General features: G+C 45.7%; 1 protein-coding gene and 1 long non-coding RNA gene across 3 annotated transcripts; both read right to left on the bottom strand.

Annotated features, from left to right (window-relative positions):
• Positions 1 to 10,907: 10,907 nt before the first annotated feature.
• LOC120235082 lies at positions 10,908 to 13,292 on the bottom strand. Its single transcript, XR_005529298.1, has 2 exons — positions 12,153 to 13,292; positions 10,908 to 10,996 (listed from the first exon to the last, which is right to left on the bottom strand). It is a non-coding gene; the product is annotated as an uncharacterized LOC120235082 (long non-coding RNA).
• Positions 13,293 to 14,790: 1,498 nt separating this feature from the next.
• LOC120235076 (myelin associated oligodendrocyte basic protein) lies at positions 14,791 to 54,344 on the bottom strand. Of its 2 annotated transcripts, none has more exons than XM_039237193.1 (6): positions 54,259 to 54,344; positions 35,826 to 36,035; positions 35,445 to 35,690; positions 23,588 to 23,807; positions 15,362 to 15,436; positions 14,791 to 15,249 (listed from the first exon to the last, which is right to left on the bottom strand). In XM_039237193.1, exons 2-4 carry the CDS (start codon positions 36,029 to 36,031, stop codon positions 23,768 to 23,770), a joined length of 492 nt encoding a protein of 163 aa, XP_039093124.1. In that variant the 5' UTR covers positions 36,032 to 36,035; positions 54,259 to 54,344; the 3' UTR covers positions 14,791 to 15,249; positions 15,362 to 15,436; positions 23,588 to 23,767. The 2 variants fall into 2 exon arrangements, with proteins under 2 accessions (XP_039093124.1, XP_039093125.1); XM_039237194.1 differs by having other exon boundaries at positions 35,400 to 35,690.
• Positions 54,345 to 71,690: the final 17,346 nt, after the last annotated feature.

Genomic DNA, 71,690 nt, shown 5'->3' on the forward strand with positions numbered 1-71,690 from the left:
GACCCAGGAAAGCCACTGGTATCATTGAATCCAAGTCCAAAGACCTGAAAACCAAGGGAGCAAATCGTGTATATCACAATCTGGGGGCAAGTGTGAGGTAGAAGAAAAGAAGGGCTGTGGTGCCCGATTCGCGAGTCCCCTGAGACCCCCAAGGAGCCGACACCGATGCAAATACAAAAGGGTCTTTATGACAAGCTCGAGCAGGGGCTCACCAGCCTACCGGTGTCGTGGCAGCAGGTGAAGCAAAGAACAATAGCGAACAAGGTTTTTATGGGGTAAGGGACGGGGGTGTTATAGTACGTGTAGCATCATCACATAAGCGCCAATTACAATTACAGCTTCGACCATTCAGTGTCTGTGAGGTGTTCATTCCTTTTGGTGGGACCCAATCATGACTTTTGAGAATCTTTGAAAATGACCAATTATGAGGTGAGTTCAAAGGGCCTACGTGGGGTTCAGGCAAGCGGTGAGAGATTGGCTAGTTTGTATCTGCAGTTCCCAGCCTTGACTCAGACCATTGGAATGTTTTTTGATTAGCTGACCTGAGGGCGGTCCGAGGATGGCGTTAGCCTTGAACAGTCTGAGGCTTTTCCTGGGACTGGGACTGGGGGCTACGTGCAGCCCGGGGTTGCTCTTCATGGAGGACTTAATTTTAGGCTCTTCAGGGCAAACTCCTTCTTGCCCTGCCTCTGGCTCTTTCCGGGCATTGAACGAAATGGATGGTGTCCGCCCACACTGGGAAAGGCAATCTGCTTTTCGGAGCCACCAGCTCAGAGACTAATCTCATCCAGAAACAGCCTCACAAAAACACCCAGAAATAATGTTTAATCTGGGCACTCCATGACCAGTCAGGTGACACATAAAATCAGTATTTGCCCCAAACTATCCAATCCCAGAACCTGTCTATTACAACTGAATGAGGTAAACAGCTGGCATTTGTCAACTACCTTCGAGAAAGGTGTTTCGGTTCACTGATTTTTAATGAAGTCCTTCTCAGCATCATCGGCAAAGCACCGAAACAAATTCGATCAATGTTGTCACCCAAGCACGTTCTCTTCTTAATCCATCAAGCTGCCAGCTAGCAATGAATTTCACTTGACAATATCAATTATATTGGTATTTTTCTTCAGCTTGATAAAACCTTGCGGCCACATTTTCAACCTGGGGTGCAATCATTACTTAAGCTTTCTGTGGAGCACTCAGGAAACACCGGGATTTCTCAGAAACTGTCAGTTTCTGCCTTTCTATTCATTGTTTCTTTCTTCTGCATTTCTTTGTATTACTTCTTTACTTTTGAACATTGGAGTAGAATGTTTATTTCACTTCTTTCATTCTTTTTTTTCCCCTGAAATAAGAATTTAAGGCTATTCAGTGATATCTTTTATGATTTGTAGTATTTTTATTGTTTTCTCAAGATACTGACATTTTGGTTTCTATTTCCTCTTTAGCCAAATACTGTTTGAGAGAGATATGATGGTGGTGGCATTTTTGTTTTAATTTTTTTAAAAAAATTAGTAGGTTTTACCCCCAATGTGGGGCTCCAACTCACAATCCTTAAATCAAGTCATCTGCATCACGAACTGAGCCAGCCAAGCACCCTCCTTTTTTTTCCTTTTTAAATTTTATTTGAGAGAGAGAGCAAGAGAAGGTTGGGGGTGGGGAGCAGAGGGAAAGAGAATCTTAAGCAGGCTCCATTCTCAGCGTGGGACCCTAAGTAGGACTCAGTCTCACGAGCCTGGGATCATGCTTGGCCTGAGCTAAAAACAAGAGTCTTGGGGCGCCTGGGTGGCTTAGTCGGTTAAGCGTCCGACTTTCGCTCAGGTCATGATCTCGCGGTTTGTGGGATCGAGCCCCGCGTCGGGCTCTGTGCTGACTGCCAGCTCGGAGCCTGGAGCCTGTTTCAGTCTGTGACTCCCTCTCTCTCTGACCCTCCCCTGCTCACGCTGTCTCTCTCTCTCTCTCCTAGAAATAAATAAAACATTTTAAAAAAATAAAAAAATAAAAACAAGAGTCTTATGCTCAACCAATGGAGCCATCAGGCACCCCCTCTTTTTTTTTTTTTTCAATTCTTAATTTTATTTTTTTAGTAGGCTGTGGTGGTATTTTTAAATTGGAGGGGTGCCTGGATGGCTCAGTTGGTTAATCGTGAGACTTTGGCTCAGGTCATGATCTCGTGGTTTATGAGTTCAAGCCCCGCATGGGGCTCTGTGCTGTCTATACTGACAGCTCAGAGCCTGGAGCCTGCTTCAGATTCTGTGTCTCCTCTCTCTCTGCTCCTCCCCAACTCATGCTCTGTCTCTGTCTCTCTCTCTGTCAAAAGTAAATAAGCATTAACATTTTGTAAATAATAAGTAAATTGGAGAAGGAAGAGGTCTTTCTGGGTTTCATCATTATTAATCTTTCTGTTTTCTTTGTTCTTTCTTTCTTTCTTTCTTTTTTTTTTTTTTTGCGTTATGGAACTTAAGGATTGTTTTCCAGCGTTAATGAGGTACCCTTGACAAATAAAATGCAATATGTTTAAAGCATACAATGTGATCATCGATATATGTATACATTGTGAAATGATTACCACAATCAAGCTACTTAATATCTATTACCTTCCAGTTAATTACCCCCTCTTTTTTTATGAGAATGTTTAAGATCTATTACCTTAACAAATATCAAGTATGCCAAACCATATTGTTAACTGTAGTCATTATTCTGTACATTAGATCCCCAGAATTTATTCATCTTATAACTGGAAGTTTGTGCTGCCTAACGTCTCCCCACGTTCCCCACCTTCCAGCCACTGACAACCACCATCCCACTCTGTTTCTATGAGTTTGACTTTTTTTTCCCCCACATATAGGTGATCCCACAAAGTATTTATTTGTCTTTCTCCGTGTGGCTTATTTCTCTTAGCGTAATGGCCCACATGTTCATCCATATTGTCACAAATGGCAGGATTCCCTTCTTTTTATGGTTAAATAATATTCCTCTGTGTGTGTGACATTTTTGTATACATTCGTCCATGGACAGACACCTAGGCTGTTTCCATATCTTGGCTACTGTGAAGAACGCCGCGGGAAACATGGGAGTACAGATCTCTTTGAGACAGTGATTTTGTTTCTTTTGCATATATATTCAGAAGTGGGAAAGCTAGATCATATGGTACTTCTATGCTTAATTTCTTGAGGAACCTCCATATTGTTTTCCATAGGGGCTGCACCAGTTTACAATCCCACCAATGAGGCGCAAGTTTTCCCTTTTCTCTGCATCCTCACCAACATTTGTTATTGCTTGTCTTTTTGACAACAGACTTCTAACAGGTGTGAGATAATATCTCATCTTGGTTTTGATGTGCATTTCCCTGATACTTCGTGATGGTGAGCATCTTTTCATGTGTCTGTCGGCCATCTGTGTGTCTTTGGGAAATGGTCCACTTTCTTGATCTCCCACAGTCACCTGTATTTTCAGGAATAATATCTGTCAATTACATCCATACGTATCAACTACGTCTTGTGGTAGGAATCCCTCCCTAAGGAGAAAGAAAAAAATGAAGAAGAGAGGAGAGAAGACTTCAGGGTCACCTAGATATGGATCCAGGTGCCTACACCCCCATGTTCTTATAAACTGAGACAACTTAATCAGACTGCATGTTTGTGTGTGTTACCATATAAGGGAGACAAAGAAATAGAAAATGTATAAAAAAAACTATGCCATGTGATGTGGGCCACTCAGTTCTTTGGGTACGAACTCAACTGAGCGGTGCCAGCACGAATAAAGTTGCTTCCTGGAAAGAATAGCCTCGGTGTCACGACTCTCTGAGTGAGAATCCTGCAACAGTCTATCTCAGTAATTGTGTTAATCAGCTTTCTATACTCTGGCTTATTTCTTCTGCCTACTTGCTCTGTTACGGACTGAGAGAAGTAAGTTAAGGCCATCTACTACTGTATTTGATTGCTATTTGCTTTCATATCCTGTAGTTTCAGTTTAATAAATGTTAACATTGTGTTATTTTGTGAATAGATACTCATTACTTTTGAATCAAGCACACCCTATCATTATATGAAAAGCACTAGTCTCACTTAATACCCTTTGGCATTAACTAATATCCTTGTTTGATGTTGAGATTGTAACCTTGTCTTTTCTCAGTGGAGCTGGGGGCATATTTCGGGTGTACCTTCGCCCTTCCTTTTATTTTTAGTTTTTGTGAATCACTCTTTTTAGATGTTTTGCTTGTACGCTTTGCTTCGTGGCCTAATCTGAAAATATTTTTTGACAGGTGATTTGAACCTATTTACATCTAGTAATATAAGAAATATACTTGGCCTCTGCTCTATTTTGTTACTAAATGTTATATGTTCTCTATTGTCCTGAGTTTCGCAGTTTGCGGCTGTTAATTATCTGTTTGTATTTCGTCCTCAGGTGTGTGGGAAAGGCGGGGTGGCAATGGGCTGAACTTGCCCCTCCCTTCCTGGGGGTGCCTGAGGCGGTTTGGACTCTGGCTGGAACTTGCAAACATTCACGGACAGAATTTACTAATAAAAAGAAAAATGAAGGTGTGTTGGGGAAGGTCGAGAGGCTCTAACTGCCGGGGGGGGGGGGGGGGGGGGGGGGGGGGGGGACTGGACCTGGGCCCTCAGAGCTCCCGCCCCTCCCCTGTCCCCCGAATGTGGGTTCCGGGTGCCTTTCCCACTCCCAGAGGCTGCTCCAAGGACAGAGCCTTTGCAACCGTGGGGGGTACAGAGAACCCTGAGGCCCTGGGGGACCCCCCCACTAAGGCCTCCCCCTGTATCAACTTTTAAGGTTTGACAAGCGGCTACAAAAACTCCATTCCTCTTGCTGCTTCCCAGACAAGCCCCATTCATAAGTTTTCTTCCTCCCGACACCCGCCACCTGCCAGCCTGGGGCGCTGGCCCCCCTGCTTTCCTTTCTCTCTTTGCCCTTCCCTTCTCTTCCTCTTTCCCTTTCTTTCATTCCCTTCTCTTTCTCTTTCTCTGTCTCTGTCTCTGTCTCTTTCTCTTGCCCTTTCCCTGCCCTTTCTCTTTCTTTTCTCCCCCTGCATCCAGGGACCAGTTTCAGATTAGCCTGAGAAGTAACCAAGGCTGCTGTGTACAGAGTTGTTACTTTTTATTTTCTTCTTTTTCTTTTGGACGCTCACATTGTATATGCTCGCTTGGGTTTTAGTATTTCTGCTTGGTAACCTCCCTTCATAGGGCCGATTTATTTTTTAAGAATTTTTTTTTTCCTTGGGGCGCCTGGGTGACTCAATCAGTTAAGCAGTCAAATTAAGCTCAGGTCATGATCTTATGGTTAGTGAGTTCGAGTCCTGCATCAGGCTCTGTGCCGACAGCTCAGAGCCTGGAGCTGCTTCAGATTCTGTGTCTCCTTCTCTCTCTGACCCCCCTGCTCACCCTGTCTGTCTCTCTCTCAGAAATAAATAAAACATTAAAAAAAATGTTTTAAAAAGAACAAACACACTCAATAAAGTAGAAAACTATAAATCTATTAAAGTTGAGTCCTGGAAAACTCAGAAAAGCAAACTGAAGAAGAAAGGTAAAGCATGAATGTACGACTGTCGCTCATCAGAAGCGGAACGTGGTGAAACAGTTTATTGCTTGTCAAAGTCGGGTTTTCTTCCTGGGCCCCTCATCTCACTTGCATTCCCCGGCCTCCTCCGCAGCTGGACACCTCTCTTTGAACTTCAGCCAACAGGAAGTGAGCACACACGTCATGTGCTACTTCCGGGCTGTGGCCCATGAGCACCTTCCGCGTGTATTTTTCCTTCCTCTTCCCTCCTTCTTGACTGAGAAGGACATAACAATAGGGGTATGAGAACCCCTGTGCGGAGGATGGCAGAGATTCTGTTATGTTTGGACCTTAAGCGACTGCTTGGAGGAGAGGCGTCCAGCCAGTCCACGCACCTGCCCAGGGCTGTCACCTGGGCCAAGGCACAGATCCTGCTTGCCTTTGACCCATTAGTCAACTGCTGCTGTGTCTGTTACTTCAGCCTGGTAAGGCACAGATAATGCATGCGATTGACAAAACGCGCAATAAACCCACATTTTCCATTTAGATTTCAGCAGGCCTTTAATAAGTAGGAAATAGTCTAGACAGATGTTCACCCAGCAAACAGCAGTTCGGGGCGTGCCTGGCTTTAGTGCACATCTGGGTCTTCGGCATTGAACTAGGTCTAGGCTGGCACAGGGGAATAGATTTTCCAAAGGGTTAAGCCCAGAACATTTGGACGGTGTTGCCGGGGGCCTCACAAAGCTTCTGGGGCAGGAGGTGTCCACGTGAAGGACATCGTCAGGTCAGATAACACAGGACCGTCACTGGAGGCTGAGGAGGCCACGCTACCCGTGAGTTGTTGAGCTGCAAGAGCGGCAGTCAGTGTGGAGTCAGGCAAGTTTGGCAAAATCCAGGATCTCAGGGGATGGCGGGTCAATATGGAGGTCGAGAAAGCCAGGGTCCAGTCTGCTGGGCTCACGTCCCAGGTCCGCTCCTTACGAATTACGGAATCCTGAGTAACTTATGAATGTCGCTGGCCTGATTTATTTCTTCTTCTATAAAACTTGGGTAACAAAGCTGTGTGTCTCAAAGGGGTGTGTGAAAATTAAATACATCTAAAGTTCAGTGTCTCGCACATAGTAAGCCATCAATAAGTGATGGCTTTTTTTAAAAATGAAGATGAGTGAGACAGCTGATGGAGCAAATCTGGGGGAAATGGGGTCTGGCACACATCCGGAGCAAGGCCAGAACCAGAGTGTGGGTCAGTGCGAATTCCCGTCTGAAGCTGGGGCCTCTGATCTTTGGTCTTGCCCCACCTGTATCCAAAGGGTGGAGCGGCACGTAGGAGCATGTCAGCCACTTTGACGGGGCGGGGGACGGCAGCAGTGGGCACAGAGAGAAGGAACCCCAAGCCCTGGCAGCCTCGGAGGGGGACCCCAGGCAGTGTCGGTGCCTTGCAATTTACCAGGAAAAGAGGTAGGGCTTACCAGGTAGAGCTTGCCTCTGTGTCAGAATCTCAGATCCTCTAAATATCTGCTGTATGACTTCTGGGTGGGTCTCTGAACCTTATTTTCTTCTTCTCTAAAATAGAATAGCATTCAAAGAGCTGAATTATGACTAAATAAGGTAGCATATTAGCTTATGAAATAGCTAACAGGTCATAGCTCAGTAAATCTGTGACCCATGTCAGTGAAAGGGGAGCACCGGTGGCCATATGGTCTGTGCTGATGGGTAAGTGGCTGGGCCGGGCGTGGGAATGCTTCAGTTCATTCTAAAAACCACACTTGGGGGGCGCCTGGGTGGCTCAGTCAGTTAAGCAACTGACTTCGGCTCAGGTCATGATCTTGTAGTTTGTGGGTTCGTACCCCACATCGAGCTCAGTGCTGACAGCTCAGAGCCTGGAGCCTGCTTCGGATTCTATGTCTCCCTCTCTCTCTGTCCCTCCCCTGCTCGTGCTCTATCTGTCTCTGTCTCTCAAAAAAGTGAATAAACATTAGAAATTTAAAAAAAAACCCACACTTGGAAGCAACACTAGTTGTGAGTAAACACTTAACGTCCAGCGTGTGCGGAGGTGGCTCTGACGTAGACGTACATTTAAGAGTCTGGGAACAAGGCAGTGCCCATCCAGGGGGGCAGCCCCAGAACCTTCCGTCTCCTCGGCAGTGTCCCCCTGTCCTCAGGGCTGCTGTTGGCCTGGCTCGGGACGCGTGCTCCCCGCTCCTCCTGGCCTCCTTCCACAGCCTCCATCGTAGCCTCCTCTGCCCCTGTGCCATGGCTCCCACTTCACAGACGGACGCTCTGGTGGTTGTGTTTGCATTCTCTGTAGTATGGAGCTTGCTGCAGCCCCCGTCCATGCTCCATGCTCTTCTGGAAACTTCCCAAGGGCTGAGTCCTTGGGCACGACGAACATCTGTTGCAGACTTTGTAAGGAAATGCTAATTCCACGGGAGTGGATTATCTCCTCCTTCGCTCCCACAGGCCTCCTACACGGGACCCGTACCCCCCACCCGGCGGTCCCTTTCCCGCCTCCGCATACGCAATATGACCTCGGCCTGGAATGGCTGATCCTTGGAAATGATACAGATGGGGTGGAGGGATCTTTGTGTCATTCGTCATCCGAGTCCAATGGATGAGAGACTGTCTACTCTTTCAACACTGGACTCCATTCCCGCATCATCTCTTTCCTGGACCTTCAACACAGCCTCCTGGCTGTTTTCCCTGCCTCCCTCCCTACTCAACGTTGTTCTCACGACCTCCAGAATGATGCACCTGACCAGCGCCTTCTTAAGGATAGAAAGTGTCCAAACTCTGGGCCAGCCAGTGTGGCTGCCCGTCAAGCTTCTGAGAGACTGGTGGCAATTCATTTACCCTTTCTGGAACTCGTTTTTCATTTATTCGTTTGTTTGTTTGTTTGTTTGTTTGTTTTGCTTTTGTTGTGCTTTTTTTTGTTTTTGTTCTTGTTTCTGTTTTGCCTGTTAAATGAGGCTCATTGGACTAAAGACCCTGATGTCTATACCGCTCTGCAGGTCCGTGGTCCTAAGGAATTGTTTTAGAACCTCAGCTGCCTTACAGACTCACATGGTGCCTATGCATGGGCACATTTCTGATTCCAAACCTCCACTCATAGGATCCATTCTGTGTGACGCTAATGTTGGCAAAGAAGTAATTTAGGCAGAATTCTTTCCGGAATTTTAGAGAACGGAGAGAGATTGACCCACGATGAGTCCACTCGTGTCTTGGGATGGAGGCATAATACCCGTGAGTATTAGAATTCAGCCAGAGGAGCAAACCAAGCAGAGGGCCCAGATTCTCAGTGTCAGGTAGAAGCCACGGCCCAGGACCTAGAGGGAAAGCCACAGCTGGGCTACATAAAGGTCAGATAGTTCTGGCAAGAGCCAGCAAGCCACGGGGCTTCCTCAAAAACTGCATGATAAAAACCTGTTCAGTCTGAATAAGGAAGCAAAGCAAGGAAGCAGGAGTGTGAGGGTGGGAAGGAGGGCCTTTGTAAGGAGAACATTATTTGGACTGTGGACTCACCGGCCTGTGACCGCAGGAAGGAGGCAGCATGTGTACTTCCGTTCCAAAAACAACGTCAAGTCCCCAACTTGCAAAGCAAAGAACTTGAACTCTTCAAAGTAGCCCTAAGTTTTTCTGAGTGCGCACGACGGGGCTGACCACCCAGCCTTCCTCAACAGTCACCATTAAAGGCGGCCTTTTCTTCTCCTCAGGTTGCTGTTCACCATCTGCAAACACCCCTGTTTCTACTGCGTATGGAAGGCCTAGAGAAAGAGCCTTCTGGATTTTTCTTCACGTACATCCATGCAGTAGGTGTTCAGCGGCGCCCAGAGCAATATTCCTCAAATGGCCACACATTCTATTCAGTTGTTTAAAGAGCCAGTAAAGGAGGGTGTTCGTATGTTGACAGCCTCCCTTGTCATCCTCTCTCGGGGGGTCTTACTTGTCCCTCAGAGACGACAGCAACAGGGACAGGCTGGTTAGAGCAGTCGGCTTTCCCCATTACCGCGAATCCCACCTGACTGGGAGTCCTCACGGCGACCCCCAGAGCAGAGAAGTCTAAGCACAGAGAACCTGCCAATCCCAAGTAGTTGACACGGCCCGTGGGTGGCGCCCAGAGGCTGGAAGCCCCCCACCCTCGGATGTGTGTGTTATACAAAGCCGAAACCGTCTTTCCTTTGGTCCTCCCTTAATTCCACAGTGTTTCCGCCGAGTACCTCCACCGCACACCCATCAGACTGTCCCACGGCGCTGCTGACTTTGCCCGAAAGCACAGCTGCGCTATCGCCTCCTTTGGGGAAAGTGGTTTAAGCTGCTCCCTGCATACGTTGGGCAACCGTGCTGTCCTTTGTTGAGGATAAATCTGCTGTTGGGTGGCCCCATTCCGATTTTGCATCAACCACAGTCCATGTCTAAGATACAGATTTTGCAAAGAACGGAATGTTATCAGAGGCATCAACTGGTGTTAAACTGACCTTTTCTTCCCTCATTTCATCATACCTTTAATTCTTACAGACTTTGACGGGCTTCATGTTGCCCCATTTTCCACTTGATTTTGGTTGTTTTTGGTTTTGTTTTTATTTTATTTTCTAATGTTTTTATTTATTTCTGAGAGAGAGAGAGAGAGAGAGAGAGACAGCGTGAGCAGGGGAGGGTCAGAGAGAGAGGGAGACACAGAATCTGAAGCAGGCTCCAGGCTCTGAGCTGTCAGCACAGAGCCCAACACGGGGCTCGAACCCACGAACCGTGAGATCATGACCTGAGCTGAAGTCAGACGCTTAACCGACTGAGCCACCCAGGAGCCCCATGGTTGTTTTTAACGCAAGCATCTTTCCCCTCACATATTTATGACCAAACTTACTCCTGATCATTCTACTTTCGGCCCCTTCACGTATTTCTTTCCCTTCTTTAATTTTAAAATCTCCGTAGAAAGAAAAGCTTGGTTACAATTTACATTTTTATGGCCTATTTTCCCTTTAATTTATCGTTCTCCTTTTTAAATACTTCAATACTTTTTTACCAACATGCTTTTTTTAAAATTTTATATCGCCCACTCAAAATTTTGTGTCCATTGGTGTCCATTTCACATTTTGTGATATCTGTAGGATTTTCTCCCCTTGGGGTGAGGCTTAGTCAGCCCTACTGCAGGTAGAGAAACTGGCTCTGATTTGCCATCTGAGGCACACAGCTGCACAGTAATAAAAAGCACCCAGATATAAGATGTAGAGCCCCTGCTTATGCACAGTGAACCATTGTTGGATAAATGACCAGGGCAACACGACATAATTTCCCGTGGTGCACATGGGCCAGCTCGTTGATAAAAACTTAGTGTGGCTTTCAGCGGGTGCCTCTACCCACTGCGCAATTGTTCGCAATTCTTAGGGAAGACCATGACTTACTACTGGGAAAGAGAAGGCAAAGAACTCTTAAAGGTCATCCCTGGAATAGCCAGAAGCCCTGGTTCTCTCCAATCTGCTGGCATCCTCTGCTAATCAAACAAACCACTTGTCACAGAGAGGTTTGGAATACTGATCATGTCCCGCCTGTCTCCTCAGAGAGAACACCAGCATCTGGCCTTCTCAAACTATTGGTTTTAAAAACTTAAGTGTAGGGGCGCCTGGGTGGCTTAGTCGGTTAAACGTCCGACTTTCGCTTAGGTCATGATCTCGCGGTTCATGGGTTCGAGCCCCACGTCGGGCTCTGTGCTGACTGCCAGCTCAGAGCCTGGAGCCTATTTTGGAGTCTGTGACTCCTTCTCTCTCTGACCCTCTCCTGCTCACGCTGTCTTTCTCTCTCTCTCTCTCCTAGAAATAAATAAAAAACATTAAAAAAAATTAAAAACTTAAGTGTAGGCCTCACACACAGCTTTGTAAGTAAACAATTTCAGAGACCAGGTATGTTTTTCAGACAATTCTGTTTTATCTTTTTTTTTTCTTTATCACGTCATTATGGACCATGGCTCCCTGATACCCTAAGACAACCTTGTTTTCTTTCAGCATCTAGGATCCACAAACGAATCTTGAATTTTTTTCCCTGCCCAGAAATATGAAATCAACTATTCTCCAAGGGCACTTGTTTTTTTCACTGGAGAAAAGCTATAGGAACCACAGGCACTGGCTCTAGAAATAAGCTTGTTCCACATTCCGGCTAGAATTTGCCAGGCTGATAGCAAAAATGTCCAACAGCATGAATCGCTGTAGGGACAGAACAGATAAAGCCTCCTTTAAAAAATGCTCATAATACTTAGTCATATTTCCAGTTCAACTCTATTTTAATAAGCTCTTCTTGCCTTACTCTTATAGAAGAGTCTTTAAATCCATTTTCACTGTTCAACAACTAATTTTCCTTGTTTGAGTTAATATTAATTTACCTTATTTTTAAAATTTTTAATGTTTACTTGTTTTTGAGAAAGAGCAAGAGAGTACGTGCTCATGCGAGTCAGTGGCGAGGGGCAGAGAGAGAGGGAGACACAGAATCCTAAGCAGGCTCCAGGCTCTGAGCTGTCAGCACAGAGCCTGATGTGGGGCTCGAACTCACGAACCATGAGATCATGACCTGAGCTAAAGTCAGATGCTTAACCTACTGAGCCACCCAGGTGCCCCTCATTAATATTCATTTTTTGGAAACCCACTATATTATCATACCAAACCATGGGTCTGTATTGTGTTGACTGCCCCAAATTCAGAAGGCTCCATATCTATTCTTCTGTCTTGGCCCTCAGCTCAATCATCCCGAGACTGGCTTCACAATGAACAGATGTCATTGACTCTTTGGTCAGTATTGACCTCACACCAACATCTGGAAGGGAAGAAACCCTAGCTTCTAGGTTCTAGGAGAACCCCGCTGAAACTAAGAGTTCAGAAGACTCGGAATGATACGTCGATACCTTGTTCGTGTAATAAAAGATAAGAATAAAGTGCGGAATATACACAAAGACCACTTCTTAACGTTAAAAAGAAATCCACTGTCAATTATCACCATTCGAGCTCCCAACATGAATTTATTTTATTTTCCCTTTATATATTTTTTTCACTAGTGCCCTTGTATATCTATGGGGCAGAAATTTTAGTAAAAAAAACAAAACTGCAGTTGCACACACGCCCATGGGTACATACAGTGGCCTAAGCCAACTTACAAGGTGGGCAGCATACACCTCGCCTGATTCTGCATTCAGTGGCGTCCGCTCGTGGCTCGCAGTCAGCCATGGTGGAAGTATTTCTGCCACGGAAACTGGCAAACCCTGTAAATCAGGCCTTTCCACCCAAAGAACCATTTGTTATGCATTTGCCAGCACAACCCTGGGTTCAACGTTGGGACAATTCAGTTCTCCCCAAACTGGTCAAAATGTCAGAACATAGAGTCAATACATACATAGAATTATAAGAGTTAATCTACCAAATGTTATGGTCAAAGATCCCCCACTCGCAAAGTTTACACAGAACAGCTTTTGAGGCCTTATGTAATTTTTGCAGTACTCACTGCATAGAGTTTGCCAGAACCAACCCTTAGGAGACAAAAAGAATACAAATGGATTATAGCACATTTTAGTCATAATACTCATTTAGTTATCCGCCGGTTTCAAGTAATTTCCAGATATTTTTGATCCATCCCCAGGGGGGTTTATTCCCACAACAGACAAACACAGAGAATTCGGTCATTTCTAGTTATTAACATTTCCATGCTAATATCCAAAGTTTATGTGAATTAATACACACCATGCTCTTAGCTTCCCAATTTTGCATTCTTTTTTTAAAGTTTATTGATTTTATTTATTTATTTTGAGAGAAAGTGAGCAAACCAGTGGGGGAGGGGCAGGAAGAGAGGGGGACAGAGGATCGAAGCAGGCTCCACACTGTCAGCACAGAGCCGACACGGGGCTCGAACTCACGAACCGTGAGATCATGACCTTAGCCGATGTCAGACGCTTAACCGACTGAGCCCCCCAGGCGCCCCAATTTCATATTCTGTAATAACTGTATCTACTGGGTGATATGAAGGACAGAGCCAAGCAAGCTCTTGGTGGGAGGTCTGGCTTTGCCAAAATCTAAAATGGGCCGAAGGAATATTAAGTTTCCTTATTGGATCTGAGTGGGACTGGCCCACCCGTTTGCCCTTTCTAGTGGTCTGTCATGGCGCCCCTTGGCGTCATTCCCGGGGACGAAATGGCCTCGCGTATCTCATCACTGAAAAGTGTTCATGGTAGAGGTTCTCGTTTTGTTGTTGGTTTAGCACCTGAGTTTAGGCAGGAGGGACATTTGTACCTGAAGGCTCTGGGTAGTTCAGTTCCCCTGCCTTGTTATTGCCACTTGCCCAGAGAAGTGGCCTCCTCCGGTGAGGGCACCAGAATGCTCTGGCCTCACCTGCCAGCTGCCGGGGGACAGCACGTGCCCTGATCCCTCTTTGCGGAGGTATGGGCTTCTGAGCCGTATCTCCTCAGAGTCTAGCGTTTTCCTCCCTGGCTTCCCTCGCCCCCCAGCCCCACACCTCGAGCAGACTTCGTCTGCCATTGCCCCGTGCTCCCACTTGCCTTTTAAGCGGGGCTGGGTCAGGCTGCGCTCGCTCAAGGACACAGAGCTGCAGGCATCTGCCTGCGCTCGGCCACCCAGCCCCCAGCACCAGACTGTTCCGGATGCCCTCACCCTCCTGCACCCCGAGCTTCCCTCTCCTGATACTGCCCGTGTTACGTGCCTCCACGTTCTACAACATTCCATGATCCTCTACTGTGCTTTCCCACCTAGCACTGCAGGGAGGCAGGAGGGAGGGTGTATTCTATCTCCACCCCTTTGTCCCCACGGCACACACCTGGCGAAGCCACAGCACCACCCGGTCCAAAATGGACTCAGAGAAGGGCTCTGTTTCCTGAGCCCTGTGACCTCGGGGAGACCCCAGGCTGGTCACTAGTCCCCCAATTACCCCCCCAAACACAGTCGTGTCTGGCTAGTATTGCCGACCGTTCCTACACAGCTTGTCATGTCTGATTCTATAATTTATCTTATGTCTTCAAACCAGGAATCATTTCAAATCTTCCTTTTGACTTCCAGGGGGAGAGAGATTTCTCGGTTGGGCTTTCATTCTGTTATCATATTTTTTAAAAATTCCGTTCCATTATAGAGAGCGTTTGAGAGCTCATGGTTCCTGCCTCTTGTGGAAGTATAGTCATTGTGGGTGGTTAAAACGTATGCAGAGGGCATAGGGTTGCTCTTACCATCTACAGTTAGCTTTTTCTTTTCCTCATTTGTCTTCCAAATTTGTTACCTGCAGTAGGTATATGAGATTCACTTGTTTTAACTGCGGTTCAAGATTTTATTTACGAATATACCATTGTTGATTTACTCATTCTCCCATTAGTGGACTTTTTTATTAATTTCTTTCCCTCTCTTTCTCTTTTTTCCAATGGCAAACAATGCTTCGCTGAATAGGTGTATGTGTGCCTCTTTTCCCTGTAAATGCAAGTTTTCTCCAGGATCAGTACCTAAAATTATAATTGCTTTTTATAAATAATTGCTTGGTCATAAGTTATCCAATATCCTGGTTTGCTAGCATTCCCAGATAGCACCCCAGAAGTACCACAATAGTTTATATATTTTCGTCAATGGCTTATCAGAATTCCCCCCAGATCTTTGCCAACACCTGATAATTTTTAATGTTTGCCATTATGGTGGTTATACAACAATCTCTTTGTTGTTGTTTTGTGTATCCCTGAAGAAAGCTTTGTACGTTCAAATTGAAGAAACTTGAGTCCTGGGCAAAATAAAGAAAAACAAATTCGTATTTAATGACATCATAGTGAAACCGCAGAAGATGAAAGATGAAGAGAAAAATCTTAATCCAAGGGAAAATGCAATTTACTCACAATGGAAGGACAGAGAGGCTGACAACGTATGTCCCATTGGCAGTCAGAGGCCAGCAGGATGACGTCTTCACGGGGCTGTCGGGGGCAAAGAAGGCTGTCACCCTAGAACTCTTCTTATTCCCCCAGAGAATGTGTGTGCACGCCCCCCACTCCCTTCTTCAGAAACAATACCGCTTCTTCACCATGGCTGGGAGGTGTCTGAAGCCGGGCAGATCTGAAGAACCTCCTGCCCTCTGCTCACATGAGTGGGTCAAAGAGGGTGTATAGAAGCAAATAAAGACAGAGAGAGCTCTCTTTCCATACTTTGGAGCTACGCCTCTTTCTTTGGGTCCCTTCTACCTGAGACTACGTGAGGAAGCTTTCTGAGGAAGACAGAGAGACACACAATTTAAGAGGTTCTAGTCAGAGCTCATTTTTTTCCCTAAAAATTTTTTTTCTTAATGTTTATTTATTTTTGAGAGACAGAGAAAGAGAGGGAAACAGAACACAAGAGGGGCAGCACAGAGAGAGAGAGAGGAAGACACAGAATCCCAAGCAGGCTCCAGGCTCTGAGCTGTCAGCACAGAGCCCGATGTGGGGCTCGAGCTCATGAGTGGTGAGATCATGACCTGAGCAGTAATCAAGACTCAGATGCTTAACCGACTGAGCCACCCAGGTGCTCCAATATACTTCATTTAAATCACAGAATTTCAGAACAATATATTTTCATTATTTATTCAGTCAGCAAATAAGGACCTTGTTGGCCAGGGATGCTTGTGATGCACACATTGACTTCTGGACTTGAAGGCACACAGTTTTATTTTGATCTCTTAGATACAAGCACAAAAGTACTTACTGCTTCAGGGCCCCAAAGAAGGAGGGCTCCTAAAAACATGGATGGAGAGCAAAGTTCAAGTAGTCTTCTACAAATTTTAATGGGGAATCAGATTTTAAGACAAAATGAGGAAGAAACACACACACACACACACACACACACACACATACCCTGACTTTTTTCTTGTGTAAATGATATCCTGGGTTAAACGGGTTGGTTGGCATAAAGCATCCTTGTATGAGAAAGTCACTATAGAACATTGTTCTAAATCAGTCATATCCCGGAGAGGGTTAAAAATGTTCAGAACACAGAGCTTCCTTAAGAAGCTCTTGTTAGGTGTTGTGTGTACACTAACGCTCTTTCATTTCACAGCGACGTGCATTTCACACGTCAGAAGACAGAGGAAAATAAAATGGCACCCAACCGAATCTTCGTCCGCACAGGTAAGAGGCGTCACTGGGTTAACCCTTGCCAGGGGCCCTCTACCTTCCACCCGCACATGATTCTGAGCAAGGGGAGGACAAGGAGTGGAAGAGAAAGAAACCACCTCTGTCAGGCACCTGAAGCCACAGAAGAGAAGAAGCCACAGAAAGGGGAAAAACTTCTCTCTCTCTTCTCTCCCAGCCACACACGCATTTGGTGATATCTGCTCCTGGCTCTTCTTCTAGACGCCAGAGACCCTCTTATTAGGCCTCCAAGAGTTCACCCAAGTGAAACTTACACCAGAAGAGAGGGGTGGGGACCACATGAGAACCCCGGTTCAAGTATTTGACTGGGGACTTTTGGAGACAGGCGACCATGCAAAGACCAGCAAGTTAAAGCTGTAGGTGAAAGCAAGGTAAGGAGGTAGAGGCAGCCATGACGTAGCCATCCTAACTCAGAGGAGCACATTTGCCAGGTGTGGCGGCAGCTTGGCACCACGACGTGAACTGGAATTGGAGGGACATGCAGCCAGGACGAAGCCGGCTGTGGGTCACCAGCCCATCTGGATCATTCTTGGTCATGCGACAGTGGGCATCTGTGTGACTCACAGTGCCCCTGGCCTGGGCAGGATCTCAGCAGCTGGGAACAAGGCCTGGAGAGGACAGTGGGGCAGCGTGAAGCCCGGAGCAGTAACAATGTGTGAAGGCTGTTGGTAGCTCTGCTAGAAACCTGAAACCCAGGGGCGCCTGGGCGGCTCAGTCTGTTGAGCAACCAACTCTTGACTTCAGCTCACGTCATAATCTCATGGTTGGTGAGTTCGAGCTCTGAGTTGGGCTCTCTGCTGTCAGCCAGGAGCCCACTTCGGATAGTCTATCCTCCTCTCTCTGCCTCTCCCCCACTCATCCCACTCATTCTCTCTCTCTCTCTCTCTCTCTCTCTCACACAAAAATAAAATAAACATTTGAAATAAATAAATAATTGCGGCTCCTGGGGGTCTCAGTCGGTTAAGCGTCAGACTTCGGTTCAGGTCACGATCTCACGGTTCATGAGTCTGTGCCCCACGTTGGGCTCTCTGTGCTCAGCGCAGAGCCTGCTTCAGGAGCTCTGTCTCCTCTCTCTTTACCCCTCTTCCCTCTCTCTCAAAAATGAGCAAGCATTAAAAATTGTTTTAAATAATATTTTAAAAAGAAATCTAAAAACCAGGGTCCTTAATCTCAGGGTTGGGGGTCTGAGCTCCACATTACGCATGGAGCCTATTAATTTGAAAAGACAAAAATAAATAAAAACAAAAACCAAAGTCTTTTGTGGATTTAAGTTGTAGGCAAACAGATGAGTGAGAAATGAGATGGGAACTGGAAGAAGCCATGAGCTGGAGAGGAGACAGTCACAGCCGTCGGAGGAGACGGAGTGGAGAGAAGGCTGTGGTCTCCCCACACCCCTGCCTGTCTCTGCCCTCCCAGCCCTACCTACTGAGATCCGCAAGCAAATCAGGCAAGACCTCTGGTCTCAGAAAGAAGCTGCGGCCTAGGAAAATAATGAAGTTGAAGTTCTGAATAAACATGCTCTGCAGCTCAAACCACTCGCTCTTCATCTTTGCATCAGAGGAGAAAAATCACCGGGAAGACGGGCACGGAGGAGGGCACTTGTGGGATGAGCACTGGGTGTTATACGGAAACCAACTTGACAATCAACTATTTAAGAGGAGAAAAATCATAGGGAGGAGATACACAGGACCATTTTCAAAATAAGAATTAATTGGCAGATTAGCGCACTAAGAAGGTAGAGAGTCAGGGATATCAGATGGGACTAAACTCCATAGTAACAAGAGCCGAGGAAAGCAGACACCATTTATATTCCAAGCCAAGTAATGAGGTGTCAGCTGGAGGACAAAAGTTGGAAAATCATTCTTTTCTTTTTTTACTGCTTGTAGCCAAAGCTCTAGTTGAAAATTAAATGCAAAATCTTGCAGCTGGCAGTAGCGATCCTTAATGATCTTTATCAGCAGAAAACCAAGAACCCGTTCGAGGGTCTGACTCAGAAAGCTTAGAAGCCAGAGAGAAAGCCCAGAGGCTGTCAGCTGCAGAAGGGGATGTTTACAAGAAACAGAGGAGGAATATAGTGAAAATAGATATGTAGCAATCCGTTGGATCACTGTGTGGGGGTAAAGAAAGCCTCGGATAGCAGGCTGTTTCCTTTCGATGCATTAAGATTTATTCCTTAGACAGGAATTGTAGAAAACAACCCTGGAGACTGGCCTACTTCAGAGATCTCAGAAATAAGACCAAACCCAGGAAGATCATGCAGTAGCTCCTATCAATTAGAGGCCTGCGTCTGGCTCCCATGGGACATTCCCTGTGAGCACCGGGGCAGGCTGCTCCCACTGTGGCGTCCGCCGTTTCCCTCCTATGGAAGAGACGTGCCTACGACCGAATTAGCCGTGAATGGGCCGCCACCTGGGTAACCTATGAAGCGTCAGGAAAACCTAACCCTCTGGTCTTCATGCAACATCATTTCCTTGATGAAAAGTTGCCACAGCGTCTACTGAGTCTCACACCCACTGCAAGACTGACTACCCAAACCTCCCCGATGGCCGTCACGATAGGGATGGCTCCCCTGCGGCATGAATCAAACAGAGGTCAACAGAGGGCTGTGTGTGGACACCACCTGGGCCAAGAGGCCATTTTCAGTATCTGTTCATGTATCTGCCTCTAATATTGGCCCTAGAGGCTTCATTAACTAAGACCCACCCACTATCTCTCACTTTCAGCAGGGAGGGCTGGTTTGACTAGTGCTGATGCAAATAACTTCCAGTCTTTATCAGGGATATCCGTCAGTAATCAACACATGACAGGCTTCCAACCGCCATCACCACCGCCACCTTCTCAAACGTGGACCCAGACACTCCCAACCTTTCCTCCTGGTGAGCTTACATCTCCTAACTAAGGAAACCTTAGAAACCTAGACCTTCTTGCGGTAAAAGTACCTCTTTTCTAGACCCTACTTACTTGAGATTATCTACTTTTCTCTCTACAAAATACTTACGGCCTTTGGGTTCTAGAAGGAAAGGCACCAGTCTCTCCAGATACCACCCCTGGGCCCCACAGCCTTCAGCCTGAGGTTATGAATGGACTGTTAGGAAAGTGAATGTGCTTCAAAATCCAATGTGAATATTACTTTGGGACTTAGATTTAACACTATTTTAGAACTTAGTTCTATCGTTCAAGGATCTTTTTGAACCAAATGATTCAAATCTGATAGGTATTTGATTCGCTAGGAAGACCACCATGACTTTCCCACCCTTACACTACATCTTCCCATTGTCTCCACTCTCTGCAAACTTATTTTATGTATTATTAATGTAGTCTACTTAGTTCACATAGTTTAGGCAACAGAAATGGATTTTTAGTACCAAGTCGAATATAATACTTTCCCATAAATTTGCTAAAAACGAAAATACAGGTATAATTATCAAGACTCTCTGCTAATCTAGTACTTCTGCTCATTCGCACTTTGGATAAACCCAGCCAGTTGGTCAATAGTCAAAACACTCAACCTGGTGGTGGGTGAATTGTTGCCTAGGAAAAAAGTCGTGACTGAAATACCAGTCAGCTAACCTCAAACCTATGATGTAATGCCAAATAGTACACTCTTTGATTTAATAAATCACATAGAAAATCACATAATTATTTTTATCAGTATTTGCTTTTAGTCATGACAGTGAAGATTGTCAGACTATTTTATCCCAGAGCAACTGTTTATCTATATAAAATTAGAAGTCAACAGAGACCCTAAAAACCTGCCTTCACTGATGTGAGGATGCAGATTGGAGCTACATTGGCTCCACCTCCTTCTCATCTCATAACATGGTACCCCAGGCACCCCAGGGCTCTACCGAGCTCAGTTTGGAAATTTCTAGACTGCAGCATGATAGCAAAAAGGCCAAGGTCATGGTGTCATGGCAGCCATTGACAAATGCAAAACACTATGCAGGATAGGATGGATGTAGAGTTGATATTTATCAGAAAGAAGTTATTTGTATCATTACCCTTAACCAACACTCCTACAAGTGTGTCCCCGTGTTACAAACAAGAAAGGTGAGTACGCACAATCTTTCCGAGTTACAACTACACACTGTACTTCCAGGTCAAGGAATTATCTTAATCCAGTAAGAACACTTCATTTTGTTTAAGCAGAGTTAGTAAGTACCTGTTAATGGTATTATTAACAAGACTGACACATGTGCTATGGAGTCAGTCCAGAAGGTTCCTTGGGCCCTTCCAGGCCCGAGTCTCCACATCTCTCTGGTGTTAGAACAGAGTCCAGATGGACATTCAGCAAATGACTGTCTCACAGCACGGCACCATCCTGCTGTGATTGGTCAAGAGCTTTTGCAGCTTCCCATCGTGCAAGATTCCTGGGATTCTTTGTTCCTCAAGGAGATTACACTCTGCCTTTCCCTCTCCTGTTCCTTCACCTTCCATCCGGGACCGTATGGGACTCAAGTTTAGATCTAGGATTTACATCTAAATATGAAGTTGTAGGCAATGACTTAGTGGCCGAAAGTTGCCTCAAGTTGTTAGTTTAATTAATTAATATTAAATTCCTCTAGATAAAGGGTTCTTAAAAAATATTTCAAAAACCTGAGATGAAGTAATCTCTTTATAATTATAATCTCTTTATAATCTCCACCATCCTAGTATCTCTGACCCCTGACACTACCACCAACCCCGTTATGAAGAGATCACTTCGCCTCCGACTTCAAGACAAAATCAAAGCCACAGGCAGGAACTGCCTCAAATTCCTGCCACTGACCCTGCAAACCTACCAGAATCTACACATCCCTTTCCTCCTTCCCCTTTTCCCACTGAAACGGGACCCCTGCTCCATGCCTGACCTCCTCATCTGGGCCCCAGACCCTCCCTCCTTTCTCTTCCACTCTTGACTCCCTCAGTACCTCCTCCTCCTTCACCCACCCACTCTGCTATTCCCTTCCCAGCAGGCTTCACCATGATCCAGCGTCCCCTGAGTTCATGGAGCACCCCAGCCACGGCTCTATCCTTTGCTTCCCTTCAAGGTCAAATTGCCTCCTACCTTGGAGTACCAAGAGTGCCCTAAAATGCCACAAATGACCTCTTGTTGCTAGACCCAATAGACGCCTGTGGCTTTTCAAAAGTATCTAAGCTTTTGCAAAATCATTCCTATTTAAAAAACAACAAGCAAACGTCGATTCCGTCAACAAGTGTTTATTGAGTTCCTCCTCGTGCTGCAAACTGAGGATGTGGCAGGAAACAGGTGTTGGTGATCCTGAAAGTTACATTACAAGCAGAAGGACAGCCAAGCAGTAAACAAGCAAATAAATGAACACGACAATTCCTGAGGGTGATAAGTGCTTTGAAGGCAAACACAACTAACGAAACTAAAGTGATGAGGATGGAGAGTAACCATGGAAACCACAGTGGGTTTCCAAGGGAAACATCTCGGAGATGATGTTTGAGCTGAAGTCGCCAGGGCAGAGATCTTGGGCCAGAGCATCACAGCAGGGCGCACGGTAAGAACAGAGACCTGAATGAGTACACGCGCTGAGCAGCTATGACAACATGCTGTTTACACAGACAGAAGGAAAGAACAGGAAGAAGATAGGAGACTGTGGCTTTGCTGGGGAGGGAAAGGGCTTCTGAATCGCAAGTGGGGTGGGTCAGACCTGGAAGGCAGTGAGCCTCAGAGCCTAGGGGCTGGGTCATGACTCCATCCCCCCTCCACTGGCCTCCTAATAGAAAAGCATTAGAAGGGTTAAGGAGGAGTTGAGCTTGGATCTATTGCCTGTGTTTGGCATCCTTCAGTCCCAACTTTAAAGCCAACAGACAGATCAACAAAGCTTGGGCTTAAAACAAGCAAGGCTGGCTACTGGAGTAGACCCCGCTGGGGCCTCAAGAGAGATGAGCCCACCCCAATGCCTCTCCTTCCTTCCCCCGACTCTGAGGTGAGTAGGGAAAGTGATCCAAGAGAGGCTCCTTCAAGGCCACTGCTGGGCAAATGGTGGAACCCTAAGTCAAGATCAGGACCCTGAAGGGAGTCTGTTAGTGTGCAGTCTTCTCTCATAATCAGATTCAGTGGTCGGAGCCCCCAGGGGGCATGGGATTGAAATGAGACTTGGGGGTCTTTCTAGTATTGGTGCCTGGGAAAGAAAGTGAAAGCCCAAGAGTATTCCCCCAAAGTCAAGTTTCTCAACATACACACAAACACACAAACCAACTCACAGAAAAGCAAGAGGATCTGAAAATCCTCCATTTAACCCAGGGGCAACCCCCACCAAGTGTGCACGCATGTGTGTGTGTGTGCATGTGTATGTTTGTGTGTGTGTGTGGGGGGGGGATGTGATCTAACCAAGGCAGAGTCAGGGGATTATTTCCTATGTCCCCGATGGAGATCCCAACTCGAGGTCAAAGTTCTTTCTGTGATAGTGGGAGCAAATCAGAGATGAGAAGTCAACCCCTAACCCTACTCTATTATAATTAGGTTCAGACTTTCACATACCCTGGGATGACCTCCCACATAGCGGAGAAGCGTTGGACTGCTTATCTACCCTAACCTCCTCTCCTGTCCCACACTTAATTCTCCTCCCCTATTTTGTCTGACCCCACTGTAGTATGTGGAGGCACCAGCCAGGGTGAGAATAGAGGGATTCAGCCCTCCCCAGGGATTTAGGGGAAGGGAGGAACCAAGCAGAGGATTAATTACAAAGAAGGTCAAGGATCAAAAGTCAGATTAGGGGACAAGATGCCGGAGAGCAAGGAGAACAGATATTGGAGGATGGTAAAAGGGCGGGCACTTGACCATCTTGCTCTAAAGGCCTTGAAAGCCTGTGCACGTTCTCAGGGAGAAGAGACTGCAGCTGAGACCATACAAGCCATGCACTGAGCTCGGGAGCCCAAGGGGCACTGCTGCGACCCACCAACTGGAGCCTGACGCACAGAGATGCCCCCTCTCACCTCCAGGTGGGCTGCCCGGCGGCCCCCACACCAAGGGGACTGTGGGCGTCACCAGTTGCCGCGTCGGCAGGGGTCTGTCCCTGCATCATACTGGAAGCCAGATAACTTGCCCAAGGGCACACGGGTCAAGAGGCAGCGAGTCCAGGTGCTGAGGTGGTCCATTCGCTGGAAACTGCTCCCTCACTTCTTCCGTGGGGCCGGCTTGCTCTTCCTTTTCAATCTGGTTTACAAAAAGAAACAAAATCCACAGTGTTGCTAAGTGATGAACAAACACTCTCTCTGTGCTCAGTTAACAATTTGTAGACTACCTTTGGGGTTATCACTCTCCTGGGAAATCTAACCTTAGAATCCCTTTTCTCAATTCCCCAATTCTGGTTGTATCTGGCCAAAATAATATAATTTTTTTTCCTGGCCTGGCTTAGGAAAAAGATATTCTTTTAAAGTTCTTCTATTTTTATGTACAATAATTGTTGCTTTTCTGTTTAATCATTGCAGACAATTTTAAAACACATAAAACCAGAAAGGAAATCAAAATATTACTGCTTTCCTTAAAAAAAAAAAAAAAAAAAAAAAAAAAAACCACCCTAGTTTTACTGACCATAGACATAAAGAAATGAATGTATACATATATACGCTTAGGGTATATGAACTCACATTATGAAATTGTGACCATATTGACATGTTTCTATTTTGAGGGGAACAGACTGTGTTCAAGGAGATGAACACCACCAGTAAAAACATTGTAGGTGCAAATGGGAGGCTCAGTCCATTAAGCATCCGACTCTTGATTTTGACTCAGGTAATGATCTTGTGGTTCATGGGATCAAGCCCCACAGCAGGCTCTGTGCTGACAGCATGGAGTCTGCTTGGGTTCTCTCTTTCCCTCTCTCTCTTCGCCTCCCCTGCTTATGCGTGTGTTCTCTCTCTCTCTCTCAAAAATAAAGAAATAAAGAAACTTAAACACACACACACATACACACACACATTATAAATATGCGGCCCTGGACAATTGCTTGCAAACTTGCTCTCCAACAGAGGGGCTGCATTATATGAACCACAATTTATTTAGACAGCAGAACTCTATGTGGCCACCGTGGAAATGAGGCCATGTCAAATAATTTCGGAACGTCATCAGAGTTCTTAATTTCAAAACACAAATGAGAAAAAAAAAACCCATCAAGATACATGCATTGGGAATGTACCATACTTTTACACTGAAAACTAAGCGTTTGAGAAACACAGCTTTTCCTATAATTTGGGGAGGGGGTAGTTAAAAATTAGAAATAAAGTTCATATTTAGGTGTTAGCAATAACATTTCCCCAAACCCCAAATTATATATCAAGCTAACAAGGCTGGATACCGAGAAAAATAAGTGAAGAAATACGTTACTGAAACTTGTAGAATGAATTGCAGCCTGAGAAGGTTGGAATGCATCCCTTGAAATTTGAGAAGAGAATCTCTTTACATTTGCTGAATTGCCTCCCTGATCTCCAGACGTGGGACTGCCCGTTCCTATTAGACCTCCCCATAAATCACACTAGATCCAAACGCTGGGTGCTGGCACTCACATGGAAGCCCACAGATGCCAGGCATCACCCTGTGCAGGTAGCACTGCAATCAGCCACTGTGGCATCTTAGATGGTGTGAGCTAATTTTTTAATTAGCACTCCACTGGCAAGGGCAGCCACATGGATACCACTGAGCATGGACAATTTGTGCAGCAACAGCCCCTAAACTCCCATTCAACCAGAGGAAGCAATGGAGTTAGGGAGGATCCGCTAGTGGCCAAGATTAAACGACACAATGTATCTATTAAATGATCAACTTACCTAAGAGCATGAGATGATGAACTAAGCACTTTATGATGATAACTAATGAGGAAGATATCCTCATTTTACAGATGGGAAAAAAAAAAAGCTTTAAAAGAATAACTTTGACAGAAGAGCTCAGACTCAAACCCACATATCAGAGTCCTTGCCCTTCCCGCTGCACCAGAATGACAGCTAGGTTGCATTTATAGGTCTTATTCAGTCAATAAGGTCAGCCAAGCCCTGAGTCAGACCGAGGCACACTCCAGCAAGAGGCATGCACACCCTTGTGTCTGAAATGTAGCAGTGGAAGTGCCAGATGAACCAAGGGGGGAGGTGGCCGGCCATCTGATCAGCAAGAAGTGTGAAGGCTCTTAAGTCAAAGGGCTATGCAAAGCCTCCCTAGCGCTGACGATAATGACGATTCTGCAGACACAGGAGGGGACTTCTTTGCCTACGTGAAATACTCTGCACATCATTCCCACTGACCAATTCAAAACAGGAAACTAACAGGTAATTATTACACAAAGTCAAACCCTATATAAAATGTCCTAGTCATCTTCCTGTAGCACAGCTTTGAAGAATGAAAATTATAAAGACTGTCCGCATAGATGAGCATCTAATTTAGGCTCTAACCCCTTTTAGTAATCCAGAAAGCCAATTTGGCAAAGACTTAATCTTATTAAAATATTTCTCTAAGAAGGAAATATTCTAAGTGAAATAGTAGTTTAAACCATACAAATATTAGGCATACATATTGAAAAAGAATAAAGAAAGAACTATCTCCATTCACAGACAACAGGATTGTCAGAATAGAAAATCCTAAAGTCTATCCCAGAAAAAAAGCTATACCATGTGAGTTTAGCAAGATCACAAGCTACATGATCAATATACAAAAATCAATAATATTTTTATACTGGCAATGAACAATTGAAAATTGAAATAGAAAAAATACTATTTTAATAGTACCTAAAAGCATAAAGTGCCTCATCATAAAGCAAACAAAATATGTACAAGATCTATGTGCTGAAAACGAAAAGCAAAAAGGACCTAAATGAATGGAGAGATATACGATGTACATGGATTCAATATTGTTACAGTTCTCAGCTGTTTGTTTTATAAACTCAATACAATCTCACTCAATTCTACCAGGATATATTATATAAGTGGACTCAATGACCCTAAATTTTGTATGAAAAAGCAGAGGAACTAGAATAGTCACAACCAATTTCAATAATAAAGAATAATGTTGGCAAATTCACACTAAATTGATTTCAATATTTACTATAATGCTACAGTAATCAAGTTGGTAAAGGAAGGATACATAGATTAACAGAACAGAATAGAAAGTCCAGAAAAAAGCTCACACATTATAGTCAACCGATTCTTTACAAAATTGCAAAAGTCATTTAGTATAGAACCTTCTCAAAAAATGGTTTTGGAACAATTGGATATTCATATGCAAAAAAATGAACTTCAATCCATACTTCACACCATTTACAAAATATTAACTCAAAACGTACAATAATGTAAATGTAAACCTCCAGTTTTAGATTTCTAGAAGAAAACATAGGAGAAAATCCTCATGAACTTGTGTTAGGCAAAAAATTCTTACATACAATACAAGAAGCATGATCTATAAAGGAAAAAAAAGATAAATTGGACTTCATCAAAATTTTAAACTTTAGTTCTTCAAAAGACACTGTTAAGAAAATGAGAAAGCAAGCCAGGCAAGCCACAGACTGGGAAAAAAATATTTGCAAAACATGTATTTGATAAATATATTAAATTTGATATATTTGATTATACATTAAAAATACATCCATATATATTTTTTAAACTTCCAAACACGATAACAAGAAAATAACAACCCACTTTCTACAATGGGCAAAAGATTGAACACGCACCTGACCAATAAGTAAATATTACCCATCTTTGGTGGATGATATATAAGTTCCTTTAAAGATGTTCAACATCGTTAGTCATTAAGAAAATATAAAATTAAAACAACAATGAGATAGCACTGCACACCTATTGGAATGGACAAAATTTTAAAAACTGACAGTACCAAGTGCTGACAGCATGCAGAGCATCCTACATTGCTAATGGGGATACAAAATAGTACAACCCCTTAGGAAAACAATTTAGCAGTTAACATATGACCCAGCAATACCAGTTCTAGGTATTTACTCAAGAGAAAAGAAAATTTACACTCACATGAATGTTTACAGCAGGTTTATTCATAACCATCAAAAACTGGAAATACCTTAAATACGCTCCAACTGGTTAATGGAGAACTATGATAGGTACATGCATATAATGGAATACTACCCAGTGATAGAAATTTTAAAAACTGCTGTTTTGTGCAACACCATGGTTCAATCTCAAATGCATTATGCTAAGGGAAAGAACCCAGACTCAAGAGGGTACATACTATATGATTCCATGTATATGGCATTTTAGACATAAGACAAAACTGTAGGGACAGAAGACAGATTGGTGGCTGTCAGGGCTTGGGGACTGACTGCAAAGAGGAAGTATGAGGGAAATTTGGGGGAGAGGGTGATGAAAATACTCAACGTCTTGATTGGGATGGGAGTTACATGATTGTGTGCATAGAACTATTTACTGAAAAGGTCAAATTCTACATGCAAATTATATTTCAATAAACCTGATTTGTATAGGATATGTGTGTGGGGGTGTAGTACACATATATACATGACACTTTGGGGGTCCACGGCTTCCTCCTTTATCTGAATGCAGGTAACTGAACTATGACTGCCCAAAAGCTAACACTTAACAAGCTAAGTGATATTATGAGCATAACCCTGCTTATACCCAACCGCCCCTGGCCTGCTCTCTGTTATTTTCCAGTGAGACTCAGCTGCCTGGAAACTGACATGGTGAAGACAGATGGTTGGATTCATCCAAAGTTAGAGTTTTTCCAAAAATATGAGATAGATATTCAGAGGGTAGGGGGGTGTAGGGTATTTTTGAAAGAGATTAAAATGTTGAGCCATGGCTTCTAAGTTGGAGAGGGAGGAAAGGGAAGAAAGGAGTCTGAATAGACATTTTTTTCGGAGAAGCCAGAAGATGGCCAACAGGTCCATGAAAAGATGTTTAACATCACTAATCATCAGAGAAATGCAAACCAAAACCGCATGAGAGATCACTCACACCTGTTAGAAAGACTATTATCAAAAAGACTGGATATACCACACGTCGGTAAAGATGTGAAGAAAAGGCGACCTTTGTGCACTGGTGGTGGGACTGTAAATTGGCACGGCCACTACGGAAAACAGCATGGAACTTCCTCAAAATATTTTTAAAAAACTACAATATGGTCCAACAATTTCATTTCTGGGTATTCATCCAAAGAAAATGAAAACATTAACTCAAAGAGCTATATGCACCTCCATGTTCCTTGCAGGATTATTTATAATGCCCCAGATATGGAAACAACCTAAGTGTTCATCAATGGGTAAATGGATAAAGAAATTGGGACTTACATATACAATCGAATATCATTCAGTCATAAGAAAGAATGGTCGCCATTTGCAACAACATGGATATACCATAAGAGCATCGCACTAAGGGAAATAAGTCAGAGAAAGACAAATACCAAACTCAAAGAGAACAGATTGGTAGTTGCCAGAGGTGGAGGATTGGGGGGAAGGGGGTAGGAGAAATGAGTGAACTTGGGTTCTTTTTAGTTCGATAAATTGAGTAATTTATAATACAACACAATAAATATAAAAATCAAACTATCGAGAGGGAAAAAAAAGGGGGGAGCCTGGTGAATGGAGAAGGGAAAACAAGGGCCAAGCACTAGGAGTGCCTGGTGAGGTTTAAGAGCAGATGCTGTGGGCACATTTGACAACGCAAGCCGGGAGAAGAGCAGACTTGATGTGGAGTTGGCTGCTGCGGCTGGTGATTGCGGACGTGGTCACTCGTTTCCCTGCTTGGAGAAGAAACTCCGTAAAAACAAAAGTTTCATATGCAGCTCCACCGATCAGAGCTCAGCAGGCCCTCAGTACTTTCCCAGCCTGGTCTCTGGTACTCAAAACTCTAACCTTCTCACCCACCCCCAGCTCTCTCATCCTTGGGTAGGACTTGCCTTCGTCTCAGTGACCACTAACGGGTCTCTCTCATTCCTTTGCAAAACCGAATGGCTTCTCCTGCTCCCAGCAAAGGCCAGTCCCTCCACACATACTATGAAGGAGCCTTACTCTGTTAACAATCTCCATTCCCCTTCTTGTTTCCGGTCTCACTCTAGTCTCCATACCGCTTCCCACTAACCCTTACTGTGCTCTGAGTTATAGAAAAAAATATAGAAGTAACATTGGCCGTCATTTGTTGGGGGGAAATTTGGAGCTTAAGACGGTGCTTCGGTTTTCAATGTGGTTGCTGGGAGGGACAGTACCGTTTCTTGCTGAGATAGTAAATAAGAGGGAAGGGCGAGTCTTTGTGGGAAAGGAGTCCAGTGGAGATGGTTCGGTTTGGCAACATCCGAGTTGATCTGCTGGGCAAATGGGCCCATCGATGAGTTTAATGTCAGGGCTCCAGTAAGGTTTGAAAGTCAGCAATGCGCCAGTCACAAGAGAAGAAAACATTGGCCAAGCAGCAGGCTCAGGATAAAACCCCAGGGGATCCCAAGGTTTAGCAATTAGCAGAAATGCAAGAATTCACAATGCAGGCAGGAGAAAAGTTCACGCAGTGAATTAGGAAATAGAGGGGTCATGAAATAGAGCAGAGCATTTAAAGGTATCTTTTTAAATGTTTATTTATTATTGAGAGAGAGAGAGAGAGAATGTGAGTAGGGGAGGGGCAGAGAGAGAGGGAGACAGAGCTGGAAGCAGGCTCCAGGCTCTGAGCTGTCAGCACAGAGCCCGATGTGGGGCTCGAACCCCTGAACCTCGAGATCATGACCTGAGACAAAGTCAGATGCTTAACCGACTGAGCCACCCAGGCGCCCCTAAAGAGAGAATTTAATGACTGGGTGAGACTGAGTGAGTGAGTAGCCAACAAATTTAACAGACAGCACCACTGATATAAAGACTGAATTGAGCCTTCATCAAGCAAAGCAGCACAAAGACCACAGGAAGGCTGTTAAAGCAGATGCTGCCCGTCCCTGGCCCGTCGCCTGTACCCCTGTGTGCACACTGGCTGAAATTCTAGATGCCTTTCTCGGCCTGGGGGCTGTTTCCTGCTACAGCAGCTCACTTTGCCATCCGCTTGGCAGGCCAGAAGTGTCAAGGAATTAACACTGCCCTCAAGGCAGAATCGGTTGGCCAGTGACTGGAGGCCTGGTGTATAAACGGCCCGGCTCCTTCGCTCCTTGGATGGAGAGCTAGCAGGCTTACGCCCCAGGAGCCCACAGTGAGAACTGGTTTGATGACACTATCATCTGCTTCCCTTTCTGTGTCACTTCCTCGTTTCTCCAGCCTCCCCCCCCCCCCACAAATAAACAACTTGGCCTTGCATTGTTGCTTCTGGAGGAACCTGCACGGGAGAAATTTCAGTGAGGTGCTACAGGGAGAATCAGGCGCAGTCAGCTGAGTAAATGCAACGCAGAGAGGTAAAGGTGATGAATTTACACGATCTTTTTTTTAATTTGCCTGAGAAGGGGAGAGAGAAGAGAGGGCCAGAGACAACTCAGTCATTAAGAGACAATTGAGCATGTTTAGAAGCGAAAGCACTTTCTCTTTAGACAATAGAAAAAGGCTACTGTTGGGGAGGCGCAGCAAGAAGCTGGAGGAAACACGGGGCGGGGGGAGGGGGGGAGGAAGACCACGCAGATCACACATGGGGGGTTGACCTCATCAGGAGAAAATGCTTCCAGCTCTGGGACTGGCAGAAAGGGTTTAAAGACATATGCATATCCTGATAAACATGTTGGGGCCAGTGGAGGCAAACTAGTCTGGAGAGAGGCTGGTGCTCATCCATTCACGGTGGCACGGTGAGGGATTGGTGGGATGAGTGTGGCCAGAGGATGGGCAGCAATGGCACTGAGGCTGTTAGAGAGAGCGGCCAACCATGTGCCCTAGACTGGGGGCGTGGAACCAGGCAGGAGCTGTCCAAATGGAAGAGCACACAAAGCTCATGGGCCCAGAGACCTCTCTGGCTAACCTGGGCCCTTGAGCGCCTGCTCTGCACAGGCACTGTGCTATGGAGACCGGCACCACGTGTAGACGCCCGCTCCTGGACCGGAAGGGATGCGTGCCTTAGGTAGAGCAAGACTCGGGAGTTCATTCATCCGAACTCATGAAAGCAACGAAACTCTCTGAAAGGCAGGCAGAGCCAGAGCCTGAGCTGAGAGTTACCTTTCCCTGACTCTGCTGTTACCTGGGAAATGGTAGGTGAATTTCTGATTCTGTTTGGCTGATGAGACCAAAAATAGATTGGCAGAGTGTAAACACGGGGATGCAAGTAAGCATAATATCTGCCCGGGTGCGATTTTTCCACAAGCACGTAGGAAATAAATTCTTCCTAAGACGTGAATACAAAATCAATGTTTTTGCTGTGTAAATTCAAAGAGAATTTACAGAAGGGCTAGTTTAGCCAGTCCGGCACAAAAAAAGAGAAAATGATCTGTGGTTTTCCAGGAAGTACAAAATGGCAGAGCGTGCCTCTTGGCATGAGGAAGGACAAAAGGAGAGCACGTCGTATCATAGAAAGTGTCTGGAGTATGTCTGGGTCTGCACGCCTGAAAAGCAGGCAGACACCCCTACCTAACAGTCTGAACCTCAACCCCGGTACCCGGTGCTGTCAGTGAGCCCTCTCAGAGCCTCGGCATAATTGCTCTGGGTCAGCACTCTTTGGAAGTAAGTCCTAGCTTGTCAAATATGTAAGCATTTAGAATTGCATTGTTGTTCGGCAGTGCTGATAATTCCAAACAAACTCGAAACTATAGTGTTATAGATAGATGACAGATAGATAGATAGATAGATAGATAGACTGACATAGACGTAGACATAGATATACATATATCTTCTTCCACAGTGTCAAGGGGAAAGTAGGGTGGTTTCTACTCCCTTACCAATGTAACCAGCATGTAGTCATTCAGTGGGTGCATTTGTCTTAACCTTTAGAAGCGATGCCCTGTCACGCCTAGCCCAGGACAGTGCATGGTCAGTAAAACACCGAGCCCTGCTTGCTTCAACTTGACACTCAAAGCTAAGCACTCTGTCTCTGTAAGACCAAATTCTGGGGAGAAGCTGAGAGCCACTTCGAACTTTACCCTCTTGCAATACAGTTATCTCTCCTGGGCTTTGATTTCATCACCTGCTGAAGTGAAACGAGAAAGAAAAAGCAGCTGGAGGAGGAGAAGGACCAGGCAGGTAGAACCCCTGGATGCGGGCTGGGGGTGGAGGCAGCCGAGCTCGGGGCGGTTCCTGGAGGGAAGAGAAGCAGCATCGAGGGAGGGACCGCTCAGAAATCCCATCTGAGCAGCTGGACCGGGGGGCGAACGTCATTTTCTTTGATTGCCCCGAGCTTGGTGCATTGCTGTGCACATGGTCTCGATGAATAGGCTAGAAAATACATGTGGAGAAAGACTGGCCCTCCAAGCTTCTGGTGTGCGGGGCCCAATCTGGTACAAGACATTCGGTGAAGGGATGAGTCAAAGGCACACACAGCACTGCCCAGAGATGTGCGCCTGGCCCCCGTCACTCACAGGCCCCAGTGGCTTCCACAAATCCACAGATCCTCTGCTCCCAAAGCAGAGCCCTGAGGAGCCAGAAGAGGCTTGGCCCCGGAAACATGTGTCAACCCTAAAGGCAAGGGCGACCTGTGAATCCTAAAATCTTGAGGAACTGAGAGCATAAATTAAAAGGGAGATGCCAGACCTTCCTCCCATCAGATATGAGAATGTTCCATAGGCTTCAAGGAATGATACCAATCAGATCCTAAGACTTGAATATTCTCTAGTTTTTAAGATCTATCCAAGGGAATTACTAAGGATCCGAAAGGTTTTTTCACTATTTGTTTAACCTTTAAAGGTCAGAACTCGGGGATGGCGCCATTTCAGAAAGCAAGTCTGCTTCAGAAAATCCTGTTTGGCCCTTTCTTTAAGCGCAATTTAGTCACTCTGCTTAAGAGTGATTTTTCCCCCTTTAACCTTCCCCTCACCCCTTTGGTTTGGGAGAGCCAACGAGCATCAGCAGAGGGAATGAACCTGTGGTGAAGCAATGGCTCCAGTGCATCCCCTCAGGGAATCTGAGAAGGAAAAATGAGTATCTCAGGAAGGGCCCAAATGGTGCATCCTGTGTCACGGGGCACCGTGAGCAGAGGCTTCTGGGTCCCCCCATCCCGGGTGAGCGACAAGCTGAGGAGGCAAGGCCAGCCTGATAGCCACTGAGAAAGTTAACTGAGGGAATCAGATCAGACACAGCATCATAGGATGTCCTTGAGTTTAGCTGGGCACAGACAGATGAACTTGGCCTTCACGGCCTTCCATCTATTGTCCACGCCCTGCCTGAACTCCCAGCCACCCAAGGAGCCACCGCAAACTCACCGCAAATGGTGGCCTGAAGCCACCCCCACAGATGACCTGCCTCGTATCCGATTTGTTTCCTCTACTTCTCACACTTCCTAACCACTGCCGTCAATCACAGCTCACCTGGCCAGGCTCCCTGGACTCGGGCTCCTTGGGAGACCATGATTAACGACTCGGTCACCCAGCATACAACTTCCTGTTCCGGAGTTAGAGACTGGCAGCCTGTTACCTCTTTCACAAATGAACCTCGCCTGATCTTGCATATTTTTAATGCTCTCGCTTTTGGTGCCATGTTTGTGGCCCCCTCCACATGTCTTTACCGCACATCACAGATAATGTGGGTCATTTACTTATGCATCGTTTTGGTCAGTGCTTCTCAAAGGGTGGTCTGCATTCCAACGGAGTCATTATGCTAGGGTGGAAGTGCCACTTATTGGAAATGCAGATCTGCAGATCTCATGGGTCACTCAGGGAACTGGATTCTCTGGAGGCCTCCTTAATACGCTCCTCATTTGATTCTTCTGCAGAGTAAATCGGTAAACAGCAAGGGACAAGCACACTTTGTAACGGGCTATGCAGAGTAAGTATGAGAATCTCAAATACAATTAACACTCCCCATTAACCTTCAAAGCAGCTTCATTTCCAAATGTTAAAAGGACTAAAAAATTGGTCTGTCATGTGTGTGGGCAGGGAGTATATAGGAAATCTCTGTGCCCTCCAATTTGGTGTGACCCTAACACACCTCTAAAAATGGAGTCTACAAAAAAAAAAAAACAAAAAAAACTGACCCACCTAAGATGAGACATACAAATGCATCTCTGGCTCACCTTCTCTCTGCATAGTCTACTTACCCTAGACTAACCTCCTCTCTGAAGCCCCAGATGGGCCGAGCGCTGCTCCAGGCTCCCATAGCCCCAGTGCACTTACTGATTATGACAATATTAAGGTATGTACGTCCTACACTGTGACCATCTACTCCCTTGTTTCATCCTGGTGAGTTACCACTGACTTTTCACTGATGTATTCCCATTCCCCCCACCATGATACATGGAACCCTGGGGAATGCTATCAAGATCGTTGAATGATGGAATGAGTGAATGAATGAATGAATGATGTTGCCACTGAGATGAACAGCAGCTGAAGTGTTTCAGGAGGACGGGTGGAGGACCTGGCCAAACCTCTCCTTTTCTACACATGCTCAGTTATCCCTAGAGTCGCCCTTCTTGTCCAAGAGGCACAGCGACGGAGGGCCTCCTTTGCACGCTCTATTTCTGGGGTGGATACTCTGAGTTGATAAGGCAATCACTTGCAGTCCTCACAGACAAAAGAAGCAATGGCTACTGTCCCTTGAAGTACTGCTCTCCGGCTCTATGAGGAAAACAGCAGCCACGCTAGGTATTTCAAAGAAGGGGATTTAATGCAGGGAATTGACACCGGGTTGGCAAGGCCGAGAGAGGGCCACTGAGGGAACCCAGACGTTAGTAAACACAGGAGGCAGCTACTAACCTTAGGGCGGGGGCAACAAAAGGGAAGAGACGGTGTTACCAGAACCTAGAAGCTTTGACGGGGGACCCCCCACGGCTGGTGCCCGGCCCTCTCTGGGGGCTGCTGCGCGGCGGCTGCTTGGACTTCTGAGGGGGCCGCTGCTTGGCTGGTGGTGGTCGGACCTCTGGGCGGGGGCGCGGTTGACGCTCGGACCTCGGAGGGGACCGTGGCTTGGCAGGTGCTCTGACCACCGCGGGGGGTGCCGCTGGCTGTTGCTTGGGCTTCTTGGGGGATGTTGCCCGGCGGCTGGTGCTGAGGGGGCCAAAAGAAGCTGGAGGCTGGAGCCGTGGCTCTCCTCGGCTGCCTAAGGGATGCTGGCAGGAGCTGGGCACAGGGAGGCGGGCCCTGCCCCCCCACCTTCCGGGGCCCCGGCCGGCGCCCGCTCACCTGGTCTTCTGGCAGGCACAGCAGATCCAGTCCTCTTCCTTCTTCTGGTAGAAGCAGCCGCTTCTACAGATGCTGTACTTCCGGTCCACGATCTCGCGTTTGGAGTTGAGGAAGGTGAAAGGCGGGCAGCAGTGTATGCTGAAGTGCTCCGAAAACTTCTGGTTCTTGGAGAGTCTGGGGCCCTCCTTCACCGTTTTCTGACTCATCTCACTGGAAATCATTGATGCGAGGAGAGGAGGGGGGAGACACGACATAGCACATCAGGCAGAGAGCTGTCGACTGGAGGAGCCCCCTCCCTGCTATTCCCGGGGTCCAAAACTCACATTCAGCCTCGTCCTCCACTCTGAATCTGAAAGATCCACTTTGGAAAGGGATTAAGGGTTTATTCATTTTTATGTGCCTACTTTTTAATTTTGCTTTCTGAAAATGGACACTTTCTTACGTATGTGTCAATGACCCATTTAGGATAGGAAAAATATTACAAAACCAAACATTCCTGTGGAAAAATAATATTCTAGGTTTCAGAAAGAACTCTTCTTTAAAATAATGATAATAAGAATAGTTTGGTACTAAAGCTGTGGTTACTATTCATACACACACATACTGCACCCTCATGAAAAAGAACAATTGACATGTTTGCATCTCACAAACACAACGTTAGACAAAAAAACCCTGAACACAAAGGAATACCAGCTGTACGCCTCAGCTTACATGAGGTTCAAACACAGGCAAAGCCAGTCTGTGGTGCTAGAGATCAGAACATAGCAATGTTTGGAGAAGGTGAGGTCCGGCTAGCAAGGGGCATCAAAGAACCTTCTGGGGACAGAAGATGTCCTGGGTCTTGAGCTAAGAGGTACAAATTCAGTGAGCTATGCACTTAATTTTTGTGCGTCTTACTGTTTACTTCAGTTAAAAAGAATGAGGAGAAGGAAGAAGACTGGGAGGAGGTGGGAATCGAAGAGGAATTTGAGTCTTGGAAAAAACTCCCAAGCAGCGGTAGAAAATTTAATTACCGCAACATCCTTTTGAGGAATGTGACAAATGCGAATGTGACAAATGCAGTAATGGTCCCACCAAACACAACAACAGTGTCACACACGGGGCACATAAGTGACTTTATATATATATATATTTATTTATTTCTAGGAGAGAGAGAGAGAGAGAGAGAGACAGCGTGAGCAGGGGAGGGTCAAAGAGAGAGGGAGATACAGACTGTGAAATAGGCTCCAGGCTCTGAGCTGGCAGTCAGCACAGAGCCCGACGCGGGGCTCGAACCCAAGAACCGCGAGATCATGACCTAAGCGAATGTCGGACGCTCAACCGACTAAGCCACCCAGGCGCCCCAATAAGTGACTGTTAATCAATAAGAGTTGACAGATCCACACGGGCGACGCGCATACATTAGCCAAGGAGAGTGTCCTTGCTGCCGACAAACCCAAGGTCAAGTTAGACACACAGCTGTGCTATGCGTAATGACTCACAGTGTGAGCATTAGAAGTACGTACAAAGGCCGAGGGAAGCGCACTGAGAAGGTGTGAATTATTTGAAGACAGAACAGATGACCTGGGTTTTAAGGATGAATATATTGGAAACAACCGCATTACTCTGAGGGGATATTTTCATTATTGTGGCTTTTGATTATGCTCTCTTCTGCAAATAGAAACGAGGGCTGGGGCGCCTGGGTGGCTCAGTCGGCTGAGCATTCGACTTCGGCTCAGGTCATGATCTCATACTTTGTGAGTCTGAGCCCCACGTCGGGCTGACAGCTCAGAGCCTGGAGCCCTGCTTCAGATTCTCTCTCTCTGCCCCTCTCTTGCTTGCACTCTGTATCTTTCTCTCTCAATAAATAAATAAATAAATAAATAAATAAATAAATAAATAAATAATAAGCATTAAGAAATGAGGGCTGAGGAGCGAACTGAGTGCAGTTAAGAAAACAAAATACTTTTTTTTTTTGCAGTTCGGTTTGAATAGTCCAAACCATGCACTACACCTGTTAAGTGTGTTGCAAACTTCCTTTCCTGGTGTTTCTCCTGCTTTTTCATGAAAAAATAATTTCTATGTAATCAAGTTTCTCAGTTCTTCACCATTCATCAGCTTCTATACATAGTGAGGTATATCCCACTGTAAAAGAAAAGTCCCTCTCGATCCCACTTTCACATCTATTTTCCTGTCTACAGCTCCTCCTCTTTATAGGCAAAGTTTTTGAAAGAGTATCAGTGCTCTTTGTCTCCATTTCTACATCTGTCCTCAGGGGACTCCAATCTGGCTTCTGCTCCTTTCCTCCCAAAGAAAAATGGTCTCCATAGCCCCCCAGAGGTTGTCTTTTTTCATCCCTCCCTCCATCCAAAGGCTTCCCTTCCTGTCACACCACATTCTCCTAGAGCCCCTCTATCTCTAGCCCCTTTTTATCCTTTGGATAAAGATTCATCTACTTTTATTCAAGACTTTTAATGTTACAGTTCTTTGAGGTACAGTAAACGCTAAGTGATTTATGATTTATGATTATGATTCAACCATTCAATTCAGCACTTATCATACACTTAGGTCAAGCCACCACAGTGCTCAGCTGCTCATGGACACAGAGTTGAATCGTGCTTAGTCCAGTCCTCACAAAAGTTATCCGCAGGCTGGGGAGACAGGCAAGGATGCACATGGGGTGTTGATGGCCATAACACCCACTTATTGGGTGCGAGTATGTACAAGATCCTAAAGGAGTTAAGGGGACGGATCAGCTCAGCAGCCCGCTGACACTGAGCTCACAGTGTAGACGTCGGTAGGTGGACATGAGAATGCCTGGGTAAAACGCTCTGGAGGGTCCACAGGAGAGGGGCGACATGCTGGGCTGAGGAAGCAGGTGAAACATCCTGGGGAGAAACATTTCATCTCACCCTGAGATTTGGACAGCCAGAGATGAGGGTATTTGGAGGGGTGAGAATGGTTGGTACCTAAGCAAAGACAAAGAGGGGTCAATTACAGCGCCCTGAGAGCCCGCCCTGCCTGCAGTGCAGGGTGGGAGAGGAGAGGGTGGCCAGATGCAGGTGATGAGGCAGGACGGAGTTACCTGTCGCAGTGAAGGACCCGGCCCTGGTGACCGGGAGCGCCATCATGCCATCAGCCCACCAGAAGTCTAAATGGATGAGAAGGAGTGGGATCATCTCATCGTCAGGAATACCGTGAGATTAAGGCACTCAGGACACTCGGGTGGAAGGTGGGCATCCAAAACTCAGCGGCCAGAGCCGCCATCTTGAGAGGCCTTCACCTCTGGAAGAAGCACAGCCTTGGGAATGGAAGTGATGAGTAGGCACTGAGCAAGGAGCCAGGCCAGGGAAGGCTCCGGGAGGGGTAGTGGGCCTACCTTCCTGCTTCAGGGAGAGGGGCAAGGGAAGAAAGAAGGGCAGAGGCAGCCTGAGAGGCGAGAGGAGGAGCAGCCTCTTAGAAGCGAAATTTCCAACTTTGCAGAGAAGATGGTCAACAGTTCCCAAGGAAACCTTTCTTAGTGCCAACAGGCATTTGGAGAACAATGAGGAACTAAAGTTGATTTTTAGGGTCTGATTCATTGTAAAATCCTTAAAGAGGTGCCAAATCCTCACTCAAATCCTGCACAGTGTGGCGAAAAGTTCAGCTCAAGTTTGAAAATAATGAAACACCCCCAGGCTAACCTAGAAGTCACTTCTTTCAGCACATGGAGACAATGTTACCCAGCTTTTCACAGCCAATCCGGACACCCCCCAATTCCTCCAGCTTTCTGGAATCCTCTTTTCCCAAACGGGTCAGACAGGCATTCATCACAAATAGCAGAGAACCTAGCACTTGCCCTAAATTTTCACGAACGACTGGCATGGGGTACGAGGGAGATTTAAAGTCTCCTGACTCTGAATTCCTGCTCTGACTGAATTCTCGATTCCTCCCCACCTGATGTGATGCCTTGGGCCACTCCGTGCCTGTCCAGACCTGCACCCAGACGTTTCTTCCCCCAGCACATCCAGGGAAATTTCTCGAATTTTCAGTCCATGACTTTTCTCGCCCTCTACTGTCCCCCACCATGTCCAGCAGGGGGCAGCCTCACCTCCTGGTACCCTCCGTGTGTGGGTCCCTAAAGCAAAAGCGGTTCTCTTCCTTGGAACCCTGACATCTTTCTAGGGCAACCAGCTGAAAATCCACCGCCCCCCACCCCCTCCGCCCTCAGTATAATATTTATAGTCCGTGGAAAGACTCTGCTACTCTCTCCCGGTAGCGGAAATGCATTTAGTCGGGTAGGTGATCAATTGCATGTCCACACTCCCCTCCAGCTCTGCCCCCCACCTTGCTCCAGTCCAGGGACGCCGAACCCCACACGCTCAGCAACAGCGGTACACACCGAGTCCTCATTTCCCAGCCCAGGCTTACTAGAACACGAGTTCTAACCACAAACAACAGCAGAGGAAAGAACCCACATTTACTGAGCACCCACTGTCTGGTGGCTGCTTCCTACACTTCACCTCCTTTTATAACACGAGCATTTTCACTAACAAACTAAAGGTGAGAGAAGCTGCAAAACATGACCAGCTTCAGAAAGCCAGAAAGGGGCAGCCAGGGGACAGGAGTCCGGGCCCGTGTGGCTCACTGTCTCAGTCCTTTGACCCGGTCCAACACTCTCTGGGCCCCGCTGTGCTCAACCCCACTCTCCCCAAAAGCCTGGACCTTGGGGGACTGGAAATGGGCCAGAGAATGGGACAAGGCTGCATAGACGCAAGGGTCTAGTCTTGGGCTGAAAAAGACTGGGAGTTGGGGAGACCGCTCCCTGAAGGAGGAAGGGTAGAGAATGGGCCTGGGGACGTCACACAGTATGGTGGCCTCGACCTCCCTAAAGAGGTGCGTGATGGGGCACGGGCATTTAAACTCCTGAAGGCAGCGGGACCCATGGGTGCTTCCTCTGTTCCTCCCCAGTTGGCCCTTAATGGGTTTTAAAGTCTATATTTGCTATTGAAAATTAGAAAGTGTTGACGGATCAAAATAACAAAAAGTCCTAAATTTGTATCCCATAGTTAACCACTCACAAAGTATTTGAACATTTTTTCTCTGATGATATTTACATATAAATATACAGTTAATAAAAAGCAGGACCATAACTTACATACTCTTCAGATTTATATACTTGGAAAATCATCCATTTTGTTTAAGTTTTACGGATATACACATTATTTATAATATTCTTATGCTTTTTAAATCTGTGATAAATTTTATAGGTACAGTCCCCTTTATAATTCATATCATTTATTTGCATCTTGTCTCATTTTTCTTGATTAGTCTTGCCTGTAGTTTTCCTACTTTATTATTCTTTTCAAAAACAGGCTCTTGGTTTTCTTGGTTGTCTTTGCTCTTTTTTTCTGGTTCATTAATTTCTGTAGGCATTTATTATTTCCTTCCATTTTTTTTTTTTTTAGGTTTATATTCCTGGGAGTTTTTTCCTATATTCTTTTTTCTTTTAAGCGTATTTATTTTTAAGTAATCACTACACCCATCATGGGGCTCAAACTCACAACCCTAAGATCAAGAGGCACCACGCTCTTCTGACTGAGCCCACCAGGCACCCCTGTGTATTCTTGAGTCAAACATTTCTCACATATGCTTTTATGGCTACGACTTTTCCAACAAGTGCAATCTTAGCTGCATACCATAAGTATTACTGTAAGCCATTTTCGCTTCATTTTAAATATGACTGAGTTCTTTGATCTGTCCATTACCCTTAAAAATCTGTCGCAAAATTTCCAAGTGTGCATTGACGTCTCATTTTAATGCATTCTAGTCAGGGAAAGTGGTCTGTATGATAATGACTCTTTGATAATTGTTGAGATTTGCTTCATGACCTTGTTCATAGTCAGTAGTTTTAAATGTTCCACGTGCGCTTGAAAAGACTGTGATTTCCAGAACAATTTGGACTTCTCCATTCTTGGGCATAACAGCCATCTTGAATCACGGCTCAGCCCCGCGAGGAAGCCACGTTGGGGAGCGCAAAGACTGGAGGAGCCTGAGCCTGAGCCTGAGGCCCCTGACAGGAGCTGCTGTTCTAGGCCGGACTCCTGAACGCTGAACACCTTTTTTATATGACAGACACACAACCTGCACCTCCTTTAAACCACTATTATTTCAGTTACAAGCAGGCAAATACAACTCAAATTAATATGCTCAGTGTCCTTTTCTAGAAGAGGGAGTCTTAGTCCATGAGGGCGACTATAACAAAATAGTATAAACTGGGCGGTTTATTGGCAACAAAAATTTATTTCCCAGAGTCCTGGAGTTTGGGGAACCCAAGATCAAGTCGCCAGCAGATTCAGTGTCTGGCGAGAAGCCCCCTCCTAGTTCAGAAATGGCATTTTTCTTGCTGTGTCCTCATGTGGCAGACGAGCAAGGGGCTCCCTCTGGCCTCTTGTATGAAGACACTAGCTCCACCCATTAGGGCTCCGCCTTAATGACCTCACCACTTCCCAAAGGTCTGTCCTAACACAATCACACTGGAGATTAGATTTCAACATATGAATTTGGGGGACACAAACATTCAGTCCATAACAGAAGGGAAGAACAATAAAAATAATGCTTCAGGGACGCCTGGCTGGCTCAGTCAGTAGAACGGGCATGTGACTCTTGACCTCAGGGTGGGGAGGTTAAGCCCCACCTTAGGCATGAAAAGTTTTTAAAATAATGCTTAAATCAGCAGACCTGTGAAGATACTAAGTAGGCAGAGAACGTAGCACTGTACCTAATGTAAATAATGTGCTTAATAGGTTCCATTCCCCTTTCACTGAGAATTCATTCAAAGGAATCATTCTACTGACTCGTCAGACACATTCTCTGAGAATCTCTGCATGTATCTCTGATGATATTTAATTCAAACATTAATTACATCTTTACTTACATTAGTGGCTAAAGACAAATCATTATAAACACTACATGATGTTTGCACAAAAGATGTCACCTAATTGTGGGGCGCCTGGGTGGCTCAGTCAGTTAAGTGTTTGACTTCACAGCTCAGGTCATGATCTCACGGTCCACGAGTTTGAGCCCCACGACGGGCCCTGTGCCAACAGCTCAGAGCCTGGAGGCTGCTTTGGATTCTATGTCTCCTTCTCTCTCTGCTCCTCCCCTACGTGCACTCTGTCTCTCCTCCTTACTCCCAAAATTAAGAAAATTAACTTTAAAATTTCTTTAAAAAGATCTCACCTAATTGCACAGCAAAGATAATATGAACTATCTAGCAGGAAGAAGAATTTTATTTTGAAACTGTAAAATACAGTCTCCAGACTTTCCAGAGGTTTCTGTGTCCTCTGAAACTAAAGAGGAGGGAGCGCCTGGGTGGCTCAGTTGCTTGAGCGTCCGACTTTGGCTCGGGTCATGATCTCCCGGTTCGAGGGCTGGAGCCCCGCGTCGGGCTTTGCACTGGCAGCACAGAGCCTGCTTGGGATTCTCTGTCTCCCTCTCTCTCTGCCCCTCCCCTGCTCATGCTTTCTCTCTCTCTCTCTCTCAAAAATGAATACACATTAACAAATGTTTAAAGCATGAAAGAGGAGGGAAAGTAAAGCAGGTATTTGAAGAAGTAGAAAAAGGAAGTGAAGGAGAGGAATCAAAGAGAGAACAAGTACCTTCTCCCATCCCCTCGCTGTTTATTGAACACCTGCTCTGTCCCAGGTGCTTTATGGCCATCATTTCTGACTTCCACAAGAACCCTTCTAGGGAGTCCCTCCTTAATCCGTTTTAGATGAGGAAATTGAGGCCCGAAGAAGTAAACTCTCCAAGATCATACAATACTACTACTAATAAAAGAGCAAACTCATCACAGACAATATGGCTAATTGACTGCCCAGCACCCACTCTTCCCTTCAATAAGAAACCTGGATTTTGTTCGGCACCCTAATGTGTAGAGATAAATACATACAACAGTGTGATCACATTCTGGCCAATGAGATATAGACAAAAGTCCGCGAAGAGCCTGACCTTTCTTTAACAATAGGCTTTATTCAAAAAGGGACTGTCCCGGGGCACCTGGGTGGCTTAGTCGGTTAAGCGTCCGACTTTCGCTTGGGTCATGATCTCGCGGTCGTGGGTTCGAGCCCCGTGTCGGGCTCTGTGCTGACTGCCAGCTCAGAGCCTGGAGCCTGTTTCAGTCTGTGACTCCCTCTCTCTCTGACCCTCCCCTGCTCACGCTGTCTCTCTCTCTCTCTCTCTCTCTCCTAGAAATAAATAAAAATATTAAAAAAAAATAAAAACAAAAAGGGACTGTCCCCTGGTGGGTTCATTCAGCCCAACTCAGCTGTCCCCGGCTCCCAGAGGGAAGATTCTTTCAAGCCTTTGGAGCCATAGGACGCCTTCCCCCTGCCTCCTACCCACCCAACAATTACACGGCAAAACACCTTCATCGTCTTTGCTGAAAGGCAAGTCACTTTTAAACTTTCCAGAGCCTTCCCTTCCCCCAAAGAGAAATGATCGCTTCTCCCTCTTTCAAGCGCCAACCTTGTGTGCTATACATAATTTTAAGGAAGCATCTGGAAATTTTATGTCACTCCTACTGCTTCACTACCTCTTTACATTGTCTGTCCTTGGAGCCTGGTTCAGTGCCTGATTCAGAGCAGGTCAGTTGCTGCTTGATTAAAATGAGAGAATGAATAGGGCGTTTCTCACAAGTGCTGCCTGTCCCCCGATGCTCCAGCAGTCGCCACGTCCCCGCAGGGACCTCTGCTCTGGCCCGGGCACCAGAATCTGTTCCATGAGACGGGCGACACCGGAAGGGACCTTTGCAGCTGACCTTGAAAGTGATAAGACTGGGCTCTTTAGGAAAAAAACATTCTAAAAGACTGGTGAACCCGCTACGACTCTTCTTAATTCATGCAAATCAATTAGCAAGCTTTAGTCAACAGACACATTTAATTACACATTTTAGAGATGGCACTAGCATCTCTATGTAACTACCAGCTGTGTTTAAACACAGCTTCACTATTCCCTAAGGAGACTCCAGGTGGCTGTGAGGACCCGAAACGTAAGGTGGATTCTCTTGGATGGAGCCAGAGTGCATTATGCTAAGCAAAATAAGTCAATCAGAGAAAGAAAAACCATATGATTTCATTCACATGTGGAACTTAGGAAACAAAACAGATGAACATATGGGAAGAGAGAGGGGAAGAGAAGAGAGGGAAACAAGCTACAAGAGACTTTCAATGACAGAGAACAAACTGAGGGTTGATGGAGGGAGGTGCGTGGGGGATGGGCTTCATGGGTGATGGGCACAAAGGAGGGCACTTGTCGGGGTGAGCCCTGGGTGGCGTATGTGATGAATCACTGAATTCTCCTCCTGAAACCAACACTGCGCTGTGTGTTAACTAAAATTTAAATTTAAGAAATAAATTTAAAAACTAAAATGGACTTTGGGGGCGCCGGGGGGGGGGGCTCAGTCGGTTAAGCGTCCGACTTCGGCTCAGGTCATCATCTCACGGTTCGTGGGTTCGAGCCCCGCGTGGGGTCCTGAGCTGACAGCTCGGAGCCCGGGGCCAATTTCAGATTCTGTCTCCTTCTCTGCCTCTCCCCCACTCGTGCTCTGTTTTTCTCTCTCTCTCAAAAATAAATAAACATTTTTAAATTTTTAACATTTAAAAAATAAAGAAATAAAATGGATTGTCTTCCTTCCGTCCATCCTCCTTTTCGACCACGTTTTCTTACAAGAGAATTACAGTTGTTTACGGGAGTGGAGAGCGGCCCCTGCCCTGGGAAGACACGGCGGGAGGCAGCCGGCCGCACACTCCCCGCAGCCGCAGGGAGCGCAGGACGCCCGGCGTGGGAGTGGGCACGGGCTGTGCCCTGGGCCCTGTGAAGCGAGAGGCCGATGCACATCGCACTTGGGAAACACGCTGGCCCTTCGGTTCCTGGCGGTCGGACCCTCGGAGCGCTGAGCGAGGGCCTGCGCTTACCTTGTTTAGGGAACTCGACACGGAAGCATCAGGGCAGGAGGCCCAGGCGAGAAGTCTGGCTCCCGACGCCAAGACTCCAAAAAGGAGATACTGATCAGTCCCGGGACTTCATCTGTCACGTGGGTGTTTAATGTATGCTTAGGGAAATGTTTTATTTAAAAAACGAAGCAGGAAATTATAAACGTATTTAAAATCAGCCCTGTCGTGTCCCCCCAAAGGTCTTGTTTCCTTTCTCTCTAAGGGAATAATTGGCGTAGCCTCTCCCGTGCTGAGTATTGGCTGGGAGAGGAGAGAGAACAGCTTCTGGATGTCCTCCACTGTGACCACTGCTGGCATAAATGATCTCTTCCTACTACGCGGTCAGGCGAAGTCCGGCTCCCTGGCAGAGCTCTTGCCCACCTCCCTCTGATCCTCCGGGTGGAGAAGGGGGCAGGGAAACTGATAGTCCCCGAGGCCGTGGGGGACGGGGTGGCTGGTGTGGGTAGCGCCCCCCTGCTGGCCACGGGGCGCATAGCGTTAGTGACACAGGTTCCTGCCGACCCCACCAAGCCACTGCTCATCAGGGTCCCATATTCAGGTGTCGGCAGCTCCGTGTCTATTCAAGGCAACCTGTGGGTCCCCTGCACGCGCCACACGTGGGGGTGGAGAAGCCTCTCTTGGGGCCATTGGCCTCGACAGCTCCCCAGTCAAACTCCTGCACTCACTCACGGGCCACATTGGATGTGGCTGAGGGCGGGCTTCTCCCAGGGGCTTGCAGCCTGTCCTCACTGTTCCCGTGTGGCAGTAGGACCCCCCCCACACACACACACACACTCCCCACGTGCACACACACGATTTCAAACCTATCTGGACGTTCCTACCACACCATGCCACATCCCCTGCTGTGATTCTCAGGCTTCATCCGAGAAAAGAGAGGCCATGAATGCTTGTTCCTTAGCCTTCCCTCTCTCCCCCGACCTTGAACGAGCTTCACAAGGTGAAGAGTTCCTCCAGAAACTCACAAAGTGGAGAAGGCTTGGGCAATAAGGACATATTCTTCCTAGGCCTTTTCCTTCCTCTACCCAACTCTTCCCAATACATGGTTATAGATTCTCATTAAATTCCCCACTGCCACCCTCTCTGCCTTCAAGTGATTAGGAAATCGGTAAGGAAGAGACGGAAATTACAATTGCAATTACAATTGGAAATTACAGGAATTGCAATTTGCTTAGACTAGTTTCAAGAACAAGATGAAATGTCTGGTATTTAAAATACTAGGGGCCCCATCGCTCTCTGCCTTTCCCTGGCGTGCTCTCTCTCTCTCTCGCTCAAAAATAAGTAAAAATAAAAACTTTCTAAAAAATAAATAAAAATAAAATAAAATACTAAGTTAGGGGCACCCGGCTGGCTCAGTCAGTGGAGCATGCAACTCTTCTGGGTTGCAAGTTTGAGCCCCGCGTTGGGTGTAGAGACCAGTTAAAAATAACATCTTAAAAATAGATCAAATCAAATCAAATACTGAACTATTTTGGAGCATGGAGAATCCACTTCAAGTGCTTTAAATATTTATAAACCTTGAATGAATTTCTGTTAAACTCGCCTCCGTTTTACAATTTAACATTTATTCTGAAAAGCAAAGCTTTTGAGAGCAATAAAATCTTTTATCCTTTCATTCCTTGAGAGGAGACAAATAAAATACAATTTCAGTAATAATGTAAGAATATGGAGGGAAAATACTAAGTGGGTTTTTACTTACTGGGAGGGACATTCTCTGGGGACGATGGTAGAAAACCCCCAGCTTCATTTCTGCATTTCCGCCCAGAAACGGGCTGGTCTTTCAAGAAATTGTCAGAACAGAAAAAGTACAGCATTCATTATTCTACACATTTCTTAAACTCAGGCTGGCTTCTTCTCTTTTTTTTCTAATCAGGCTAGCATACTAGACAGAGAAGAGAGGCAAAGGGATTTCTTAGCGTTTTTGTACAAATACAGTAGGCTTGGTAACACTTTGATTTTTGTGAATTATTAATATTTTATAATTGATGAATCATGGAGGTATTCATTGGCCATTTGGAGACTGACTGAATATTAGGCAGCCCTTTCACAAGGTGACAGAGGTTGTAGTGACAGAGAAAACATGTCCAAAATATCAAGTAAAAGCTGCAGGAAGCTAGATTAGCTATTGCATGGCATTGACTCGAGGCAGCCGGCCATCCCCACTAAAGTCAGCTAACAATCCATATGACAGTCTCTCAAGTACCCTAGACACCTCCAAAGGTAGCCGCCTCAGCGGGATCTGGGACAGGAGCCAGGGGGCCCTCGGCAAGGTGGACACACACTCAGATCCTGCTTTTATTTATTTTTTAAGATTTTATTGCTAAGTAATCTTTACCCCCAACGTGGGGCTTGAACTCACAACCCCAAGATCAAGAGCCCCATGCTTTTCTGAATCAGCCAGCCAGCCAGCCCGCACACCCTGTCTTGAAGACATGAAGTACTGGCCCCCTGGAGAGTTTACTCAATCCTGGGCAAATTGTCAAGCTGGCGAGCTCCCCCTGCAGCGTCAGGAGCAGCTTTTGGAACAGTTGGTGACCACAGTGGACTCCAGTGACAGAGGGGGCCAGGTGACATCAGGCTGTCGCATGTAAAAGCAAAAGACCAGAAGTAAATGCAGCACTGCCACTCAGCCGTTTGTTCGAACGTTTGCTGAGGGCTGAAGGGCTGAAACGAACAAGACAAAGAAGGGCCGGGTGTTCGCGGCGCCCAGGGGACGGGGAGGGAGGCTGACCAGCGCACGTCATGAACGGGACAGCACACGTGTGCCTGCAGTGTAGTGTAGGCTCTCAGGGAACTGAGAGAGAATCTAGCAACGAGACCACTTTAGACTCGGGGCCTAAGTCAGGATTCCCGAGGAAGACATCACCTGTCCGAGATCTGAAGGATACGTGGGGGCCCGAGAAGGACAGGGTTCCAGGATCCCGACCCTGGATGTGCTGGAGAGATCAGAGAAAGGATACGGCTGAGCATCGCGGGGCTGCAGGGCGGGGCTCGGGGAGGCCTTGAAGGGCCTTGAAGGTGAGCTACAGAATGCAAGGCACTGAAGGATCTTGACCAGAAGAAGTAAGTCTTCCTATTTATGGTCCAGGAAGATGCCCAGGCTTCCTGCAGTGTAGACCAGAGGCAAGGAGGAGCTTCAGCTCCAAGGAGACCAATGACGGAAGACAGGGACTTCAGCCCGGGCAGGGGGCAGCGCGGGGTCTCGGAGGCAAAATCAGTAGGACTTGAGGAGGGGTCGGATGTGGGGTTTGCTGGCCAGGATGACTGCCAGGCTTATGGCTTGAGCACGTGCCCAGCGGAACCATTTACTGAGGGGAGGGAAGCTGCGGGGGTGGGGGGGTAAGGGTACCGTGTGAACACTCATTTGCTCAGCATATCAGCTGAGCACCCACTGTGCGCCGGACATGTTAAATCTGAGATGCTTGTGAGGATCTAACGGTGACGATGACACACGACCGACTAGCAGGACGGGCAGGAAACTGTTAAGGGTCAGAGCCTAACTAGTTTCCTACAGGTCAACCTGTTTCCCATCTGCTATTATTGCAAACGATGCTGTCGTGAATAAAGCTAGACACCCATCATTTCACACGTGTGCAAACATCTGAGGGGTGAATCTCTAAAAGTGGGATCGCTGACTCAGAGAAACTACGCACCTGTAATTCTACAGGTTTCGATAGATTTTTTCCAACTTGCTCCCCGTGGGATTTGTACAAATTATTATTCTATAAACAATGCACGTTAAAGCCAATTTTCCCACCGCCTCAACAAGAAAAGTAAGTTATTAAGCCCTCAGATTTTTGCCGATCTGATAGGTAACATGTTTCAGAGTGCAAAGTAAAGACGGTAAACCTTGGGGCACCTGGTGGCTCAGTCGGTTAAGCGTCCGACTTCGGCTCAGGTCATGATCTCACGGTTCATGGGTTCAAGACCCGCGTCAGGCCCTGTGCTGACAGCTCAGAGCCTGGAGCTGCTTCAGATTCTGTGTCTTCCTCTCTCTCTGACCCTCCCTTGCTCACGCTGTCTCACTCTCTCTCTCTCTCAGAAATAAATAAAACATAAAAAAAAAAAAAGACGTAAAACTCAAAATGTTTTAGATTTGGAAAGTCTATCAGTATGATTTATCATATTAACAGAATAAGAGGGGAAATAAACACTAAGTAATAAACACTAAGAAAGCACTCACTAAGATTCAATAACCATTCATGGCAAATACTCTTAACAAAGAAGGAAGGGAAGGGAATGCTCTTAATGTTATCGAAACCTAGCTACCAAAATATCTATAAATAACCGTTTACTGTGGGTGAAATCTTGGAAGCATTTTCACCTAAACCAGATACACCCAGAAGGATGCTATCACTACTACTATCCACACCGCACTTGGAATCCTAATCAGTCAAACAAAACACTGTGAAATTCTACAAAAGGTTAGAACTGAAAAGAAAGCTCAACGAGACACAAGATCAATGTTCCAAAATGAAAATCATTTCTAAAGATGAAGAAGATTTAATTAGAAATGTAAAATGAAAGAATCCATTCAAGCAGGACACAAAACCACAGGATGCCTACAGGCAGAAAGATATCTGATAAAAGAAATGCAACACCTCTATGAAGAAATTTGCAAATCTTTTTTGAAAGCTGCAGAAGAAACAGCAATATAAGTAAGATGAATATACGCTAATAAATCTATACACAATGTTATTCCAATAAATATCAAATTTTCATGTCATCGACAAGACGATTTCATACTTCTTATGGAACTGTAGAAGACTAAGATGAGCCAAGACAATTCGGAATAAGCACTGGGCCTTGTTCTACAAGATGGGGACACTGGTCATAAGCTATGCTAATTAAAACAGTAGAGTATTGCCTTGGAAATAGACCAATAGATCAAGGGAACAGAACAGAGAGCTTAGAAACAGACACACAAAGGTAGAGTAGTGTGGTTCATAACAAAGGGGGCATTTCTTTTCTACTGGAACATGGAAAAAGGGAGACAAAATGAAAGCAGACTAATAACCCAAATAAGAATAAATAATCGCGAACACATGTCAAGAGGTAGCAGCCAGGCACTGTTCATAGGCTTTTTGTATGTAACTCATATAATCCCCACAGCCTCGCAATGGCCCTCACAGGAGCAGAGATTCGGAGAAGTCAGATAACCAACCCCAGGGCACAGGACTAGGAAACGGATCCCCAGGATCCCAACCAAGATAAGCTAGTCTGTGTTCCTAACCTTGACACTCTGTGGCTTCTAACACAGCAGACGTGAAGGGAAAGAAAAGAAATCATAAACACAAGGATTTTATAGAACAAAGGACTCCATGACGTTACAAGGCAAAAGACCTGTGCCATTATAGAAGAAAATACAGGAACACATAAAAGTGCCGAGTTTTGGGGGCGCCTGGGTGGCTTAGACAGTTAAGTGTCCGACTTCAGCTCAGATCATGATCTTGGTTTGGGAGTTTGAGCCCCGCGACGGGCTCTGTGCTGACAGCTCAGAGCCTGGAGCTGCTTCAGATTCTGTGTCTCCCCCTCTCTCTGCCCCTCCCCTGCTCACACTCTGTCTCTCTGTGTCCCTCAATAACAAATAAAAACGTTAAAAAAAATTTATAAAATTTTTTTTAAAAAGTGCAGAGTTTTCATAATCAGAATGTTACAGGAAAAAAGAAACAATAGTTTTATTTTTTTTAATATGAAATCAGGCACAAAATAGGAAAAAGAGGACACACTTAGAAGCCACGAATTCTATACAAACAGGCTTAAGCCTGGAGGGCTCAAGGAAATGTAAATAGATGCCCATTCCAATTGACCCCCCAAAACAGGAGTAAAAAAGGATCCCCCCCCCCAGCCCGGAAGCTCACAGGGGGTGGGAATTCCGGGATCAGGGACTGGGCTGGAGTTCAGGGCGCACGAGGGAGGAATCCACAGGGGGGCTTGTGGAAGGCAGCTTCTGGAATAAAACCCGGAGGCTCAGAGGCCTCCCTGCGGACCAGCGCTTCCTTCACCTACCACAGCCTTCGGAAGGCTGCCAGCCCCCGCTCCTCCCCTCTGGAAAAAGAGTATCCCTGCGGCGCAGAATCATTGCACACTCACCAGCTTCCTTCCAGACCTTTAATGGTTTCTAAAACCCTGCTAATTGTCTCAGGCCAAGGGTAGTGCTTTCCTCCGAGTGTGGATTTACACAAAGGGCAGGGGCTTCCCGGCGGGCCCGTCCGCAGCAGCACAGATACACGGAGGAAGCCAACTTTGGCAGTAACGCCGCTGTCCCTCAGGGGGTCCTGATCCACTTGGCCCCATGCATCCTTTGGTCGATCTCCTTGGTAACCAAGATGCTTACGGACCAGTAGATGAATGTTGAACGGTGGATTCTTGACCTGGGAAGCCAGTTCCCGGTAATGAAAATTTCATATAAACATTTATTTTGATTCAGGGTGTTTTTTTTGTGTGTTTGTTTGTTTTGTCACAGAGAGCATCATCTTGCCAAACTCCAGTACTGATTTGGGGAACTGCTGACCCTATAAAAATAACAGCATAAAAGTGCCTTGACTATCTTGGGGTTGACAACCCGTCTGGAAAAACGGAACAAAGCCCTGGTCGCTTTGCTCTGTGCCGGGTGACAAGGGCAGAGGACCGCGGTCGCTGGACCAGCCCACTGACACGCCGCTGTCGCAGAGACGTGTGCAGAGCCTTTTCTGACAACAGACCCCACCTGACTCCAGCTGCTATGGGAGAAGGAACAAGTGTGACCCACGTTTCGTAGCCTTAGCACATAGACAGTATCATGGTGAAGCCAGATAAACATGTAAGAAATAGTCATTTTCTGAATGTAATTTTAATAACGTGGCATTCTTTCTTCTGAAAAGTATGCGATACATTGTTTAACATTGTTTTAGCCTATGGATATGTGAACTTTACACTAGAATTTTACATGGATGAATAGTCCATAATTTTCTATAAACGGGGTGGGGGGGGGGACGTTCTAGAACCAAAGGCATGAGTTTGTCTCCTCATGTATCCATTTCCCAACTCAAAAATGTGACTCTGTCCCCAGTTACAAGCAAAGACCTTGCTTCTTAGTTCATATGTCACACAAGACTCCTCATAATTGGGTCCTTGCCCACCTTTTCCCTGCACAGAGAACCGATCTCCCGGATTTGCATTATCTTATAGAGAAACTGCAGTGTTAGCTTGGCCCACGGTCACAGCCAGGGGTAAAGAGAAGAGCCTGGATTACCCGATAGGCTGATTTATTGCTCCTCTGAGAGCTCGGGGAAGGTGAGCGCTGCGAAGCTGCCTTGGGGTCTCCAAAGGCATCAGTTTCAGGAGACAGAGAAAAGAAGCAGCCAGAGAGAAGCCGGAATAAGCACCAGACTCTTGGCTAATCCCTTGGCCTGAACTTTGTGTCCAAGGCCACAGTGCGAGTCACCCAACAGCAGCTACGCTGGTAGACTTCCTCGGATGGATGAAATGCCACTTAGCTTTGTTCCATTTTGCAACTTATTTCCTTCCATCTGTATATTTACTTACGATATTGAAATCACTCATCTCACCAAAGAAGCAGGAAGGGGAGTCAAGGATGAGCCCAAAGTATGTCATTCAAGGAACTAGTTGAGCAGCAGAAGCATCTAGCAGAAGAGCAGTTTTAGGGGAAGAGGCTGACTCAGGAGTTCAGCTTGAGGTGCACTTGAGTTGGGGTGTTTGAAGGGCATCTAGGCTGAGATGTCAAGCGAACACTTAAAAGGAGAAGTCGGTGGGGGAGATAGAGCTTAAGCTGGGGGAGGACAGGGAACAGCTGAAGCCCTGGGCTTACCCTGGGGACAGACTGCGGAGTGAGTAGTGAATGGGGCTTGCCCGGGCGCCTCCCAGGTTTACCTTGTGGAGGACGCGTGATTGAAGTTGAGTGAAGACGGGCACCGGGAAGGGAGCACAGGCTTCACAGGGTGAGGACTTCTAGCTAGAGGATGCAGGCCCAGGGGCCTGAACGTGGCACGGGGAGGGCACCCGCCCCCTAGTTCTGGGGCCACTTGGAGTGCAAATGCCCCGCGTTTGACCGGCTGACAGACGCAGGCTTGTTCTCACAGGACAGTCCGGGTTCAGTGAAGACAAAGAAATAGAAGGAATCTCCTAAGAAGGGTCTAAAGATACAGGGGAAGGAAGTCTGTTTTTCGCAAAATGGCTCCTCCCCCAGGCATAGTACATGAGTTTGCCAACAGCGGACAAATGGCGGCCAGGGTCATGGTCTCTTTGATCGAGAGAAGTGTTTGTTTGTTTGTTTGTGTTTTCATATTTCTACATCTCCAAAGCCTGCAATAGGTTTTTTTTACAGTGTTTAACTCGTATGGAAAGTTTGACTGCTCAGTCTCTTGCTGATTCTGCATTCTACTTGACATTTTGAATGCTAGCAATCGTTACACAATAATTTCGATGCAGACCCAAAAGAGTATAAGAAATTCATTTTGTACCTGAATTTTCGTCCGTACGCATCTGGTGATTAGATCTCTGTTATGAGCTTGTCTTGGTCTCATTTGCTCCTTTTTTTCCCCCTAAAAGTGAAGCAGCAGAACACATTCTGGTTAATTTGGTGTTTGGTTATTTAAGTCATAATTAATCCAAACGTGCTGCCCACACAACTCCACTCTCACCGTCCTCAGAAGGATTATGGTGTTTAGTTTAGATGTTACCTGTCAGGTGGGGACTAGGGAGAGGACATGGTCACAGAACCACAGGCAAACTTTTTAAAGACCACCTTCTCAGAGAGGAAAAATGCTATATGTCCAGCTCTTGAGGAGAGACGTGTTTCTCTGGTTAAAAACTCAACGAATAAATCCAATTTGATACGGCATTAAATTGAAAATTTCAAATATTAATCTTGTTTTCCCATGCCGTGTGGGGATTTGCGACCATCCACAACCATCTGGCCCCTTCTTCCTTAATATGTTATCAAATCTTGGAAGTGTTGTTTGAACAAAGGGGTCTTAAAGTTACCAAAAAAACCTGCAAAAGAAACCTGTGATTCTGATTAGTTGTTCTTATAAGGTTCCCGGACCCAGTCGCAATGCCGCGGGGGAGAGGGGTGTCTTCCCACCGTGCCGTGGGGGAGAGGGGGGTCTTCCCACGTGCACACAACACTAAGCAATTCTAGGACATCAGCAGGGCGTCAAAGAATTCAACTCCTTTCGGACACGCTACTTGGAAATAGCATCAGAGGCCACAGGTTAGGGGTTCCGTCTCACAAGACTGTCTCCCACCCCCCACTTCAGACCCCAGGCTGTTACCTGTGCTTCTGACAAATTGGCCACAGCCTGGAGGCTTTAACAACCTCTTGCTTGAGTTCCATTGATTTGCTACAGTGGCTCACAGACTCAGGAAACACTTACTACATTTTAACAGCCAAGGGAAGAGATACAGACGACAAGGTTTGGGGAAAGGGGGTGGAGCTTTCCTCCCCTCTCCAGGGACTTTGCCGTCCCCACATCTCCAAGCATTCACCAACTGGGAAACTCTCCAAACCTTTGGAGTTTTATAGAGGTTTCATTATACAATCGTGACTGACCAAGTTCACTGGCCATTGGTCAACTCCCTCCAGCCTCTCTCTCCCGGAGGTCAGGGTGTAGGACCGAAAGTTCCATCCCTCTAATCACCCGGTTGGTTCTCCGGGCAACCAGGCCCATCCTTAGGGCTTCCAAGTTCACCTCATTAACATAACAAAAGACACCTTTATCGCCCTTATCCTAGGAAATTCCAAAAGTTTTAGGGGCTGTGAGTCTGAAACCGTAGATAAAAACCAAATACAGAACAGAAATTTATTTTGGTTGTTTGAATGGCCAAATGTATATTTCTTATAAATCACAATATCACAGTTGCCTTAGTTGGTAATTTATCTCCGTTGACAGCTAATCATAGTAATAATGATGCAGTTGACAATTCTGTATCACTAGCTGCAAAAATTATGGTAAGATTTCCCTGTCAAATCAGATGATCATGTTCCTTTTAAATTTAAGTTAATTTTTTAAAAAGTATATTGCAAAGGGGCGCCTGGGGGGCTCAGTCAGTTGAGCAACTGGCTTCGGCTCAGGTCACGATCTCATGGTTCATGAATTCAAGCCCCTAGTTGGGCTCTGTGCTGATGGTTTGGAGCCTGAAGCCTGCTTCAGATTCTATCTCCCTCTCTCTCGGCCTCTCCCGTGCTTGCACTCTCATTCTCTCTCTCTCTTAAAAATTAGCAAACATTAAAAATATTTTAAGTATATTGCAAAAACAAATTATTGAGACTACACTAAAATAAAAAGCCTTTGCACAGCGAAGGAAATCATCAACAAAATGAAAAGTCAACATACGGGAAGGGAGAAGATATTTGCAAATAATGCACCTAATGAAAATGAGATTTCAAGATACAGCAAGCAAGCCTAGCCGAAAGAATCTCTTTTTTAAAAATCAGGCAGGGATGCAGGTGCCTAGCTAGCTCAGTTGGCATTCAACTATTGATCTTGGGGTTGTAAATTTGAACCCCAAGGTGGCTGTAGACATTACTTAAAAATATAAACCTTTAGAATAAAATAAAAAAGGGCCAGGAGGCCCTAAGGGAGAAGGAATGAATGCACATTCTCTTCAAGGACCTATGAACTCTTCACCAGCTGCAAGCCGTGAGGCTGGACCCCTTCCTTACCAAGACATGGGAATCTTTCCCATTCTTCACTTCAATAGGAGCCTGTGAGACTTGGCAAATTTCAGTCCCTCATTTGCATACTAACCCAATCAATCCCAGCTAACCTAGTTTCAATCCCTGTTTTGCATCACAGACCTGACTGAGAACTGCACTTGTAACCCTTTGCCTTTATAACCGTGTCCCTTCTTTGTCTTCCTCTCAGCATAATTCAGGTTTATACCTGAACCTGTGTTTCCATTATTACAATTCCACTTGTTCAAATATACTTAATTTTTCAGTGAATTCTTATTTGGTCAACACCCATAAGGGATTAATACCCTAACTACAAAGAGAATTTATGCAACTCAAAAAAAAAAAAAAGGAATAATCCAATTTAAAAATGGGTAGAAGACCTAAATAAGCATTTTTCCAAAGAAAGCATACAGGCGGCCAACAAGACGCATGAAAAGACGCGCAACATCACTCATCACCAGCGAAATGCAAATCAAAACTGCATGAGAGATCACCTCACACCTGTCAGAATGGCTAGGTTCAAAAAGACAAGAAAGAACAAGCGTTGGTGAGGATGTGGAGGAAAGGGAATCTTCCTGCACCGTTTTAGCACTGTAAACTGGTGCAACCACTGCGGAAAACCGTATGGAGTTTCCTCAAAAAGTTAAAAATAGAAATGCCATACGATTCAGTAATTCCACTAGTGGTTATTTACTCAAAGAAAATGAAAAGATATATGCACCCCACATTTATCGCAGCATTATTTATAATAGCCAACATATGGAAGTAACCCCAGTGTCCCTTGATAGATGAATGAATAAAGATGTGGGATGCACATTTCCATATAGTGCATATATATAGTATATATTACTCAGCTACAAAAAAGAATGAGATCTTGTCATTTGTGAAAACATGGTGGATGGACCTAGAGGGTATTATGCTAAGTGAAATGAGTCAGAGAAAGACAAATACTATATGATTTTACATATACATGTAGAATCTAAAAAGTCAAAACAAATGAAGAGATATTCTTCCTTAAAGAATATTTCAAATGAATAAATGTACAAGAAACGAGGAAAATAGAAAACCACCATTAGAATACCACAGTAATAATTTCTGTAAGCAATCTCACTAACGGGTGGCAAAAATAGGTGAAAATTTAAGGAGAGAGAGGGTCCTTACGTACTCTCAAAATATCCTTCTCCAATAAATATTTAGCTATTAAAAACAAAAATAGTAATTTTATAATGGAGATTCTGGCAAATGCCGCCTTTACCAAGTGCTCAACATTTAATCATAAATCCCCTGTTTTAGGCAACATGGTCCTCTCAATCCATTTCCAAATCCTAGTTGCTGACATCTATGAATGAATATGTAAGAGTACATGGCAAAAGAAACTTTGCAGATATTCCTTGAAATAGGGAGATTATCCCAGATTATCTGAGTGGGCCCAATCTAACCATGTGAGTCCTTAAAAGCCAAGAATTTTCTCTAGCTGGATTCAGAGAAATATTTGAAGCATGAGAAGATTTCAAACCACCATGGCTGACTTGAAGATGAGGGGCCAAGGACCTGAGCCACATGGAAATGAATTCGGCTGGGACAAGCTTGGGTGTAGATTCTCTCCCACGGCCACCAGGTAAGAGCCTGGCCGGCCAGCATTTGATTTCAGCCTTGTGAGACCCTAAGCAGAGTATCAAGCCTACCAGTCAACTGATTTACAGAACTGTGAGATAATAAATGGGCATGATTTTAAGACACCCAGTTTGTAATAATTTGTTACACAGCAATATAAAGCTAATATCCTCACTATTGTGGATCACTGAAAAGCCATCCCTTTATCTTCATAATTAGCTTTTGGACCGGCATAAGAAATAGACACACATTCCATGAACCTGTCTGTATCACACGTCCGGGGACTTAAATGCTATTGCTCCAGAGTCTGAATGCTCCCCTACTTTCCCCTGCTCATCACTCCAAATGTGGCCACTGCGTATTAACTATATTTTCTTTTCTGTATTCTTGATGCTCTGGCACCTGGGGGCCTAATGATTCTGAAGACACTTCCCCTCCGCAGGCTAACTAATTCCTGGGGACAGCACAGGACTTCCCTATGAGTACGCTTTCACAAGCAAACCAACCAATCCAGAGCCACCCTTGTCCATTACTGTCTTTATCAAGGTTAGACGCCTCAAGGCCAGGAACCAGGCAAATCAGAAGAGCCCTTCTGAGCAGGCCTTCCCAGAACCCCCTGAAATTATCCAAACCAGCTACTCCTGAATTTACGGAGTCTGTCTGTCTGCCTTGCCCAGTCTTCCTCCAAAAAACACAATAAAGCTCTTGCCTATGCTTTCCCCTCATTCCTCTGGCTTCTGATCAACACTGGGGCTTCCTCATGTGGCCCTGCTTGGTCAAGCACACACCGTCCTTTCGGGAACTGTAACAATCTTTTCAACGGCAATCATCTTCTGATCTGCTGCCCTCCCCAAGCCTGAATAAAACCAAAATCCTGAGTACATTTGAGGACACACTGGTCTTTCACCCACCCAGACCACAGCTAATAGCACCAGGTTTTCACCTGTGCATTAGGGGTAACAGAGACCCACACAACCATGAAAGGGGTCACTTTCGGAGCCTACACAATGGAACCCAATCCTAGGGTCCCAGCCCAGCCCAGCCAACTTCCGGGTTGTGGAAAGAAACCCAATTCCCATCCACAAGACTCTTCTGGCATTCCAAGCCTTCCATGCCCCAGACCCCAGTTCTTTTTGGCTAATTGAAAGGAGGAGGCCCTCATTTTCCAACCCAAAATGGCTCATCATGGGAACACATGATCCTTAAAGTAAAAATCATTTTTTCAAACTCCAGGGTGACTTCTATGGACCAGAGAAGACAATCAAAACAGTTAATGCTACTTTTTCCCAAAACCCGAGTTCCACCATAGTAAATAGTTGTATGTGCAGAACTAATTTCTAATCTAATTTCCATATTTAGAAAAGAAAATATTTGGGCTGCCCGGGTGACTCAGTCTGTTAAGTGTCTGACTTAGGCTGTTGTGGGGCTTGAACTCACCAACTGTGAGATCATGACCTGAGCCTGGTAAAAGATCATTACCTGAGCACATGCAAAGAATCTATGTTAAATACTTTGCTGTTTACCCACCAAGTTCACATACATGTTGTTGCAACTGTCATTTGTAACAAAAGGGCAGCACTTAACCCACTTTTGGTGAATACTTGAAAATTATCTGTAAAAGCTCTGAATTTTAGATTTTGTGTGTGTGTTTTCTTATAAGATTTTAGGTACTCATTTAAAAAAATTTTTTTTGTGTTTATTCATTTTTGAGAGAGAGAAAGACAGACAGAGGTGAGCAGGAGAGGGGTCGAGAGAGAGAATCTGAAGCAGGCTCCAAACTCTGAGCTGTCTGTACAGAGCCCGACATGGGGCTCGAACCCACTGAACTGTGAGATCATGATCTGAGCTGAAGTTGGCCTCTTAACCTACTGAGCCACCCAGGTGCCCCTATGTGCTTATTTAAAATTCTAGTTACCATCTGAGAAACCAGACCTCGAATTAGAAGTCTGTATAATCAGGGGCCCCTGGGTGGCTCAGTCGGTTGAGCGTCCGACTTTGGCTCAGGTCATGACCTAGCGGTCCATGGGTTCAAGCCCCGCATTGGGCTCTGTGCTGACAGCTCAGAGCCTGGAGCCTGCTTCAGATTCTGTGTCTCCCTCTCTCTCTGCCCCTCTTCTGCTCTCTCTCTCTCAAAATAAATAAACTTAAGAATAATTAAAAGAATAAAAAGAGGCTTATACTCTTCAAACTTGTCAAGGTCATGAAAGAGAATGACTGTCTCAGGTGTCCTTCCAGAGTAAAGGGCACTATAGATGTATGGTAAGTAAAGTGAAGTGGGATTTGAGACTGAAGCCCGGGACTGATTGACAAAATCTATGCGTCTGTGGACTAGAGAACAGTATTTTCTCACTGTTGGTTTTCAGTTTCGATTGTGTCTGAAAATTCATCTCAAATGGCTTAGAAAAAAACAATACATACACGGGAACATAGAGAAAAAGGGGAGAGAATGATAAAGCAAATGTGATAAAATGTCAACATCCGTGTGATCTGGGCACTTCTGGAATTTTTGTTCAGTTTGCAATTTTTCTGCAGATCTGAAACGATTTTTTAAAGTAGACTCAACACTCAACATGGGCTCAAACTCACAACCTCAAGCGCAAGAGTTGCATGCTCTACCAACTGAGCCAGCCAGGTGTCCCTGATACAATGTTTTAAATCCACTCACGTAGGCACTCTCCTGCTTGTCCAAATAAACGTAAAATGGCATAGCTATATGTAGAACAGTGATCTGTTTTTTCCTCCCTGTTTGATTTCACAAAGCAGTAAAACTTATTTTCCTTATTTTTCTCCTAGTATTCTAGCCAAGTTCATGGTTTTACTTCCTTGACACATAATCATTTCTTTCCTTATTCTACCCACCCCCACGACACTGGATAACTCTGGTTTCTAAGAGATACTGCACAACATTGAGCTTTAACATCTTTCCATTTAAGGCCAAAATTCTAACAAGATTTGGGCTTTCTTATTCCATAAGTATCCCCCATACATCAACCCAGCTGCAGGAGGGAAGCCTTGTTCCCAGATAAGAAGAAAAAACTCATTTTCAAATCATGACAAATAATAACATAATAAATAGAAAAAGAAGAAGCTAATACCTCCATTAATCTAGTCCAGGAACGTCAGGCTCTAAACCTGAAAGAATCTGAGTTATGGTTTGGAGCCTCTTCCCCAGACTCAGACAATTCCCAGACATTAGCCCAAACATTCCAGGAAGGTCCTCTGCTCCCATTAGAATAACCCTAGTGTTCTCTGTTCATGTTTTCTCCACCATTTTATGTTCTCCCAATTTTGACTGCTATTACAGCAAATTCCCCCAGAATATAACGAAATGGCCCCATAGCAAAATGTGCACTTGCCACTGAAGATGTGGTACAACCTGAAGATGAAAACCTATGGAATTCCCTTACCTTCAAGTAGCAGCTATGTGCAACAGGCTCCACGTCTGGATCGGGTCCCTGGGGGGTTGAGGCTACCTCAATGCATGCAGAATATATAGGGAGAGATTATATATCCGGGTTTTTCATTACACAAGGTATTTTTGATGGGTTCTCAGCCAAGATCCACTTAAAAACAAAAGCTACACAAAGACTACAAAAAGGCCACACAAAGTTTAAACAAAAGGCTAAAGAAAGACCAAACAAAAGCCAAAGAAAGTTTAAACAAAGAGTGAAACAAAGACAAAACAAAGGCCAAACAAAGACAAAAACAAAGACAAAAACAAAGGGCAAAGGAAAATCTAAACAAAAGCTAAGCTAAGCTACAACCATACTACACACACACACACACACACACACACACACACACCACATTCACACTATATCTCCACATACACTCATATATTTCAGTCCCCCACCTCTCTCATCCCACATAATCAACGCTCCATGTCAAACCCCTCACCAAGGCTCCCCCATACCAATTCCACAGCACATCAAACCATGTGCCAGGTCCAACCAAACCAAACATCAGGTCACTCACCAAACCACACACCCTTCACCGAATGCCCACATGTTTGGAATCAGGGACATGCATAGAGGAGAAATGGGAAGGCATGGGGAGATGACGGTCATCTCCAAGTCACAGAGAGGGGTCTGGAACAGATCTCCTCTCACAAGCCTCAGAAGAAACCAACCCTGCCGACACCTTGATCTCAGACTTCAAGCCTGAGGACAGTGAGGCAATACATTTGTTACTTAAGCCAGCTGGTTTGTGGTACTTTTTACAGCATCCCTAGCTAGTTAAAATGCCATAGTCCCTGTAAGCACTATTTTAATTAGTTTTCATATTTATCAAAAGAATTCTTGCATGAAGTTATAAAAGTATTCAGACTTATGCTGTGTGTCAACTACGCTCAAAAAAATGTTTAAAAGGCTTATATCGAAAACCAATAGCCCCTTTTGCCACCTCGCTCCACTCCATAATCGCACTTACCAGAGGCAACTACATTGCCACATTTAACTTTTTTAAGCTATTTTTCCTAGATTTATTTCCACATTACTAAATAATTCTACAAACAGACATTTATACATTATTACTTATTGTAGGCTTTTGATTTCTTAATGAGGGTTTCATTTTCTTACTCTCTACTCTTTGCTCTCTTCTCCTTCACCCACTGAATGTAGTCATGTCAGCCAGTATCTCTATTCCTATAAATATATAAATATTATTTCCTACAGGGGCACCTGGGTGGCTCAGTGGGAAAAGAGTCTGACTTCAGCTCAGGTTCATGAGTTAGAGTCCCATCAGCCTCTGTGCTGACAGCTCAGGGCCTGGGCCTGCCTCAGATTCTACGTCTCCCTCTTTCTGCCCCTCCCTTGCTTGTGCTCTTTCTCTCAAAAATAAGTAAGTATTTTAAAATAAATAAACATTATTTCCTACAGAAACTTGTGATCAACTCTATTATTTCCTGCCTCTTTACAACTTCATTTTTTCTGGAGTTAACAATTACCCTGTTTTTGCTTTCATTTATTTATTTTAATTTGCTTAGTTTTAATTTATGTATTATTCATTTTTTCCCAAACAGTCCAATAGATCTCTCAAATATCTATCAATAATTTTCTGAAGTGTTCCTATCTATCAAATAATCATTCCCATCTACTGTCTTCTATAATTGTCTATTCTCTAATTGTTCTATTTTTAGACTGGACTCTCAAAGCCAGTGGAGGCGGGGGGGGGGGGGGGGGGGGGGGGGGGGGGCTCCTATTGCTTTGCTGTAATAGGTCACCTGTGCCCAGATTCCAGAGATTCTCAGTTTTGGTTTGCCCTCTCATTTTTCTGAAGCACAACTCTAGGGGCACCTGGGTGGCTCTAAGCCACCTGACTTAAGCGGCTGACTTCTGCTCAAGTCATGATCTTGCGGTTCGTGGGTTCGAGCCCCCCTGGAGCCTGCTTCGGATTCTATGTCTCCCTCCCTCTCTGTCCCTCCGCTGCTCACGCTCTGTCTCTCTCTCTCAGAAATAAACAAAACATTTAAATTTTTTTAAAATAAATAAAAAAATAAAGCCTTGGTTTGCAAGAATAATTCATTCTGGAAACATGCTTGTAATCTCAAGCACTTGTGTATCAAAGTGAATTTCAGGAACTATTGGCTCAGTTGTGATCATGTGACATTCAGCATCACGTACTACTCATATTGCAAGACATCCCTCATTTATCAAGTTACGATTTATTCTAAATGTTTGCTCATCTCGCGGAACACCCAGAACAAGTTACAATTCAAGGTTTTACTCTCTATGTAAAATGAATTTTTTTGAGTGCTTGAATACCTGAAAGCTACTTTATTCTATTCTCATACTTGGTTGTTTGCTTGTTTGGGTATAGAATTCTGGGCTGCAAATTAGAATTTTTTTCTAATTAATTTTCTGATTTTTCTGGGTGGCTCAGTCATTCGAATATCTGACTCTTGATTTTGGCTCAGTCATGATCCCAGAGTCATGGGATTGAACCCCATGTCAGGCTCTGTGCTGAGCATGGAGCCTGCTTAGGATTCTGTCTCCCCCTCTGTCCCTCCCATGCTTTCTCTCTCTCTCTCTAAAATAAAATTTAATGTTTTTTTTTATTTTAAAAATTAAAGGGGTGCCGGGGAGTTCAGTTGGTTAAGTGTCCGGCTTCAGCTCAGATCATGGTCTCATGGTTTGTGGGTTCGAGCCCTGCGTTGGGCTCTGTGCTGACAGCTCAGAACCTGGAGCCTGCTTCTGGGTCTGTGTCTCCCTCTCTCTCTGCTGCTCCCCCACTTGGACTCTCTCTCTCTTTCAAAAATAAATAAGCATTAAAAAAATTTTGACTCAAAAAGTTTTAACAAGAAAGCTAAGGTTCCTCAGAATTGTGGCTGTATTGTTTTCCTGTATTTTTTTCCTCCGGGGAAACTTATCGTTGAGAAGTTCTAGACCTTTCAGATTCCCATTCTTTTTGTGATTTTTAAAAAATCTCTGGAAATGTTCCGGGTCTTATTTTCACACTAATTGTCCTGTAACTCCGCCATTCATTCAATGGGAGTGTTTTTTTCATCCTCACTTGGTAGATCATTTTCCCCTGGAAATTCGTAAGATTGAATTCTGTAATTTTTATGTTGTTTTTATTCATTTATCCTTGTCCCTTTTCTTTTTCTGTCTGGAAATTTTTATTAGCTGGCTCTTGAAAAGTAATGACAGAAAACTAAATTGCTCCTCCAAATTGGTCCTCATTCTTCTCTTGCCTAGATTACACTTCTTTGACTTTTGGGTCCCCCTTTCACGAAGTTTTCTTCTTTTATTCATTATATACCTCCTACTAAATCGTATACTTTCTTTTGGGAATCAGATTTTAAAATTCTCATTCTTGTTTGTTGATGGTCCCTTTTTGAAAGCACATAGTCTTCTCAAAACCCCAGGAAAATAGTAATTATACTATTTGTTCATTTACTTTTTATTTGTTTGCTTCCTTGTCAGCTTTGCGCCTTGACTCTGGCCTCCATGTGTGCAGACTTGAAGACCTAAGTGGCTGGATGATTTCCCACTAGGGTCATTCAGTGTCTTCAGGGAGAGCAATCCATTTTCCAGCCCGCAGCAGTAGCGGGGGAGGCGAACTTGAATATCTTGCTGTGATCAGGAGAGGCCAGGGACCACATGACTGTGTCGATGCATCCCCTTTTCAAGCCCCGCCCATCACCTCTGCTCTCCACGGATTCTGAGTCTGGAAATGTCTCTGTAATAAACTTGCAGTGACCAGAGCAAGTCTGTGGAAGCCCATCCAGATGCCGGCTGCTGGGACAAAGGAGGTCACAAGTGGACATGCCCGGCGTTCTAGAACACACATTTGCCCTGCTTTTTTCTGGCATCGCCCCTGAAAGCACGTATTTTTTTTAAAAGCTTATTTATTTATTTTAGGGGCACCTGGTTGGCTCAGTCGGTTAAGTATCCGACTTTGGCTCAGGTCACGATCTCATGGTTTGTGAGTTCAAGCCCTGCGTCGGGCTCTGTGCTGACAGTTCAGAGCCTGGAGTCTGCTTCCAGTTCTGTGTCTCCCGCTCTCTGTCCCTCCCCCACTCACATTCTGTCTCTCTCTCAAAAATAAATAAGCATTAAGCTTATTTATTTATTTTGAGAGAGGGAGTACCCCTATGCATGCAAGCAGGGGAGGGGCAGAGAGAGCGGGAGAGGGAGAATCCCAAGTAGGCTCTGTGCTGTCAGCACACGGACCCATGTGGGGCTCGATCCCCTGAACTGTGAGATCATGAACCCGAGCTGAAATCAAGAGTTGGATGCCCAACCAATGGAACCACCCAGACACCCTGTGAAGACACCCTAAGAAAGCACTTAAATTGGAATTTCCTCCACTCTGCCAGGTCCATTACCATCTTCCACCCGCTCCCCACGTCCCCAAAATGTGTTCCAATCGCTCACCTTTTGGTGTCTCCCTTTCTTGGGGGGCTAAAACTTTAAAAATAATTCTCTACTGCCTCTCTGGAATAAGATATTTTTTAATTATTTACTTTTTAAAAGTATACCTTTTACTACTATAGTTTTAACAACTTTTTGGAAGACAGAGGAGACAAAATAAGCATTTTTGTGGAGCTAACCTGTCACTTTTTAAAAATACATTTTTTAAAGATTTTGTTTTTAAGTAATCGCTATACCCAACGTGGGGCTTGAACCCACAATCCCAAAATCGAGAGTTTCATGCTCCACTGACTGAGCCAGCCAGGCACCCCTAACCTACCACTTTTAAGCAACAAATGCAGTAATTGTTTTTATTGAGATATAATTTACAGGCTGTAGAATTCACCATTCTATGCTGTAAAATTTAGGGATTTCTAGTATATTCACAAGGGTCTGGAGGCATCACCACTACCTAATTCTGTAAAATTTTCATCACTCTAAAAATAAACCCCAACTCATTATCAGTCAGACATAATACTATTTGACATCAGCACATGGGGAGTCAAGCATTCAGTGGGTTGGAGAGTCTGTCAAACATTTTGTTAGAGCGATTCCTGAAAATGAGCATAAAATGAGTGACTCATCTGTCGGAGAAGGTGACTCTAGGAAAGGCATTGGTGAGATAACAACATCCCCATATTTCAGCCCAAAGCTGAAGTGTACGATATGTACATCAAGTCGTATCCACTGTTAGATAATCACTTCTTCCCTAACAAATTATATATCAAAACGTGCTGTAAAAGTTGTGTTTTGATTAAAGGAATAAAAGACAAGCTAGAGATTTTCAGATTCATAACAACAATGCTATTTTTCCCATAGAACACGGGGGGGCGTTATAAATAACTGTAAGACTATTTCATTATTACAAGATAAATAATTGGTTGATTACATCTGAGAGAAACAAAACTAAATGGTTTCTAGTCTGCCCTTCAATCCTCGCTTTCAGAGCAAATCTGTCTCCTCCAAGACTTTGACCTTGATCTTACGGATCTTGAACCACACAGAGCCCAACTTTCAATGGTAAACAGAGGATTATGATACCAAGTGTGTTGATACAAAGCCCCTGTGTGTTCCCAAGCTCCACACCCAACGTCTCTCTCCCTCGGCACTACGCGAGGGCCCAGTCACAATTGTGTTCTGACCAGCGGGATCGGCAATAATGTACACTGTGTTCCCTGACTGAGGATCTGGTTTTGTCCAAGCTGCTGTGTTAAAACCCACTCTGTGGCAGACACGCTTCTGCTACTCGGCTTCCTGGGCCCTGCGCGTGGATTTAGTCCTTGTAATGTTACCTGCAGAGGCGGAAAAGGTGGACACAGGGTATAAGGCTTCTAGCGAAAGGAGAGCCTCAGAATAAGAACGTGTCCCTGTGATGTGTTAAAGAAAACCAGAGCCTAATGGTAGTGTTAAAAGTAGATTTTACTCAGGAACTATGGCAACTGGGGAAAAGAGACTTTGGTATAAATCTGGGCTCGATTCCAAATACTATGGGGACAGTGGGGATTTATAGCCAAGGAGTAGGTTGGAGGAACTGGCAGATGGAAAATTACCAAGAGGTTTAAAAAAAAATTAAAATTAAAAAAAAAAAAAAGGTCGGGGGGATTCCTGGGTGGCTCAGTTGCTTAAGTGTCCAACTCTTGATTTTGGTTCAGGTCACGATCTCATGGTCATAAGATCAAGCCCTGTGTTGGGCTCTGTGCTGAGCGGAGACTGCTTGAGACTCTCTCTCTCTCTCCCTCTCCCCTTCTTCCCCACTCACACACATGTTCTTGGTCTCTCTCTCTCTCTCTCTCTCTCTAAAATAAAAAAAGCGAGGGGACCTGGGTGGCTCCAGTTGAGCACCCGACTCTTGGTTTCGGCTCAGGTCATGATCTCACAGTTCATGAGTTTAAGCCCTGCATCAGGCTCTGCACTGACTGCAGGGTCTGCTTTGGATTTCTCTCTCTCTCTCTCTTAAAAAATAAATATATAAACATAATTTTAAAAAATAAAATGAAAGAAAGAAAATTACCAAGAGGAAAGATGGATGCCTAGACACTTGTGGCTGAAGCAACTTGACAAGACTCTTGCTGAAGACAAGCCAGGGAGATCCACATCACCTGGGGGGGGCGAGGAATATGGTCAGATATAGAGTGTGTGGGGGGGGAGGGGTTCTTGCTAAACTGACTTAGCAAGACTCTTGTTAAAATTGGTCAAGGCAAAGACAGACTTGGAAGTCCCAAGGTCAAGGCCTAATTGGGAAGAGGGACCAAAGGAGGCTGACTGAGGTTGGTCAGGAAGGGTGTCTGTCACATGTGCCCGTGCCGCGTGAGGGTCCCCTCCTCCCAGCTCCTGCTGTCAGTCTTCTAGAGAGAAGAAATACACCCAGTGAAGTGAGACCCGGCATTAATGGGAATACTCTTTAAAAAAAAAAAAAAGGAACTGTCTTCGTTTTTAATTTTGGGCTTGACAAGCAGCCAAGAGTGTCCCGTTTTGTTATCTGGTAGTTTGTTCAGAAAGTGCCTTGAGAAAATCACAGATCCCGTGTAATCTGCTAAAAAAATAAAAGTGCCTGTCGCGCCACCCGGCCCACAGTCAGATCTCTGGCTTCTCTACTGGATTGCCCCTTGGCAGACTAAAACTCTGGTGTCTGATCTTGTAAATCTGAAGTCCACGGCGAGTGTAGACAGCACACCTGTGACTGAGAACTGATGATCTTCAACACAGTCATCACTGCGGTTTGTTTCTAAAGTTCCAGGTGACCCTCTCCCTCTTCCCTTGACTCCAAGGTCGGCTTCGGGGCTAGCGCAGCCCCATTAGAGGAGGATTTGCGTCCTGGTCCACGCAGCCCGCGCTGCTCCTCTCCTGGGCTCCGGGAAGAAACCCGTCCCACGTGGCCATGCTCAGTGCCACCAGTCGTCTGCTGTGTCTCTCTCAGCCTCTTCTCCTCGGCGGCCCTGCCTCAGTGGCGCCCCAACACGTTTCTCTGAGAGCGCGAACAGGACAACGCAACCACTGTGAGATTTCTATTTTCATAAACAAGGTCCCTGCCCATTGCCCTGAGCCGATGTTAAGCGTAGAAAAACGACAGAGGTGAGCCGTGAGAATATTCCATCTTCGCTCTTTAGTAGGAAATAATTTATTGTCTGTGGACCCCTTGAAGCCACTCTGTGGACCCTTCCATGTCCTCAGAGAACAGTATGAAAATCCAACAGCATGAATTTTTCTAAGCCCTCGACCCAGGCACAGTCCGCCCCGGGTGTGGCAGCAGTAGGAATTCGAGACAGAGCATCTGAGCATCCTGGGCTGTCTGGGGAGGGCAGTGCGTCTGTAGCTACCCATCGGCTACCTAATACTCTTCCACCTTTCTTCCCTAGTCTCAGAAAGCCTCTCGGGGTGCCCGGGCGGCTCAGTCGGTTGAGTGTCCGACTTCGGTTCAGGTCATGATCTCACGGTCCATAGGTTCGAGCCCCGCGTTGGGCTCTGCGCTGACAGCTCAGAGCCTGGAGCTGCTTCCCATTCTGGGTCTCCCTCTCTCTCTGACCCCTCCCCCATTCTTGCTCTGTCTCTCTCTCTCTCTCAAAAATAAATAAACACTAAAATAAAAAGTATGTAATCAATCGCTCCTCACAATCCCTGTGTCACGCCTTCTGGGCAGCCCCTTCCTGTACTCGTGCTTTAATAAAAACATCTTTTTGCAGCAAAAATGTCTCAAGAATTGCTGGCCATTCACTCATGGCCCACATCACATCAGGTGTCACGGATGCTCCCACATCCCCCCCCAAAACAGAGAGAGCTCTGCTGAGAAAGCCTCAAGGCCCCCTTCGGGGTCTCCAGGAGGCCGCGTCCTGACCTGGCTCTAACGTGCGCACCTATAGAGCGTGTGGTTATCGCTCCCTCCGTGGAAGTGGCTTTTCGTTACATCAGATGACCAGCCTCTTAAATATGCTTGTTTTTCATTCAAAGTTCGGTGCTAATCGTCAGATTTTAGAAGTGTTTGAGCCTTGGGGCGCCTGGGTGGCTTAGTCGGTTAAGCGTCCGACTTCCGCTTGGGTCATGATCTCGCGTTTCGTGGGTTCGAGCCCCGCGTCGGGCTCTGTGCTGACTGCCAGCTCAGAGCCTGGAGCCTATTTCAGAGTCTGTATCTCCCTCTCTCTCTCTGACCCTCCCCTGCTCACATGCTCTCTCTCTCTTTCCTAGAAATAAATTAAAAAAAAAAAAAAAAGAAGTGTTTGAGCCTTCACAAAACTGCTTTCTAAGTCCAACCAAGTGTCTGTACTCACTTTTGTAAATGAATTTTTTTATTTTTCAAATGTTTTATTTACTTATTTGTGAGAAAGAGCGAGCGAGCGAGCAGGGGATGGGCATAGAGAGAGGGAGACAGAGGATCTGCAGTGGGCTCTGTGTTGAGAGCAGAGAGCCCCGGGTGGGACTCGAACTCACGAACGGTGAGATCATGGCCAGAGCCAAAGTGTGCTGTTAGCCAGCTGAGACATCCGGACACCTCCTGTCAATGAATTGTTTTAAATCTTGGTGTGTTTTTGTTCAAAACCAATCAGAACACTTTACTCAAAACAGTCACTGAATGGAGCACCCAAGGGCTTCGGTGTTTGAAGCTTCAGCAAATCACAATTACCATGAGGCCTGAAGGGCGAATTAACGTTCCCACCGCCCAGCACCCCTCTGTCAGGGCCTGTGTGCCGCCTGAGCCCGGAATCCCGGGTGGGGACAGACCCGCTTGACCACAGCCCTGGCAGCCCAGGGATGGGCCCGGTTTTCCTTCCCCCCTCGCCTACGAGCCCCGGCTCCCCGAGACCGCCCCTCACCCCAGGAAATTACCTGTGTGAGAGCCCTGTCCCTCGGTCTCCTTCACGGCGTCCCAACCTAAGTGCAGACCACAGGGTGGTCTTCCTATGAGCCCGCCCTTTGTTCCTTCGCATAATGCGGAGCCCCCTGGAACCTGGCGGGGTGTCTGCCTTGTAGGGAAGGTGCCCCACCTGGAGCAGCCGAGCCCGGGTCAGCCAGGTGTGTGCCTCCGTCTGCCGCTCAGGCAGGTGCCACCTCTGTCCTCGTTCCTATGGCCGGTTCTGCTCCCACGGGTGCGTTAGCTCGGCCGACACTGGGGACCTCCCCACGCGAAGGTGCTACCCATCGCTCAGCTTTAGACTGTCGTAGCTTCTAGAAATACTCTTTTTTTAAAAAAATGTTTTATTTATTTCTAGGAGAGAGAGAGAGACACCGTGAGCAGGGGAGGGTCAGAGAGAGAGGGAGTCACAGACTGAAACAGGCTCCAGGCTCTGAGCTGGCAGTCAGCACAGAGCCCGACGCGGGGCTCGAACCCACGAACTGCGAGATCATGACCTGAACGAAAGTCGGACGCTTAACCGACTAAGCCACCCAGGCGCCCCTAGAAATACCCTTTTTAAAATAATGGGAATGCGGGGCCCCTGGGTGGCTCAGTTTGTTAAGCGCCCGACTCTTGATTTCGGCTCAGGTCATGGCCTCACAGTGTCCGCTGACAGCTGGGTGCCTGCCTGGGACTCTCTCACTCCTTCTCTCTCTGCCCCTCCCCTGCTCGCTCACTCCCTCAAAATAAAGAAACCGAAACAATTTTTTTAATAAAATAAAATAATATGGACAGATTATGGATATAGTATATGTACATCCTGTAAATGCGTGACACCAGTTACTAAAGGAACCGCGTCGTGCT

This window comes from Hyaena hyaena, unplaced genomic scaffold (genome assembly GCF_003009895.1).
Source record: "Hyaena hyaena isolate Hyena2069 unplaced genomic scaffold, ASM300989v1 scaffold_121, whole genome shotgun sequence".
Taxonomy (NCBI): Eukaryota; Metazoa; Chordata; class Mammalia; order Carnivora; family Hyaenidae; genus Hyaena; species Hyaena hyaena.

Excerpts from the sequence above, each read along its gene's own strand:
- LOC120235076 (XM_039237193.1), bottom strand. The coding sequence starts at position 36,031 with ATGAGTCAGAAAACGGTGAAGGAGGGCCCCAGACTCTCCAAGAACCAG. Across the intron at positions 35,691-35,825 it reads TGTGCCTGCCAGAAGACCAG|CACCAGCCGCCGGGCAACAT; the intron begins GTGAGCGGGCGC and ends TGGCCCCCTCAG. Across the intron at positions 23,808-35,444 it reads TCCCCCGTCAAAGCTTCTAG|ATTGAAAAGGAAGAGCAAGC; the intron begins GTTCTGGTAACA and ends TTTGTAAACCAG.